Raw genomic sequence first — 66,963 nt, forward strand, 5'->3', positions numbered from 1 at the left:
TTTAAAATTCGCCCTCCTTTTTGGGGTAGTCCCCATATAACCCTCTTTTCATACCCTTCACCACAATGTGGTACAGGGACGGTATTATGTCTTTGTGCATATGTTTGTAACAGGCAAAAGGAATCGAGATAGACCCATGGTTCCTTTTGAGAATATGCATAGAATCTCTTTCTGGGTCGATTTTCGCATGGCCGTCTGTCCTTCTGCATTTGTTTGTAACATGCAAAAGGAATACAGATAGACCCATAGTTCCTTTTAAGAATATGTATAAAATCACTTTTTGAGTCGATTTACGCATGTCCGTCCGTCCATGTATTTTTGTGAACAAAGTACGGACGCATTTACTTGACCCAAGGACGAACCCTACTGAAATGGGAGAAACTCGGTTCAGATTTAAATATAGCTCCCATATATAGTTTCGTCCGATTTTATGTGAATGATGCACCAAACTCCCAATATTTGTCCGATTGGGACAAAATTTTGCACAGCATACTTAATTAAGTCCAGGCTGATGTCTGCGAAGTTTGGTAAAAATAGGTTTAGATTTAGATATGAATTTATGAATTTATTTATGAATGTTATACCTAACTCCCAATATTTGTCCGATTGAGCAACATTTTGCATAGCGAATGCAATTGAGAAAAAAATGATGTGTGATAAGGTTTGTTGAGATCGGTTCAGATTTTTATATAGGTCGTATATATATTTTCGTTCGATTTTATTTAAATGGTGCACTATGTTTGTTCGATTTACACGAAATTTGGTAGAGGGTATTCAATTGAATATAGAGTAATAATTTCGCCCAATTCCATCTCAATGGTCCTCCAATGATTTTATGTCTGTTCTATCTACAGGATATTGTAGATATTAACAGCTCTTGTATGTACCCAAAGTGGTGAACTTTTGAACTTTCTTTACTGGTTTATATTAAACTAGTTATCTGATTTGTTACGCGTTTTGAGTTTGGTTCTAATGCTCTGTTGTAATCATTTCACCTGCGGAGGATATCGAGATAAAAAATAGAACAGAAGGTTCGATAATGAACTATAGCCCGCATTTAGACCTAGCCCCTGTGTAGAGATTCCAGAAGGAGTGGACCGATATTCCCCATTTTTGAACTTGAACTAAGTTTGGAAGAAATAATAAGATGAGCAATGTATGGATGAAATCTAAATTTTCTAAAACGGATTGGGTCCAAAGAAACATGGGATCTAGAACCAATATTTATACACCCTCATTAGACATAAGGCTGTGGGTATCAAGATCCATTAAAAATTTCAGAAATTTATATTATGGTTTACATAATCCGTTTTCAGAAATGTCGGCATAGGTCCACTTTTTGGTATGTTCCCAATATTTTCATTTCTAGTACCCGTCAGTATATCTAAAGTTCGGCCCGGCCGAACTTAACGCTTTTTCACTTGTTCATTCCACCTCTCTCTTTTTACAACGACTTTTAGTAACCTAAGCTAAATGTATGCTTTTCAATGTGATCCTTGATTTACAGATAGATATCGTCCCCATTACTTTCCTTTTCTAGATTTCAACAATTTAATTTATTCTTACCTATATAAACCAGGTCGACCCTCTTCCTTCCAGACAGTATGTAATGTTTGCCAAAATGTATTATATTTATTGCCTTCTTCACGCAGCCGTGTTCGTGCAACTTCATGTGGATATGCAATACAGGAGGCAACAGTCTTTGATATGGCACCAGCCATCATGAATTCAAGGAAATCTCGAGATGATTTTGTGGTATCCGTTGAACGTTTATTTTGTCGTTCAATCTAAAATAATAATTACAAGAAGAAGAATAACAAAATCATTAATATCATTGTTATAAATGTGGCAAGTAAAAATAAAATAACTTACCAATTTGGATTTAATGAATTCATAGATAACAAAATGTATCATCGTTTCACAGATGCCAAAATAACTCGCCGTTATACCCTTGTAGAAGGCTGCTATGCCACCGCTGGCATAAACACGCTGTATACACTGTCTGACGGTCATTTTCACTTTTGAATTGTAGTCCAATTGTAAACGTGTTTTAACAAACCAAATTGGATTGGTTAGGGAAGAGGAAACAAAACCGGCACTAGCTGCACTCATTATATGAACTTGTGGAGAATCGGGTTGTACTAATCTACGGTGGGCAAGAGAGAGAGAGAGAGGTAAAGAAAAAAATAAGTAATTTATAGGCTTTTAAAAAATCATATTTTCGAATGAAGGAAAAGGATACTGGTTCATACTTACCCTAACTTATTAAGGAAATTTTTGGTTTCAGAATATGTGCAAAAATAAATTGCACGTGATGGCGCCACGCCAACGAGATTCGGTCCTAAACCTTTAAACAATGCTCTGGGCCCTTCATTTTGTACTATGTGTCTAAAAGGGAGAGAGAAATAAAATTAAAAATTAGATACAAATCTAAATTGGGGGTAATAACTACATAACCTTAAACCACATTAGCCAAAATGCCATACAACAGAAATGGTGTAGGTTATAAGGCCATTAAACCATTGCAAATGGGTCTTTGTGGTTTTAGATTAAAATTCCAGAGGAGGAGAGACGATGACATTGCCGTTTCCCTTTTGGTTAGTTCTATTTTGTTTGGACCATGACCTACCTCAAACACTGTATTATGCTCATACTTTTGGTGGATGTCGATGAGATGCCGCAGTGTGATATTGCCATTATCTATAAGAAATAAAAAAATTAATACCAATTTTATAAAATAAGAAATATGTAGAGATAAAAATAGTAAATAGAAAGTTATTTTTAAAGATTGAAAAAAATAGAGACCCATAGAGGACCTGAAGAAAGTATGTCAAGAATTTTATACAAGAAAAATAGATAAGATGTTTTTTTAGAATAGTAATAGTGTATAGATAATGTAATGTAATATGTTGGTACTACCCTACGAACACCCCCAATCACCTGTGGTTGGGACCTGTTACGTAATATTGTTGTACTAAGTTTACGTCTCTGTTCAGGTCGCAGCAATTCGGAGGATGCATTTGTCGTTGAATTGTGTTCTATCCGTGGCGGTGTTAAAAATGCTGTTGAACTTTGTAGACGGGTTTTGACGACTTCTAATGGACATGTTACAACAGCACCAACTGTACCAGCAGTTCTGAAAAGGGAGCAAAAGAAGAGGGAAAATAATTAATATGGATTATATAAGGAATTAGTTAACAAAACATAAACTAATTATTTTAAATTAATATTTATTTGAAAATAAGATCTTTAACTTATCAAATTGGCCTTCTGAAATTAACGCCTATTCTACTGCAATTTCTGAAAATATATAAGTATGGTATTATATTATCTTCGTGAAAGAAATCTTATTCTGGGACAAAATCTCATTGCTTTCTATGATAAGATTTAATGGTATTCTAGGAGAAGAGCTCATAGCCTTCTATGAGAAGACCTAGTAAGTAGAACCAGAGGCATTCTATGAGAAGTTCGCGAGAAGACCAAGTTGTCTTCTATATAAAAGTCTTCAGTGAAAATACCTAAGGTTTTTCTATCAGAAGATTTCATGGTTTTCAGGAGAAACCCATATGATATTCTAGATAAATATATCATTCTATGAGAAGTTCGCGAGGTCTTCTATGAGAAGACCAAGTTGTCTTCTATATAAAAGTCTTCAGTGAAAATACCTAAGGTTTTTCTATCAGAAGATTTCATGGTTTTCAGGAGAAACCCATATGATATTCTAGATAAATATATCATGGTTTTCGAGAAGAAGATGTAATGATTATGATATCCTGGAGAAGACCTAATGGTCTTCTATAAGAAGTCTTCGAAGTCTTCTTTTAAAAAGTTTTAGAGTTCTTGATTCGACAACATTAAGAAGTATTCTATGAAAATATTTAAAGAGGTGATCTATGAGGAAATCTAGAGGTCTTCCTTGAGATTTAATGTTCTTCTGTGTCAAGGCCTATTGATCTTTTCTGAGTAGACCTACTGATCTTCCGTAGTGGACTTACTGGGCTTCTATGAGTTTTCTAGTATTCTTAGAGAATACCTTCTGGTCCTCCCATAGAATATGATATACCGTGAGATAGTGACATCTATAGACATTTTTATACCCTACACAACTATTTTGTCAGGGTATTATAGCTTTGTGCAACCCCAAAAGTTTGTAACACCGCGAAACATTTTTCCTAGACACATCTTTAAGTATACCGATCGTCATATCTCGAGTAGCTGAGTCGATCTAGACATGTGTAAACACGATACAGGGCACAGTTATGGACAAATCATCATGCAATTTTGCATGTAGGATGGGTTCCGTCCAAAGAAGACCCCTATTGTTTTTGATAAAGATCGGTTAATATTTAGCGGATGAAATTGACCAAAAACTTAATTTTTGTCATCGCAATTATGGCCCAAACATCGCGAAATTTTGAATGGAGAAGGGCATCGGGCCAAAGAAGAAGCATGTCTGTATTGATAATAATCAGTCAATATTTAGCGGGTCCAATGGGCCCCGACTTTTGTGTGAAAATGACAAAATTTGTATTCTATGGCATATATATTTACCCCTGACGAAGTACATTGACCCCAGAAGTTGATAGTATATCCAAGAGGAGTGGTTGACCTTTTAATTGATACCAATTATATTGTCGTATGTACTCGGGCGTGGGAGGAGTTACAGTTAAATATTTGTAGATGCTTACGTATTCATATATTATTTAGTAACCCATTACCACACTGGATAGGGGAAATATAGCGCTGATCGCTTTGCAATGTTCCATGAGGTTCCAGTTATGGTTAAGGACAACGCCTATTATTTTCGCTGATGATTAGATAATAATTTTGGGATGAAGTGGACAGAAAACTTAATTTTTTGCGTTTTTCGACTCGATCTATAGGCCACAGTTGAAAGCCGAATATCACAACACAACCCACGGTGAAGGGAATCTGGACAGGTATTAATTAGTCATATTTGTTGACATCTCGCCGATCAAAAGGGTGCAAATAGTTAGATTTAAAGTTAGATTTTCATGGAAGTAGTGTAGGGTATCATATGGTCGGCCCCGTCCGACTATACTGCTCCGCTCACTGGTTATTACCAGCATAGGTTTAAAATTGTATAAACACTTGACCGCAAAAAGGTTTTCCGCACAATTTAAAAATGGCCCAAAAATGTTTTGTCGATTAGTTAAAATATATTTATAAAAGGTGCAATCGCAGTTTAAGAGAGATCGGGACAAGCAGCGAATTATGGATCTATGCTTTTGAGCGAAAAATAAAATAGCAATCAAGAGAAGACGAATCAAAACAATATCTAACGAATCATTGTGCACATTTTATGGCGCCAAAGATTTTCATGGCCAGAAAATCCGGTTGAAGCGTTTAAAACCCATGCTTTTTAGGAGGTGTTTCAATCGGAGTGGAAAAAAATTAATCGAAATTTGTTTTGAGTACATAAAAAATTTTATAAATAATGCTGAAGAATACTTTGAAAACCAATAAAAATATTGTCGATGATATATTAGGCCTGGCTAGTAGCCTTCGTATGAAATTTGAAAAGTATTTTTTTTAATTTGATTACATTTCTTTTCCCTTTTTTCCCTAAGTGTTTAGATATTCGAATAAATTCCCTTTTGGATTTAAAACATCATATATGCAAATAAATACCTCCTGTGAATTGTTATTAAGTTTTTCAAAATCTTATCTAAAACAATTGTAACAACATTACATTTTAAATAAAAAATATATATGTTATGTACGAAGTGGAAGAGATATCAAGTACAAAGTACCGGTATTATACGCTATTACATGGTGTAAATTATTGGCTACCCTCCTCTTTTTAATCTCAAGTGCTCGGCACACATAAACTTCCGTGATTAACTGTCAAGTGAGTGTGTCGGTCACCTGTTAGTTAGGTGAAATAACACGTGCTATGGGATATTCCGATTATAATGTAGGAGAACAAAATTAGATATTCACAGCATGTTCGTTCAGTTGGCATTTTAATATGTTAACCTTTACATTTATGACCTCAATGAGGGTATGAATGTTAATGGTGGTTTAGGGAGTTATGGCAAATAGGAAAAATGTTGAAGAATAATAATTTTGGAAGTGGTTAACAGTCTAAATAATTTATTTACAACAAATTAATAAAAATGTTTAAAAACAAATCTGGAAATGTTGAAAATGAAAAAATGTCATTTGTAAGTCATGATTTCCAATCACTGGAATAAACCAAGAATTTGAACTGGGTTAGAACCGAATTTAATATAGGAATGCATGTATAAAGTTTAATTGAGTTCTGATCATATATTTGTATATGATATGTAATTTCACACTGAAAAAAATAAAGTCAAAAGGTCATAGAAAAGGAGGAAATGTTAATTTTACAAAAATAAAATTTTGCAAGGTGTGTTTTTTGTAAAAACCAAATTCAAAATTGACATTTTCAAGCAAAATTTTAAAATATTTTCGTAAAGTTCAGATGGCCGAATTTATTCATCAAAGAAAAAAACCTAAATTCGATCGGAACGTTTATTTTATTTCATATTTTGGTAAACAAGCTAATATAGCCGCATATGTTACAACAATTAACAAAATATGCATAGATCACTTCACCTCACTGTCCGTTTTTTTTGTGAACAAAACAGGTCGCATTTATGATCCGATTTGGAAGAAATTTGGCACATGTCACTTATTTGGCACAAAAAATTGAAATTGGAGAAAATCGTTTCAGATTTAGATATAGCTTCCATATATAGTTTCGTCCGATTTTATATAAATGGTGCACCATAGTCCCAATATATGTCGGATTGAGACAAATTTTGGCACAGTTTACAGAATTAGGTCTAGATTGATATGTGCGAAGTTTTGTGGAAATCGGTTCAGATTTAGATATAGCTCCCATATATAGTTTCGTCCAATTTTATGTAAATGGAGCACCATACTGGAGCAATATTGGTCCGATTAAGACAAAATTTTGCACAGCGTACTGAATTAGGTCTAGATTGACGCATGCGAATATTGCTCCAGTATGGTGCTCCATTAACAATTTTATGTAAATGGAGCACCATACTGGAGCAATATTGGTCCGATTAAGACAAAATTTTGCACAGCTTACTGAATTAGGTCTAGATTGACGCATGCGAAGTTTTGTTAAATCGATGCCATTTTTAGATATAGCTCCTATATATAGTTTCGTCCGATTTTATGTAAATGGAGCACCATAGAGTCAAATGTAGGCCGATTGATTTAATTCGATTCTACACTAATTCAAGAATGTCTCTACAAAATTTCAAGTGAAAATCTCAAGAACTCTTGAAGATATAGCCGATTTATTGTGTCAGCATCAAGTGACGGCTAAAGGGTTCATCAAACTTTAAACGCGTTTTTCTCTTTTGCGAATGGCGGGCGCGATAACTCAAAAACTAATAACCCAATCGATTCCCAATTTTTACACGTTTCTCTGTGAGTGTATAGCTATCGTATGAACTAGGATAAAGCCAATCGGTGAAGATCTTCCTTATTTTTTAATTTGGATTTTGGTCAAAAATCGGCGATTTTCCAAAAATATGTTTTCAAAGGTCTGCCATTTTGTTAATATTAGAGCGAAGTCAATAATTCTAGTTCATACGAGAGCCAGACATGTACTCTTTCTAACACCGTTGGAATTTTTGGATTCCGATGTTCCAGTGAGGAGTTATCATGCCCGCCATTAAAAATAAAGACATTTCTTTAATTACAAAAAACAACAACAAAGCAATAAAATAATTTTTTGTAAGTTATTTTTCTTCTCTTTTAAATCTTCAAATATATATGTGCAAAGTTACAAACCTTAACAAGCGTTGGTATTGATTTACCAGCCCATTGAAAATCTTGAAAAATTAAAATCGATAATGGGTGGGGTTCCCTTAAGTCCAAATTTATGTATGTTTAGTTATAGCTCCCATAGTTTCGTCCGATGTAAATAAACGTTGTATAATTCATTCCTTGTAATTAATTTTTTTTTTTCAAAATTTAAGGAATTTATATTTTACATTTACGATACGATATTCGACTAACAATTTAATTATTTTCTTTTGGGTATTTTTCCGTTGAATTATTTTTATAATGCACTTAAAATCTATTTGTTGAAAAATTTATATACATCAGCAGCATCCGACGAAAAAAAATGTTATTTGACTTAAAAAGAATATTTTGTTAAGAATGTTTACTGGCTAACGTCAAGAGAATATTAGGGTGGTGTAAGACAAAAAAAAAATTCAATATCAAAAAATTAGGACATTAATATAAAAATGTTAAAAAATATTAATTTTCCTGTGAGGTGTCATTAAAATTATTTATTATTTAGGAAAAAAGTTTCACTCTTTTTCTGTATCAAATAATTCACTTCTCCTCTAATTAATTGACAATTTTTCTCTGTGTTTTTTCGGAATCTGTGGTTGAATTCGTTTGAATCTAATACAAATCGAAATTGGTTTTGTTGTACCCAACCTAATGTCCATACGTAGTACCAAAAAAAAAAAAAAGATTATTTAAGTGTTTTAAAAATAAATTATCATCTTGAGGCACGCGTGTATTGCAAAAACAAAAAAAAAAAAAAAAAAAAACAACAACAACAAAATAAAAGAAAATTCTAAATAATGTTTTATGTCATCAAAAACATTTGCAAAATTGAATTATGCAATTAGAATTGTTAACGTCAATAGAAAAATTTATGGATTGCTTGCAATATGTTTTGCAGTTCTAAATCAATTTATTGCCATTAAGAAAGGAAACATGCATTGAAAGGGCGTTTGAAAACTGTCCGCCGTCCTCAGCACAGAATTAGAGTAGTTCGGCCGAGAATTTTTGGTGCTGTTTTTTCTGCTCAGATCTGTCATCTACAACATTTAAATAAAATTAAAACTTCAGTCCCTTTGGCCATATCACATGATAATCAAAAAATTTCCCACACCTTGGGTAATTAATCAAAATAGAATATTTTAGAAAAATTGTGCAATAACAAACCAAAAGAAAAAAACAACAACAAAAATAATTTTATCAGTCAAACAAACATATGTTTATTTAGTTTGGCAAATGCCAAAACATATGTCTGCTTCTATTTATTTTTTTCTTTTTGTAAATTTCCATTGACCAAATTCGGTTGGTTATCGATAAGCGGTGTGTAGAATTGTTGTTCTGCAAGTTTCTGTGAATCACACAGAATCACGTATGCTGCTGCCGTCGAACTTTCTTTCTAGTAGCAAGTTCAATGCGAATAAAAACAAAAAAATACATACCGAAATACATATTCATATTGCCTACAATTTGTTAGACGTTGTTATTGTTCGTTCGAGTAAGGCCTGTTTTGTCTATTTCAGTAATTTATAGGAATAAAATAAAAAAATATATATATCGTTAAATCACCAACACCACAACGACTAGAATTGAAGAGGAAACTAAAGTGTATATTGAACAAGGTCATGGTCTTGGTCGTCGTAGAAATGTGAAATAATAGAAATGCTACAATATAAATATTTTTTTTTTGTTTTCTTCAAGGTATTTTTCTATGATATATTAATTAAATTGTTTTATTGAATAAGAAGAATGTAAATTATTTATAGGATATATATATGATCGGATTTTCTGTTCATAGAAGGAATTTTGTGGCTCTCAACAGATGGAAAAACAGTTATAGATCTTCTATAGATGCAAGATCTTTTATAGGTTCTCTCAGGTTAGAACTTTTATAAAAACTTTTAAAGGGCTTCTATCGATTTGTAGATTCTCTATAAAAGGGGACCTTTAAGAAGATATATAGAAGATATTTTATAGGACTTCTATAGATAGAATACTACATATTGGTCCTTTGAAAATAGAATAATTTTTATAGGTATACTGAGATAGAAGAACATTTATAACAACCTCTTTATATGTCATCTATAGAAGGAGACCTTTTATGAAAGAGACATATTATATATCGACATATAACTTTTCAAAAGGAAGACCTTTATAGGTCCTCTATACAAAATATATTTATTTTATAGTTTATCAATATCCTATTCTTATTAAATATTTTAGTTAAATAGCAGAACAATATATATCGAAGTTATTCTCTTGATCTGCCAAAAAATAAAAATAATAATAATAAAAAAATAAATAAATAAAAAACTCTCAAAGAGTTGCGGAAAAATGGCATTTATAAGATTAGCATGGCAACCAACCTTTAATAATTGTCATTCTATATTAATAAATTGGATTTGTAAACAAAATGAACAATGAAATTAAATATGCCTTTAGGTATGTAGAAACGTAATTGACAGTTGTGCGCAGTTTGATCAATAAATAACAAAAAAAAAAAAATACGACGAGTTTCTGTTTTTTGTTGTTTATGGTTGATAAACAATATTCTAAAAATAAGATTTAGATACGTAAAAAATTTATCTGATTTCTTCGAAAATTGGTCTTAACTCCAACTATTCTTATACCCTTCACCACACTGTGGTACAGGGAGGGTATTATGTCTTTGTGCATATGTTTGTAACATGTAAAAGGATACGAGATAGACACATGGTTCCCTTTGAGAATATGCATAGAAAGTACAGGTCGCATTTATGATCCGAATTGGATGAAATTTGGCATAAGTCACTTATTTGGCCCAAGGACGAACCCTATTGAAATTAGGAAATATCGATTAAAATTTAGACATACCTCCCATATATATATATATTTTTGTTCGATTTTAGGTAAATAGTTTACCAAAGTCCCTATATATCTTTCGATTTGAAAGAAATTCAACATAAGGTACTGAATTATGTCTAGAACGACGAGTGTTAAGTTTCGTGATCCTCGGTTCAGATTTAGATATAGCTCCCATATATATTTTCGTCCCATTTAATGTAAATGGTGCACCAAAGTCCCTAAATATCTATCGATTTGCACGAAATTTTGTATAGCGTACTGACTTCAGTCTAGAATGATGAGTAGTAAGTTTCGTGAAAATCGGATCAAATTTAGATATAGCTCCCATATATATTTTCTTCCGATTTTAAATAAATGGTGCACCAAAGACTCAAAGTTAGGCTGATTGACATAAAAACGTCTGTCGAGTTTTGTTGGAATCCGTCCAGATGTAGATCTAGCTCATATTTTACTTCATTCAATTTCATGTTAATGGCCTTTCTGTTAGGGTGCATCTTTTTAATATACCCATAGTGGTGAAGGGTATTATATAGTATTGTTACGTTCTTGGATTTTGCTAAATCCCGTGTAGACGTTGTTTTATTTCCCGATACAATTCGTACCAAATAAAACGCGGGTTCTTTCTGATTACGATTATTACAATGATTTTATTCACACAACTTTACTTTGCACTTTACTTTACACGACGGTTTCAATTCGCGATCTGATTCACAACTGACTCACTGCCTTTCCATTCCCTCTATTTATATGAGCCCGGCCTGTCGCTACAGAAGTTTCTAGACGATCTGGTAACACCTAGATCACGAACAATCTACCAATGCAACAAACACATTGAGTAACAATAACAACAACAAACTTGAGTAAACAAACTTACAATAACAACAACACATATACAGGCGAGGGAATAACAAAGAAAGAGGAATAACAACAACACATATACAGGCGAGGGAATAACAAAGAAAGAGGAATAACAACAACACATATACAGGCGAGGGAATAACAAAGAAAGAGGAATGACGTTTAACAAGAATTGTACGACAATAACAAAATAGAAAATGAAAGAGGAAATGGAAGGATGTAGAAAAATCTATACAGTGGTTGTTGTTGTGAAGTTATTCAAATAAACTGCGTAGTAGAAATTTACGTTACAATTCAAATTCTTAAATTAACGGAATTCATCTAAATTAACTTAAATCTAAAGTTATATTCGTAACATTGCCCCCCGCTTAAGCCTGTTCGTCCCGAATAGGCACAGTTCCCGTTCCGTAGGGGGTCAGCCGCTCCAAATGTACTACTTTCATCTTCGACCTGGGACTGTCGCTCCTCTGGATGCGATAAACGACGTCATTTATTTTCGTGACAATCTTGTAGGGTCCTTCCCAGTGCGTTTGCAATTTGGGGCATAGTCCTTTCTTTCGTTGTGGGTTAAACAATAGTACCAGTTGCCCTTCTTGAAACCCATCGGTATTTGCCGCTCGATCGTACCTTGCCTTCATGCGGTTGCTAACCATTTTTATTCGATGTCGGACTGCATCTTGGACTTTACTAAAAGAGTTTTGGCTGTCTTCATCTTGGTTCACATCGTCATTTGGGGTAGCGCCGAATATCAAATCGCCAGGTAGCTTTAATTCATTTCCGAACAGAACTTTGGCTGGGGTCCGGGATGTGGAATCATGCATGGCCGATCTATAAGCCAATAAAAACTTTGGAATATGCTCATCCCAGTCTCGTTGGCCACTGTCCACCACTTTCCGTCGATGTTCTTCAAGGGTGCGATTGAATCTTTCCACCATGCCATCTGATTGTGGATGTAGGGGCGTCGTTCGGGTTTTCTTAATTCCGTAGGAGTCACACATTTCCTTGAAGATCGCTGATTCAAAATTCCTACCTTGATCGGAATGAACCTCAGATGGAACACCATAGCGACAAATCCAATTTTTGCTGAACACATCCACAATTGTCCTGGCTTCTTGATTTGGGATAGCATAAACCTCCGGCCATTTGCTGAAGTAATCCATGACCACTAAGACATACCGGTTCCCAGAGTCGCTTGTGGGGAACGGTCCAGCTACATCCATTGCGATTCTTTCAAAAGGGGCTCCTGAATTATACTGCTGCATGTAGCCTCGACTCTTCCGTGTTGGACCTTTAGCTTTTATGCACCTTTCACAATTGGCGATCCAGTCGGCAATGGATTTTTGACAGCCGACCCAGTAGAATCTCTGCTTCACCTTTTCAGCGGTCTTTGCTATGCCAAGATGTCCTCCACTTGGCCCATCGTGAAACTCCGACAAGACATCCCTTATCTTGGAGTCTGGGACGACGATCAAGTTCCGGTGAGATTTACCGTCCTCACTTTCCCATTTGCGATATAGGCAACCATCTTTTATAAGTAGACTGTCCCACTGGGCCCAATAGGATTTTAAAAGAGGGCTTTCGGAGGTAATTTCTTTCCGACTAGGTCGCTTGCCCGTTTCTATGGCCGAAATTATTTTGCCCAGAATGGGATCTCTTCGTTGTTCCGTCGACCAATCTTCTCCCGACTCAAACTGCAATCGTCGGACGTCGACGATATTCTCTTTGCTCTCAGCCTTTGAGCAGTGGCTGTATTCTACCTTGCATGGCCGACGAGACAGGGCATCAGCATTACCGTGTTTTCCGTCTTCTCTGTGCTCGATTCTGTTCAACGGTGACTCATTGGTGGACTGTTGAGCCATTCTTCTACCATCTTTCGTTGTAGGTGGTGACGATGACCTGGATCGTTTGCGCTTAGCTCTGCATTCGCGTGCAATATGACCTGCTTTATCGCAGTTGTAGCATCTAACCCTGGGCTTAGTCATCCCTACTAACTTTGTTTCTTCTATTACCCGCCTCATGGCGTCCTTGATCAAGTTAACGAGAGATTTGTGTTCGCAACATTCGGTCTCCAGTTGGCTAATCTTGTGGGTCTGGGGCTTAACAATCATTCTTGCCGTCTCTTGGGCAAGGGCAAACGACACAGTTTCGGCAAACGACGCTTTTGGTGACGCATATGTTGCACATTTAATCTCAGGGTCACGTATGCCATTCACAAAGGTTTCGATTTTCATACGGTCCAGCAATGGGTGATTCTCTCCTGGATACGCCATTAGCACCAAACGTTCCACCTCAGCTGCAAAGTCTTGTAGCGTCTCGTTTGCCCTCTGTACTTTTCCCCTTAGTTCCATAAGGTAGATGTTTTGTTTATGTTCGCCTCCGTACTTACGTTCCAGTGCAGCAATAACATCTTCATAGTTGCTTCTAGAAGCGACAGGAATACTCTGTATAACATCCGCAGCACTGCCCTTCAATGCCAGAAGTAGTGCAACCGCTTTGTCGCTGTCGTTCCACGAATTTCTAGAAGCCACTGTCTCGAACTGTAACTTGAAAACATTGAATGACGTAGAGCCGTCGAATACAGGAGGTTTGATTTTTAGTGTGTTATCAGGAGCTCGCACCGGACCACCTTTAATTTCCAGTTCCGAAATTTTCTTCTCCAGATTCGTAAACCTGTGGTCGTGGGCCAGAAATTTCTCGTCAACCGACTGCACTTTCTTATCCAAATCTTTAATTTGGACCTCCACGGTTTCCACTCTCCTTCCAATAACTTCTGTAATGTACTCGAGTTTCTCGTTCGTTATTCTCGAATTTTCTTCGAACATTCGTCTGGTGTTTTCTTCTAACTTTCTGGAATTCTCTTCGCTCCTTCTGAAATTTTCCTCAAACATTTTGTCCAGCATTTCTCTGAAATCGTCACCCCTGGCAGCTACTGACGAGACTTCCCCACCGTTGGATTCGCCCATTTCCGATAAATCCACTTCATCCTTACTGTCAAACTCATATGTATCGATGTTCATACCACGGCGCTCGAACTCATCCAACAGACGTTTTTGTAGTTCAGCCTTGTTGCCAGTAGAGGACAATTCCAATTTATTGAGCTCCTTCTTTAAGTCTTCCACTCGTAGATCCTTAAACTTCATCGTAGTATTATCGTAATCTCACTTCCGACACCAATTGTTACGTTCTTGGATTTTGCTAAATCCCGTGTAGACGTTGTTTTATTTCCCGATACAATTCGTACCAAATAAAACGCGGGTTCTTTCTGATTACGATTATTACAATGATTTTATTCACACAACTTTACTTTGCACTTTACTTTACACGACGGTTTCAATTCGCGATCTGATTCACAACTGACTCACTGCCTTTCCATTCCCTCTATTTATATGAGCCCGGCCTGTCGCTACAGAAGTTTCTAGACGATCTGGTAACACCTAGATCACGAACAATCTACCAATGCAACAAACACATTGAGTAACAATAACAACAACAAACTTGAGTAAACAAACTTACAATAACAACAACACATATACAGGCGAGGGAATAACAAAGAAAGAGGAATAACAACAACACATATACAGGCGAGGGAATAACAAAGAAAGAGGAATGACGTTTAACAAGAATTGTACGACAATAACAAAATAGAAAATGAAAGAGGAAATGGAAGGATGTAGAAAAATCTATACAGTGGTTGTTGTTGTGAAGTTATTCAAATAAACTGCGTAGTAGAAATTTACGTTACAATTCAAATTCTTAAATTAACGGAATTCATCTAAATTAACTTAAATCTAAAGTTATATTCGTAACAGTATTCTGATTGGGTGTCAAATCTAACTACCATATATTGAATCAATCCGTAACCAAAATGATAAAAATACCAAAAATGGAGGGTATATTTTTGGTATTTTTGTCATTTTGATTATTGTGGGGTAGAAATATTCAATATTTATTCTAAAATATTTTAAAATAAATATTCAATATAGTCCTTATTAGTATTAGTCCATGGTTGGATAAAAAGTCTTTAAACGATGTTGCACGATTTTGAGATTTTGCATTTATTGTGTCCAATGGGTTATAAAATCTCTATGGAAGAACTTATCGGTATATGTCCACTTTTTCGTATATCCCCTACGATCCCGTTTCTAATGACATCGGCAGCAGTTTAAACAACAATTTCCTACATTATTCCTTTCAGTGAAGAAAAGTTTGTTGGGAAACTGCAATCCAGAAATATACAAGAGTTTTTGCATGATTTTTTTTATTTTCATTTTAGATTTCAAATTATGGTACATTTACATTTTACTGGATTTAGTAAACCTAGTGGGTTTAGATTATCAATTTCATTGCTAATAATATTATAGCTTATTGTCATATTACGTCAAATAAATTAATTAAACTAAATTACAGATTTTAATCAAAATTGTGAAAATTTATTTTTTTTAAATATATTTAGTATATTAGTACTCCGACATCGGAAATATTGTAATTATATTTAATTTCATAAGATTGTCAGACAAAACAAAATACTCATTTCTGCAATAAATTTTAATTCGTTTAGATGATAGAGTAATTGTCACAGACACGCTCCTATAAGGAGGTGGAAGGGCATTCGAATATTTATATAGGCACTCGTACATATTTTGTAAACAAAGTACACAACGTATTACAAGTTAAGTGATTATTGTGATATTCAGTATGTCGATTGTGTCTCAAGCGTAAATGAAAAAAATCCAACAACAACAACAAAAAATGATAACTGACACGTTGTAATTTGAGCAATAAAAAAATTATTTATAATTTTGTTTTATTGATGACAAGTAGCTTGATATACTGAATAATAACAATAAATCTAGAGGGAGAGGTGGGTGACGACGACGTCCAATCATTAAATACAGTTGGGAGGAATAGTATGGCTATAGATTGCATTGTAATAAATTCATAAATATATATATGGATTTTAGGTGAAAACCTTTTTTTCAATTTTTAAAAACTGAAGGCGGGACCTCCTCCAACTAGTCCACTTTCTATTAAAATATAAGTTATAAGACCATACACCATATGTAGACACCGTCTAACAATCTGTGAATCTTTTGGATTACTGATTACGGGATCTTCTTATAAACAAATTTCGTTCAAATTTGTATTCGATGATAAACTACTTTTCGTTAAGTTCGGTAGATAAAATACGTGGCAAGTTAATCGAAAGCTTAACAAAGCGCCATTTTGTAATTTTTTAAGCCCGTAGGCGTGATTAACTCTTTAAAATGCGTCTGTCTTATGAGCCGTCCGAAGACGAACTGGTGTAAATCTTTTGAAAACTATTTATTTATATTTTTCTGATTTAATTATTCTTGAGTGGAAAATAATTCTATGTCGATTTGTACGGTTTGCTGAACTCGAAAATTTTCATTTTTTATTCTAACTAAATAGATAATGAGTTTGCTGTAGTTTGTCCTCGGCGATAGGACTGCCATCTATCGTTGCTTAGAAACAGTGCCTTCTTGAATTTTGTCCTTCTTTATTTAGTGTTGCTGTTTTCCTCTGGGTGTCACTCCTATTTTGTGTTATCCTCATGTGTACTTTCCCAGTTTGGATATTGGTAAGTTATGCGGATTCAGTTGAATTAATCTAGAGAGAGCTGTACAAATATTCGAAAACCTCTGCGATGGAATTTATTCCTCCCCTGCTGGGATTCAAACCCGAGACCCAACGGTTTGTAGTATGGCACACTATCCACTGCATTGCCCTACAATACTACTTTGCAAATATACTGATGGTACAGCTGTGATTCAGATATTAAATCGTAAAATCAATTGAACTAAGAATAGGATTTCATTCTAGCCTCAAATCGGTTTCCTGTTCAAATTTGGGTTTTAATAGGTTAAAGAAGCTCGAACGTTGGGCGTCAATAAAGCACGCTCCATGTTGTGTGCCAATAAAGCCGGCTTCACGTTGGGCGTCAATAAAGCATCTCGCGAGCGGAAAGCATCCGAAATAACAAGACTTAAACGATTAATTTTTTACTCCTTGTTTAGGAACTACTTCCAGCTTGTGATCAGAGTCTTCAGTGTTCGTTAAACGAATTAGAGTCGGGGAGTCCAGACACGGAGTGTCTCGATTTTATTTAAATTGGATTGAGCATAGGTACTACTTATGGGAAGCAACATTCTTCTCTAGTTTTTGGTGCTATTTACAAAATATTTACATAGTTAACCGTAAATTTCAAATATTTAAATAAGAGTTGCATTTAAATGATTAATAAAACGTATGTGTTTGATCCATTTCCGATTTTATATCCAAAATCCGATTGTCATTCTAGCCTCCATCCATACTTTCCAATTTCAACGTGGTTCGTCACTGCACCAATTTTAGAGCTAGCAGGTCCATATTTTGTTTCCACAATTCTTGCGAAATACGTAGATCCCTTTGTGTTGTTTTTTTTCTAATAAATAAAAAAGAACCGCTTCGCTACTAGGGGCTGAATTGACAAAATAATATTTTATGAAGCTGTTACTTATTTTATTCTATATAAAAATTCAGTTTGAATTGTACATCCCTCACGCTCTTGAAACCAGTTGGAACCGGTTTATTTGACACAAAACACATCGGGTAATAATATTGATGATAACCTCTGAAGACCTTTGCAATCATTGAAAATAATTATATTATTGTGAAAAATAATATTGAAATCATGAAATTGTGAATCTCTGTCGCTGTTGTTAGGCTAGGGCCAGAGAATCGGAATGAAATAGTTTCGAGTCATAACAAATGGTTGTGAAGCTTAATACACACGATTTTTCAAAAAAAAAAAAAAAAAAAAAAAACATTTTGTTGGGATGTAGAAAAAATAAGCAGTATTTTATGATTGATTAACCACAGACAATGGAATCGAAGTGACGGGACCGGTAATAACGAGTTTTCGAGAAAATAAATGTATACATTTTAATCAAATGAATTTAAACTTCTATGACAGAGATGTTGTGCTGCATTAATCACATCGGGGGTCAATGATTTGTGGACTAGTAACCTTTTTGTAGGAAAGCTGATTTTTTTTCTGAAATTTTAAGACTTGTATAGAATAAGTGGTCTGTTTTAAATAGGGTTCTGATATATTTTTAAATATATCACGTAATAGTTTGGAGGGCGGAATGATTTTCTACCGAATAAGAGTTAAAAATATCAACATCCAGTCAATTCTCTTGCAAAACATGCCTAAGATTTTAAAAAAATACATAATTGTTGTAATTCTAGAGCTAATACATGCATTATAAACATGGACCTTTGGAATGTGTGTTTTTATAAGGCTAAAGCCGAGCCATATATCATCCTTTATATGGTTAAGCTCTTGATAACTTGCAGATTTATGTTCTCCTGATGGCGACATATCATTCAATGTCTGACCTCTCAACTTTTGATGATAGTATCTAGGACTGCAATGGTTGCAACTTGGAATGGGTATCAGGGTTCGATTTCAGGGAAGAAACTGAGAAACACATAGAAAGAAGGCAGCAGGTACGTAAATTACCTCCTCCTTCCAGCTCCGGAAATGATGCAAAATAATAATACAACACTTTATGTCCCATAAAATAAACCTATTGAAGGACATAGTCGTGGTAGTTCCAGAACCAATATCGTGTATTAAAGTAGTTAAGATTAAAAGGCTAAAAACCAGCCATATTTCATCCCTTGATAACTTGCAGATCGTACGCTCTCCTTATAGCGACAGATATTTCAATGTCTGACCTGTCAACTTTTGATGATAGTATCTAGGACTGCGATGATTGCAACTTGCAAGGGGAATCAGGGTTCGATTCCGGAGAGAGTCTGAGGCAGCAGGTACGTAAATTACCTTCTCCTTCCAGCTCGGGAAATGATACAAAATAACAGTATAGCACTTTATGTCCCATAAAATGAACCTATTGAAGGACATATCTGGTGTTAGCAGTCGAATTAATTCCAGATTCATTAGCGTATATTAATGTTGTTGTGATTAAAATGTTCGTAGTTGAACTTGTGATTCATATGTGTTGTAGAACGATAATTATAGTTTGTACTATGCATTATGTATGTAAATGGTGGAGTTCTTACATAGGTAGTTGTATTTATGTATGTTCCTCCTATTTAAATCGGCATCCGTTCCCATCATCGAGTGCGAAATGCTTTTTCGCTATTAATACCCTAGAAGAGATCATATTTAAAACTTACAATATGTTCCCCATTTTGCTTAGAAGTTGTAATGGGGGTCATCTAAAGACTGGTAGAAATGACTAACCGGTATTGCGGAAAGTAAGGAAATAGTCATCGTTTGTAATGAAAAATTTTAAAAGGTTCAGAATTTGTTAAGCAATTTGGGTTTGATTTGCATCATAATTTGAAAGTACCCTTTATGTTAAAGATTGTCAGGCAGTAGGATACCAAAAACACTACCAAAATTTATATGAAAAAGCCCTTAAAACTTCATATTTATTCAGTAAACGGGACTTTGAACATAATCAATAAAACATTATCGAAAAAAATGACAAACTCAATGTGGATTATCGAAAACTATGCCAAATATTCCCAGTTCTAATCCAGAAATGTCTAGATATTAATCAAATTACGGTAATTAATACATTTCGAATATCACAATAGTGGAATTGATAAGCAAATAGTAAATCATTAAAATGGTTATGGAAAAGTTTGTTTTTAAACAAGAGAAAGAGAGCGTGAGAAATAGAAACGCATTTTGCAGCCATTGCAAAAAAGAATCCCGAAACAATTATTTTGATTGTTGACAAAATAAAAATTTGGCCAATTATGAGATAAGGTGATGTGTAAACAAGTAAGAGGCCTTGAGTATATATGTATTTTAATGGTAGACAGCTTGATAGCATTATCTGGGCGAAAAGGCGAAATTATGTGACGCATGGTAAATAAAACAAAAATTATGATACGCAAATTGATTGGATTTATTGAGACACAGAGTTCAGACATTTTTCGTTAATGGTAGACATGAAAATAAAAAATGGATTTTAGAATGTGTATATTGATTTAATTTGATAAAATATAGACACAAAAATGAAGAGTATTATACACTCAGACAAAGAAGTCTGCGTACACCAAATTATATTATACGCGCGAAACAAGAGTTCAGGTTGAAATATTGAAACTAGTATAATATAAATATCATTGTATTAGTTATGGTTCCTTAGATCGTTAACAGTTACTTAGCTATCTGTGGTAATTTCAGAGCTAATATATGCATTACAAACATGAACCTTTAGGCTAAAACTAAGCTATCTTTGATCGGTTATATGAAAATCTAGATAACTTGTAGATCGTATGGCATCATGCCGACGACAGATCTTTAAATTTCAATATCTTAAAACGAACCTATTATAGCAACAGAAACGTCGTCATTTATTTAGTCCCAATGTTTCATTTAATTCAGTCCTACATTCCATTTCATTCATACAATTTTAAGCGAAAGGCTCATTATTTATAAAAGTTATGGTTCTTTAGATCGTTAAGAGTTACTTTTATAACTGCGCATTATAAACACAGCTCATTGGGGCGTTTACATTTATTAGGCTAATACTAAGCGATCTCGGATAGGTTTATATAGTTGAAATCTAGATAATTAGCAGATCGTATGGTGTAATACCGAAGGAAGGTCTTTTAAATTCAAACCTATATTATTTTAATGGTGGTACATATGTTGGTAATTCTAGAGTTAATACATGCATAATAAACACCGACCTTTTTGGAGGGCTACAACCAAGCGATGTTTGATCAATTCTAGATAACTTGCAGATCACATGGCTTCGTACAGACGACAGATCTTTCAAATATCTGTCCTATCAGAAAGCGCGTAATTAGAATAAATATTAACTTTAACCTGTTGGAGAGCATGTCTGGTGCCAGTAGCCGGGGTAATTTCAGAAGCTTCTGTAGTGAAACTTGATGTTTATCCGGGTAGTATAACTATAATTGTTATTTGTACTATATTTATTTATACTGGTGGCCAAAACTATAGCAACTGTAATTACAAACTGGGCAAATAAGCTGTACATTTTTAACCCTTTATGGCCCAATGTTGCCCTGAGCTTATATTTAATATGTAGCTGGTAGATATATATTCTTTATATTTCATATGTCAAGACCTTATGATGGACGACACATATCAAAAGAAAAATCTAAAACAATCAACTCAAATTTCATGGGAACGTTCGAAAAAAAAAAAAAAAATTCGGTAAAGTGTACAGTACTAATTTGTGTATACAGTGCAAACTATTTAAATCGCTTCGAATTCGAATTTGACGATTTCTGCCATCATAATTATTTTTGATTTTTGTATAAAAAAATTATAGAGAATAAATCAAAATTCATAAATGTTCCCGTCGGTTTAGCATTTGGTTTTCTTGATATTGAACTTTTATTTTTCAGGACTGTATCTCCCGAATGATGTAGCGGTGCCAAATTTTGTTCATATCCTATTTAGGATAGCTGCATTAAGCCCTTGGACAGAAAATAGTTCTATAACCACGGAAATAGTTCGGGCCATAAAGGGCCAGGTTTTGTATTTTGATATACAAACCTGTTTATTAGGCTAATACAAGAGTTGTGTCGTTCAGGAACGAATTAGTTCAAAGGAACTATTCCGAACCAGGAACGATCAGACTTAAACCCCGGTTCCTTCTCCAAGTTCCTTTTGATCCATTTTTTTTAAATTTGACGAACTATGGAACTAAACGAAGAATCTAGTTTTTTTTTTGGGCGAACCGAAAAAGGTCGAACCGCTTGATTAACGACAATTGTCCATCTCTAGGTAAAACCAAGTGATGTCTGATCGTTTTTGTAGATCACTTGCAAATTGTATTTCATTGTACCGACGACAGATATTTTAAATGTGTGCCCTATCAGCTTTTGATGGCAGTATCTAGGAATACCATGGTTTCAACGGGTAAAGTAGAAACAGCGTTCAACTCCGGAGAGGAATCTGAGAAACGGGCGGCGCACCTAAGGTATGTAGCACGTGCGTTAATTACCCAACTCGGTAAGGTAATGATACAGAAATCGTATTAGATATCTTATAATTATAAAGTATATTTATATACCAGCAGCCTTGGTAATTCGAGTAACTTCCGTAGTTGAATTTTTGCTTTATACGGGTAGTAAACTATAATTTTTATTTGTACTATACTTTATGTATGTTTCTCTTTTTTAAACCTGCATCCGAGCTCTTCATCGTGTGTTGTTGTGGGTCGATATAAATACTTTGAACAAATTAGAGTGCATAAACCAGGCTGAATATTTTCAAATCAAGAGGTAATGACTAAGAGAAACAATTTAGGGACATCAGCATTAAGAGAAATGCCATAAGACTAAATTAAATTGAAATGTCATAAGACTAAATTAAGCGAACGAATTTTGCAACGGATGTGCAATGGTATGGGTATCCAATGGTATGGGTATCCACAATCTGGTTACCTTAATAATAATTTTAAAGCGGTTAATGACTCAAAATTGACCCTTGTATAGAATTTATGATCAGCACAAATGAAATTTACATTTAATTTTTTTATTGGTAAATGGAGATTTTACCGAATTATATGAAAACAAGTGGGAGCATCATTACTTTCTCGTTGTCTTTTAGTGAATTGCTTCAATGGTGCTCAGAAACAAAAGTGACAACGAATATTTTTGCCAATTCGGGAACAATACACTGAACGTTAGAAATGCATTTAGAACAAATATTTTATAAATATATGTATTCTTTTCTATTCAATCGCCTTGCATTGACCAGATGCTAGTTATCAAAAACAAATTCTGCAGCCGCCGTGTATATAAAATGTTTATTACAGAACAATGACAGAAGGAAATAATCTGAAACCATTTGAAATTTAAAATATACAATGGGCATTCATCTCACGATTGTTGGTTTGCGTTTATTCATCTCTTTGTCATTTTATACTATAACAAAATTTAATTTTTTGTCGTGTTATAAGGTTGTTGGCTTTAATTGTTGTTTGTCTTGAATGCCGCTATTTAATGACTTACATAAATTCCACACTCAAAAAATTAAAAAAAAAATAATTCAAATCCTACGACAAACATATAAATGATTACATTAAATCTTCTGAAATAAACCAAATTATGTGCAGTCGAATCAGGATTTTGACCTTAAAATATGCGGAAAATATATAGGGACAATGGTCGCCATTAATTGCCAGAAGATTTTTATCATTTGATTAAAAATTCGGTCAGGGTATCAACACATGTGTATACACAAAAGAGGAATTACAAGGGATAGCGCCACTCAGAGGGAAATGGTAACACTACAAAAGTAGGGACCCCAACCACTACATAAAATTCAAAGAGACGTAGTTTTTATGCACCGATAGATGGCAACACTATCACCTTCTACAGTGCTGTAATAAAAACAATAAAATGTTAAAAAAGCTACCGCACTCACGAATATAGAAAGCATCGCCATCTTAGCTTTGTAGAAGTTCCCAAGAGAACAAATATTAAAAGTGCCTAAAATGTTTCGGGAATTTTATGTGGGTTATATGCCAAATCATAAATGTAAAGTGTAACTTTTCTTTTCATAGGTGGCTCGGTTTCAAAAAATTGAATGTTGTTTTTTGACTCAATTCGAACCTGCACTAATTCAAGAATGTCCCTATAAAATGTTAAAAGAAAATTTTTCCTATAACACGAATTACCGAATTACTGTAAATTCGAGGACAAACGATTTCTGAAGGTGTTGGTTTTGGAGATGAATGCTGACTGAGCCAGAGTCGATTTTTGAGCTATTATTGGATCATGTAGTAAAAAGATTTAATCTAGATTTTTTTGGATTGGCATTTTGTCATGTCTCCCTTGATTTGAGTATTCCTACTTCGACTATAAAAATTCTATCCCAGCTATTTGATACTAATCTCTGAGCTATCAATTAGCACTGCATAAAAATTTGTATCAGATGACTGAATGATTTGAGTTTGTTTTTATTTGACCAATATGCGGAATACCGGAATTTATATTTTTATACAAATACAATGGACAAAAAAAAAAAAATAAAATAAATATGTTACTAATTAATTCATTCAACATGTGTTCAAATATCATCAGACGAGACAGAAATGTGGTTTGTTGTAGTTGTTGTTGCTGTTAGCTCATGATTAGTAATCAGCATCATTATTGTGATAATTGCAGTTCAAACACATGTCGATATAGGAGTAAAAAAGAAGAACATATTCAGAGGAATCAGAAGAGGGTAATTTAGATTACTGATACTTATTAAAGGTTAATTAAATAAACGATTTTCTAAAAATATTACCATTTTACACCTGTTCAAAATATAAAATTAAGTTCGAACAAAATTGGATCAACCCTCACACAATAATTATACGCAGTTAAGTTTATATAACTGAGTTTAAAGATGAAATTATTACAGCATTTAACGTTTTGCATTTGCCACCATACTGAGTGTGTTTACTTCATTTTCAATCCTTTGTTTGCTATTTCCTTAATTTATTTATTATATTATATTATATTTATTATTTATTATATTTTATGCTCAATTTAAAATTTCAAAAACTATAGGAGATATAATTGGTTTATTGTGGAAGCGACAGGTGTTAGCGAAAACGTTTACGATATTTACGATTGGAAATAGGAAATAATCTTCCTAGGTCCGTCATTTTGCTAATTTCCGAGCATAGTCAATAATTCTAGTTCATACCACAGTTCTGGGTCAAACCTTAATTTTTCAATTGACCTTTTGTGTTGTCAATATATTCCCAACAGTGATGTAGTCCAAAAGAAACCATAATAATTTATAGATAATTCAAATTGAATTCATATATTTTATATGTATGTGTATGGGCATATCTTAACCAGATAACTCAATTAAAATAATGAATTATCAAATATTTCTATTCCATAACGTCTGGGAATGAATACCATCTAATGGGTTGGTAACAAAACAAAAAGCTATGCTCTGTTGTTTTATCTTCATTCAATATAACCCACCTGCCTTCGTCCGTCCCCCCATTTTCCTAACCTTGACACATTTATGCGTATTTTATTAGAGAAACTGTGCTAATTTTTTCCGTAGCATTCTGTTTTCGAATTCTCTTTCTTGATAATGGTGTGATCGACCGGGCAGCAGCAGCATGTGACTAATATTTGTTTGGTGTTGTTATTTTTTTTCTTTGTAGGAAATAAAGTCTGGTAGGAATCGTGGATGGATAATGTAAATGAAAGATGACGTCAAAATAGAATTTAAATAAAATTACTGGAGCAATTTCACAATAAATTTACAAAATTACTTAGCTATTGTTGTTGCTGCTACTGCCGAGGTATTCTAATATCAATAATTGTAAACTTAAATAGAAAATTCAATTTACACGAGTGTGTTAAAAATCATATGATTACAGTTTATGATGGATGGGGTGGATGATAGGTTAAGGAAGTCAGTTATTAAGGGAATGCAATAAAGAGGAGGGTAGGTGCAGGTGGTGTGAAAAGTTCATTGCTTCCTGATTTAAATTATCTTTATTGTTTTTACACAAAAGAATAAAATTTGAAAATAATGGATTACTCTCTTTTGTAAATGTTTATTTTTGTGCTTTCTCAATTAATATAAAAAAGGAGGAAATGGGATATTGTCAGTAATTAACACTGATTTCAAAATTGAGTTATTTTATTGTTTAGGTTCAGTCACTTATTTCAATAATAGAATATTTGCAAACAATGGATGAAAGATCTTCAGCTGTAATTTTAACAAGCTCGAGAAAATGAGTAAGAAAAGTTAATTGGGTTCGAATTTTTAATAATAAAAAAATTTAATCTTTACCAACTCAAATGGGTTTTGAAGACAACGATGAATGGCTCTAAAATGTGTTGTGTCTTTTGCAAAGAAGCAATTCTATAAACCTATAAACTTTCAAGGATTGTATTTTTATTACCGAAGGCTGCCAACGCAAAAGAAGTCCAAAAAATACATTGAACCAATAAGGAAAATACAAAAGTCGGACGGGGCCGACTATATGATACCCTTCAACACTTTGGGTACATACAAGAGATGCTCATATGTATAATATTCTTTAGATTGAATAGCCATAACATCTTTGGAGAACCATTGAAATGGAATCGGACGAAATTAACTTCGTAAAATTAATAGAAACTGAACTAAATTAAAACAACACATACATATACCAATCGAAATGTATGAAAAATATAATGTCAATCATTGAGCAAAATATATATAAGATCTATATATAAATGGACGTATTTAAACTACCATGGCATCCACCATAAATTTATATATATGGGAGCTATATCTAAATTTAAACCGATGCCAATAAAACTTGGCATACATCAAACTAGACCTAGTTCAGTACTCTGTGCAAAATTTTGTCTTAATCGGACCAATATTGGTGGTATGGTGCTCCATTTAGATAAAATCGGACGAAACTATATATGGGAGCTATATCTAAATCTGTACCGATTTCAACAAAACTTGGCATACATCAATCCAGACCTAATTCAGTACTCTGTGCAAAAGTGTGTCTTAATCGGACCAATATTGGTAGTATGGTGCTCCATTTAAATAAAGGCTGACGAAACTATATATGGGAGGTATATCTGAATATTAACCGATTTCAACAAAACTTGGCATACATCAATCTAGACCTAATTCAGTACTCTGTGCCATATTTTGTCTTAATCGAAGCAATATTGGAAGTTTGGTGCACCATTTACATAAAATCGGACGACATTATATGGGAGCTATATCTAAATCTGAACCCATTTTTTCCAATTACAGTAGGGTTCGTCCTTGGGCCAAATAAGTGACATGTGACAAATTTCATCCAAATCGGATCTTAAATGCGCCCTGTACTTTGTTCACAAAAATACATGGACAGAAAATGATTCTATGCATATTCTCAAAAGGAACCATGGGTCTATCTCGATTTCTTTTGCCTATTACAAGCATGTGTACAAAGACATAATACCCTCTAGCAGTGTGGTGAAGGGTATAAAAATAAGGACCTTCTTCGACCAGAACCCATCCTTCATGCAAAATTTCATGAAGATTGGTCCATAATTGTGGCCAATTAGTGTTTACAAATATAAACATACTGTATATACTTTATGAAGTTTCATCATTACATAAACCGATATTAGGAAACAGTCAGGCAAAAAGGGAACTCTATATGGTAGCTATGACCTGTATGGCAAATATGTTGCCATAAGGTCTATCAAAATACGAAAAAGTATCGAGGCCTGAATATGAACCGATAGTGAAAATATTCTATGAGGTAGTCTTACACCCTCGAATAAGGCGAAATTCCCAATAGCAGTAACTTCAGTAGGAAAGTTCGGATGATATTATAAATTAGGCGGTCAGATGGGTTCTAAAAGGGCTGAAATAGATTTTGCACAGGCATTTAAGACATGAGACACAATTTTGTTCATATCAAAGTGTAATGCGGTCTTTAGAAAAAAAAAACTATTTTTATTTTAAGTAAATAAGTTAAAAAATAAGGAACATCTTCACCGATTGACTTTATCCTAGTTCATACGATAACTATACACTCACAGAGAATCGTCCAAAAATTTGAAATCGATTGGGTTATCGTGCTCCCATTCGCAAAGACGCTGTTTGGAGAAAAACGCGTTTAAAGTTTGAGAAGCCCTCTTGCTGTCACTTGATGCTAACACAATAAATCGGCTATATCTTCAAAAATTTTTGAGATATCAAAATACAAAATTAATTTTTTTGTAGCTAAGATTTTTGATAAACAAGCTACTAGTTACATATAATATCAAAAGTTCTGATCATTAATCCTATGCATTCTGATTTTCAATGTTTTTAAATAGTTGTCAATCTTCGGTTAGGACTGTTCTTATAGATCTATCATAAAAATGGATCTAAATTTTTTTATTCATCAGGACCATTGACCTTGTAAACATATTTAACGAATGACGTTTTTGATTTCATCTTTAAGAGTATACAATTCTCCTTAGCCGGTAATTGATGAAGAAAATGACAGTTATAAGCCTACGCCGCTCTCATTTAAACAAAACACGCACACAATAAATATGTTGTTGACATTGTTTTTTTTTTTTTTTGTTTTGTTTGTTTTTATTATTTGCATACATACGAGTATATGCAGGTATGTACATACATACTATATACTATACATTGTTTGTATTATTTACAATTTCTGCTGGTGGTGTTGTTGTTGATGGTGCTACGATATTTTGTTTATTTTTATATTTGTTTCTATTAGCGACAGACAACAACCACAAAGAGATGGGGAGAGAGAGTGCGAGAGAGAGGGAATGACAATGGCTGCAGCAACAACATGGTGCCAACAGTTGGCGCAAATATTGCGGTTGTTTGGCTGCTGCTCTGCTGTTATCGTTGTTGTTGTTTCTTTCAATGTTGTTGTCTGTCAAATCGATTGCATTGAAATAAGTCAGTGTGCCAGAAAAAGTTTGTAAACCTTTTCTTTTTATAGCCGCTGTCCGCCGTGTCGCATTTGCTTGCCTTCTTCAATAGCGACTATATAAAACAATAACAAAAACAACAACAGATATAAAAACTATGAAACATTTAAGCCAATATGCAAACAATTGCCAAGAAAAAAACTCACGAAAAAAAGAAATGATAACAATGTGCATCAAGAAGACGAAGAAGATTTGGAGGAAATAAAGAATAATAAGAATAACGTATTATATTTAATTATATAGAATACAAAAAAATCTCAACGAATGGAAGTGATCACAAAAAATAAACAAGTAATAAATTGGTGTTAAGTTCGGAGGGTGTTAAATAGTTATAACCTCCACCCCATAGGTATACTGAGATTCATATGCTATAAAGTTTCCAATGCTTCAGATGTATTTAAAAACGGGTGGGATAGTTATGTTAAGGATATAGTAAGAAACTGGAGCTCTATTTTTTCCAGATTTTGTAATCGGAAATACTCAAAATATCGAAAATTGGGTGCACCATTCTTCATATAGCAATGAAAATACAGTGACAACATTTGAAGCATACATTTCTGACACAAAACATCAATTTATAACAAATTTGTTTGGAAAGTACATTCATAATCCTAAAAATACCAACAATTGAAAGTTCGAACTTGAGCTGATTCTCGAAGATAACTACATTTTGAAATTATATAAAAATTTTTAATTTATTTCAATTATTGTATGAAAATGGCACCCCGATAACCATCCTCCACCTCATTGCTTTGAACGAGAAAAAAGAAATATTTCGTTATTTTTTTTTCTAAAACGCAAATTGTATGTTTTCAAACATTTTCTTGGTGTGATTTATCACTGATGAGTTAAAATTAACAAAACAACGACAACAACAACAACCTAACTGGGAAAAATAAAATATGGCATTTCCTCATCTTCTAAATGTAAACAAAAACAATTTGACAAAGAAGCCTTCATCGCGCCATCGTATGCGGATCAACAGCTGCGTGTATTCGTAAATATTTCGAAAGCGTTATATTCTATATATAAAAAACAATTTAATTAACAAAAGGTAGATACAATTTAAGATTATGTTAATTGTTGTTTTTGTTTTCTCGATGAGCATGAATGATGATGATGCACGGGAAAAATTGTTGAAAATATAATTAATAACAATTAGTTTTGTATGTAGAAACTACAATCTTGAAATTTTGTGCCAAAAATTTTACAAAATATGCCAATGACTCTAAACACTTGATTGTTAGTTAATATTAACATTTTAAAGATTGATCAATTTGCATGAAATCTCAACTGATTTCCACAAAATATTATGTCCTCAGATGGCATTAAGTTTAATATTAAAGACACAGACATAAACAAAATACCGTGTGAAGGTAAAAACAAAATAAATAAAGGCTCAAGTCTCAGTATTACAAAGGTACTGGGAAGCATGGAGGTTAATGATGATATTGGCATATTTTTTTTACGGAATTCGATTTATTTACGAGATTTTATAACGTGCCTAAAGCCACATACATACAAAACGTCGCCCATCATAGCAACCCCATGAGTACTAGGAACGAGTGCATAGGCATTTGCTCGTGTCAGCTACTCTATCATATAATTCTCATTCACGTTGTGACTCCGCAAACAGAAGTATTTCACTTTCATCTACTGAGGGCGGCTTGCCATTGCATAGGCTTGCTATTTTGTGTTGTGGATGTTCATTGCACTTAGATCATTCACAATTCTTTTTGGCGGCTACATAAATACATCCACACAGAGGCTTCGGTCTACTGTTCCACACAGAGACTTGGGTCTACTGTTCCACACAAAGGCTTCGGCTTACTGTTCGTAGTTAGATATAGTAGATTGTATTAGAACTTAGTCAGTAAGCAACTACTAACATCGTTCCCGATCACCGTTAAATCGCCGTTGCCGATCATCGTACTGACACCCAGGCATACAGACATTTTTCGAAAAGTGGCATTTTTGAAAAAAGGGGCACAAATCTTTTGAAAAGTTGGCAAAAAAGGTGGCACACTATTTTGCTACATATTAACATGGAATCTGATGAAATTATATATGGACAGTTACTACAAATTTTAAAATCTGGCAAAAGCTTTTGTCCAAATATTTCAATATTTATGACGATTTTAACAAAATCCGCATTATTCTCATCTCAAGCCTGTATCTCATGAAAAGTCATTGTAGACTCTATTCGATACCCAATGAAAAATTTCGCTTCAATTGGGAAAAAGTCGGGTTTCAGGCGCATCATCTTGTATACGGGAGCTACACCAATATCTTAACCGATTCTCAACAATTTGGATACAATTGGAAGGAATCAATGTTACCTTCATTTGGGTTATTAAGCCACCCGAAATCAATTATTTGTATCGCATATTTATATATATAAACACACTAGTATTAAAATCAATAAACATCAGATTTTAACCCCAGAAAGGGAGACATTAGTATTTTTAATCAATAAGGTCCATATGGAGACCTTGGACACGACTGGGTTAACCTCAGCCGGCTAGAAAACCACGTTACAATTTATGAAGTAATGGATCGGATTGTTTATACAAATGTGACTATCTTTGTGGATATTCCAGCGGCTCTTAAAGCCATCAAATCCTGTAATATCAAGTCTGAGGTCATCTTCGAGTGTGGAGAAGTTTTGGAAACACCGTGACATCATGGGTAATGAAAAGGGAGACGAATTAACTAGACGAAGATCTCAATCTACAGATCTAGCAATCGATGACTCAATCAAACCACGTGTCATCTTTTTTCGAAACGTTGAGGCGTTCTTCGACGAACGAGCCAATGAACTCTGGCACAACGAATCTAGATACAATGTGTCAAGATCTATTTGGCCGACTCTGTCAACCAAGAGAACAAATTCACTGTTGAATCTGAGCAAAACTGAAATTAGAGTAATGAGATGAGTCATTACTGGTCATTGCAATATCAGGCCCTTTACTAGTAACTGGGTTCTTGTTGCAATTGATTACTGCAGACTCTGCGTTGAGCATCTTCTGTTTCGCTGTCCAGTCCTGGCCTACAGACGGCACAGACTAATTGGTGCTCACTTTTCACCGTTTCTAAGCTTCTTTTCAACTATGGAACCTTCTTTAATCTACAGCATCATTAGAAACCTAAAGTGGTTGGGAAAGTGCAACCTTCGCACGTAATATGTTTTCTGTCAAATTTCTATAGCCATCGAAACTATTTCCCATCTACCTCCTAATACTTCTTGTTAGCTTCTTATCTTTTCTATCCCCCCTTTCTCCCCTACTAATCTCTCCATATCTATCATGAATGATCACAATGGTCCCAACGGTCTCAGAGTGCTTATTACACCGCATTATTTAATATCTATAAATTTATTATTAACAATAACGATAAGATATCCTTGCACCCACCTTCAACGCACAGACAGACACACACATTTCCTTACATATCGGATGTAAAAATAATGGTTGGTGGTAGGTACTGATGTTGTCGTCGACAATAGATTAATTTCTTTCCTCATTACAACTTAAATGGCAAATGAGCTGATTTTTTTTTTTTTTTTTTTGCTACTTGGCAGTGTTTCAAGGGCAAAAATGTTCTTTGGCATTACGAGATAAAAATGAAAATGACATGCAATGTACTGCCAGTGAGTACGCCCAAACCAAATAAATAAATAAACTATTCACATATATGTGTAAAACAACAAACAAATACTCGTATACATTTTATCTGTTTTTGTCAACAGGAAAATAGGGTTACCATTTAGAGGGATATAATAGACAATATATCGGAAAATATCTTTGATCGATGCTACAGACAGATGCTACATACATAAGTTTGTACATTGCTGACTAAAAACATTTAGATTTTCAGGACGTAAGATATGTGATATCAGTGTAGTTTGGAAATGGAAGAAGTGACTGCTCGGGTCTTTCAAGTCTTTGGGTCTTTAAAAATCTTCCGGACTTTCATTTGAAAAGTTAACTTTACTAATGCAGTCTATGTCAACCTCGGTGGCTAGGCCAACAAGCAAAAGTTTAGCATCTGAGGCTCGGAAAATCCCAAGAATAATTGTTTAGAAGCTTGACCATCCTCAATTTGTGACTATTCGGAAATGAGGATGGATAATAATTACGGTGAATTGATTTTTTATATAGTCGACCATCATTTGTCATTCGCTCTTCACATGTTCGATAAGATTATAAGAAGCGCATCAAATAAGTTTTGGCTCCAGTCAGAGATATTTGGTCGGCTGTACTCATAGCTTTGATTGAAAACTATTTTTGTCAAACGTATGACGAGACTAAGGTAAGAACGGGACATGTTACACATAGGTATTGATGGCAGCAGACAAATAAGCCTTATAGGTCTTTTGCAATTTGATCGATAGGTAGGTGATCTGTGGCCAGCTATAGGACGTCAGTGTATAGGGAATCCATAGTTATACCCTCTATCACAGGGCATTATGTCTTTGTGCATATGTTTGTAACACGCAAAAGGAATCGAGATAGACCCATGGTTCCTTTTGAGAATAAGCATAGAATACCATACTGCCAATATTGGTCCGATTGAGACGAAGTTTTGCACAGGTTACTGAATTAGGTCCAGATTAATGTAAGCGAAGTTTTGTTGGAATCGGTTTAAATTTAGATATAGCTCCCATATATAGTTTCCTCCGATTTCATGTAAATGGTGCACTATACTGTCAATGTTTGTCCGATTGATACAAAATTTTGCATAGCGTACTGGCTTAATTCCAGTTTGATGTCCGTGAAGTTTTGTAAATTATGCACCGATGAGCCTACGTCTGTTCGATATACTGTACTGCAGAAGCTGCCAATCTACTACTAGGCGCGTCTTCCCAGGAGGCGGGTGGGTTTGGGGTCTCCATGATGAACAGAGTGTGAAACTGACCTAGGTCATTTAGGTCAATTTTTCTCCGCACTTCATGGAAACTTTGGGGATCTTTGGATCCCCCGTGGACCAAAATGGATCGGGGTAGTGCCCTTAAATTAAATAACTACGATGGGTAAACGGAACAAAAAGAATAAATGATGAAAAGCAGTCTCTGCCTGACAGGACTGTAGTTCTGGGATGGGACGACCTACACGGGACTCTAAATGCTATCCGCGATAGTCTAGAGGAGTAAAGTAAAGAAATCTTCGACCAGTTAGACAGACTGATACGGTAAGAGCAATGTGGGGATACGCTTCCGGAGGAACTGCTACTGAATCTTACTTTAACTGATGATGAGCTGGACACCACGGAGATCCCACGGTGTAGCATTAACGAAGGAAGGGTAGAGCATGTCGACCGACTAAAAGTCTGACTACAACACATCTTGTGTCGGCTGGGCAACAAACGGCGGAGAAAAAGCCTAGTATAGAGAAGGCATCAACCTCCTCTGTAAAGGCAAACTCCAAGGTTCGTAGCCGGAGACAGCGTAAGCCATACGACAGACAAACCAAGGTAGGTGCTGACAAAGTGGCAATCATTGACAAATCCGATTGACATAAAATTTTTCATAGATTTCATGGGTTGTGTATGGATTTTTTAATCTAAAGATTATATGTCTGTTCTATCTACATGATTATTTAATCTGAAGATTATACGTATGTTCTAGCTACACGATAGTGTATATATTCGCACGTCTTGTATGCATCCCAAGTTGTGAAGGGTATCATATAGTCGGAACCGTCCGACTTTTGAGTTTTCCTTACTGGTTTTGGCTAAACTAAGTTCAGGATGATACAGTCGTGTTAATTCATATTGGTGACAATATGTGTTGCTTTGGCAACCCTGGCCGTAATAACTATAAAATATATAATATTCATTATATAAAAAAATACACATAAAGGCTATAATAAATGTTGAAATTATCAAATGTATCTATTATGACATAAGTAACAAGACAATGTATGTCCTAAATGTGAGTGGATGTGTGTGTGTGTGTGATAAAGGATTTCTGTAAACGCTGAGTACGACAAGAATCCTTCTTCCATCCAATTAGTGGAATTATTGTTATTACTATTTTTTATATAATCCCCAAACGAAACCATTAGCCAAGCCAATCAATTCAATTAAAGAAAAAAATTTCCACTTAACGTTAACACAAGTCTGGTAGGTGTATTATTTATTAATAACAACATTCCTGGAATTAAACATAACCAACTAGAGGCAGGATGGCAGAGCAGCAAATGAAGGAAATGGTAAAGTGAATCTGAAAATAATTCGTAATAGCTAAGTTTATTAAATATTAATTTCATATTAAGTTATAAAATCAATCGTTCGTATTCAATTTTATTCAGTGAGTACTGTTAATGGCTTCTATATGCATTACGGTTTTGCATTATTTGTCGTTATTTTTTATTTAATTTTATTTTTTTGTTTGCCACGACATTCTAAAGTTATTTTTAATTCGAATATTTAATTTTTTATTTGTTCTTATTTATTTTGAGTGGTTATTGGCTGTTGTTTTTGTATTTTTTGTTTTTTTTTTATTTTTTGGTGATGTTTAATTTTGTTTATAGGCTATGCACTTGGCGTCGGCGTCAAAACAGCAGACAATGATAAACAATAATGTGGTGGGAAAACAAATAAAAAAAAAAATACCAAACAATTTTTTGCTGTTGTTATTTTTATTTTTTATGGGAACAACAACAAATCAACAAAATATATGTATGCCTATTGCGAATTATATAAAATTGTTTGTGATTGAATAAAATAAACAAATGAATTGTTTTTTTAGTCCGATTTGAAATTTAGTTAGAAATGTGGACTAAGTCAATGGGAAGTGCTTTGGGTAATTTTAAATTGGATGTTTCTAAAGTAAGTTCCATGTGCTTTGCAAGGTGTATAAGAGGGGAGCACTTATATATGATGGACATTACTGCAGCATTCTCTACAATATGTAAATCTACAATAAAGACCGCCTAAATTTTATTAATTTTACAAATATTAAATTAGAGTTAATTTACTTAAAAACGTACCCAAAAATCACTAAAAATCCAAATAATATCACCCCAAAGAGTTGGCTAATATTGATATTTTTAGAGCTGAGTCTTTACTAATATTCCCAAAATAACGAATATTCGGTGGTAACGTTATATGAAGAGGTATATAGTAAAGCATGAACCGATATATCCTATTTACAATACCAAACCTCCTAGTAGAAGTAGCAATTCTATGTGCAAAGCTATATCTTAGGAATTGCAAGTCTGAAACCTGCTTAAAACTACCAAATTACCGAAGTTTGGTATTGTGAGGAGTCTTCTAAAAAGTGGACCTATATTAATATGTTTTTCGTAGGAAAATGTGTTACCCAGTGAGAACCCAAAGTACAAAATTACACATAATTCGGTTGAAAACCATACCTGTACCTTGCAAAATACCGAAATTTAAAAAGTACCGTTATATAGGGGTTATCAGTTGACCAATAATAAACATTTTTAGTATGAATTTATTTCAATACCCAATGAAAACTCAAAATACCGAATTACAGCTGATTCGGTTAATTCAACAGAAAGAAAATAGACTCAAAAGAGCTAAAGTGAACTGCCGAATTTGGTTTTCTCCGATAAGAAAACATTCGTTGTCCAGCAGTTGGTAAACAAAAAAAAAAAAAAAAGAGATCGTGTTTTCTTGCCAAAGAGGTCAGCTGAAAATGTGCAACTTCGGTTGGCCGGCGCCATGGTGATGGTGTGGGCCGCCATAACAGCCGATTGTCGCTCTCCGCTCGTATTAATCGACCGTGGCATCAGAATAAATGCCGGATATTATCGCGAAAATATTCTGGAGTGTGTATTAAAGCCTTGGGCACGCAAACCTTTTAGCAGCAGACCTTGAACATTCCAACAGGACTCAGCACCATCGCACTCAGCACGGGCCACCCTAGAATGGTTACAAAATGAGGTTCCTCGCTACATTTCCATCGCACATTGGCCACCAACATTTCAGATCTCCGATCCGTTGGACTATTGTGTCTGTAGTATTTTGGAAAGCAAAGTTCGATCACCTCAAGCAAGCGTTTCGCCAGGAATGGCTCAAAATATCGCAGAGCAACATTGGGTCAGCAGCATTCATTGGCCGTTTGAAGGGCATAATTCGTACCAAAGGTGATCAATGCGAAAAAATCGAAACTTATTCTAAAATTTGATGATATTTCCGACATTTATGGGAGCTATATCTTTTCTGAACCGATAAAAAAAAATACTCCATGAATGTGTTGTTTTGGTAAAAATTGTCGACAGTCCAAAGCATAGGTAGTACTGTCACTATCTATGAGAAGGGAAGAACCATTCTTCACTTTTGTCAACCGCATGCAGAATTGAAGGAGGCACCTGCCATCATTGCAGTATTTAGATATGTGTCAATACTTATGAGTTCTTAAAAATTTAGAAAATTGTTTTCATACTTCTTTTCAACCCATATCTAAGGATTTTCTTTTTCTTTTAGATTTGATCAATTAGATTAGCTTTGGATGTTACAAACTCAAGGTTTCTTTTAAAAACTACATTTTACTCCCTATGGATTGATTTATTATTAATTATTCATAAGAAATTGCCACACCTCTCTGAACAAATTTCCAAAAAGACAAACATGTAACGCAACGATTACGCAGCAAATATTACAAAACGTACAATTTCAAATCGCTTCTATTTGTTTCTGGAAATTACAATCTCCATCGAGAGAAATATCTAGTATTTATCAAAAGCTTCATTCAGCCAGTCAGATCCCAATGCACAACAATTTACGTTTTGTATATATTGACATACATATAAACATGAAGAAGAAAGAGATTACAATAATATCTCGTTATCGAATGAACATTTGTATTGCGAAGATGTATTACAAAAACATTTGTAGCATGTAGAACGCTTTCAGGTATTAGCCAGAAGAATTTGTCTAAAGTTCATTGCCAAAAACTCAGAAAAAAATGATTAGCTTTCGCATTGATTTTTTCTATTTTTGAAATTATTGTTTTTTTTTTTTTTTTTTGGTTTTGTATTATATCTCATGAGTGTTTTTCTATTTCTTGTTCGATCATTCGTTTTGTTTTCGTTTGTTGACGTTTTATTTTGTTTGTTTTTTTCATTCTACAAAGGTTGATTATTATCAGAAGGAATGCTCTAAAGAACAAAACAATAATCGCAAGAAAAACGCACGTGAAGAACGCATGGGGTATTACGGTGGTGATAGATTATGTTAATGATGACGTGAATAGTTCGTATATTTCACAAACGTAAGTATAGATCTCTGTCGTAAGCACATTGGGACTGGGACAAATTTAAAATTCCCACAGAAAAGATGCTCGGAAAAGAACAATTTCGTTGGTTTAAGAATTCGATATTGAATGTATTTGAAATTGTTTTTATTTTTACTGATACGAATTCGCAGTTTATAGCTTTTTAAAATTATGCTCAGTAACAACATTCATCTACAGGGAACAAAGCTGAAATGCCTTTGAACGCTTCGACATATTGCGAATAATGAAAAATCCACTACATCACAATTGGGACTAAAAAAAAGAGTATCGATTAAAATTGTCCCTTACATATCAAAAATTAACATTCCAGTTGACCCATCAATATTGAAAACGTCCAACTTTTTCATTAAATATTTCCCATCATAGCTTACTTTACTTTTTAGAAGAAAATCTTTAAAAAAAATAAACCAAATAAAAACCAGTAAGGAAAGTAGTAAAGTCGGGCTGGGCCGACTATATGATACCCTTCACCACTTTGGGTATATTCTACATATGTATCCCAACAGACGACGCGATTTTGTTATATATCTATATCTGAACCGATTTCAGGGAAAATTGCCAGAGACTAATTTATATTACTTCAGTACGTTGTGTCATTCGGCCTTGCTATGGATCTTTTCACGCAGCTTAGGAACATCATTTTAGACTTACTTTAGTACTTCAGTAGTGTTGGCGGTTTATTTGGGATACCATTTGTATTTTGTTTTTATAAAAAACAACTATCTACTAGTGGGGAATGTATGGCATTGATTGCCGAGGGGTAAGGCAGGGAAGACTATAGTTTCGGATCACGCCACTGATCCTCATAAGTTCCCTTAGTTTTTTGTTGTGATATTCTCCCCAGAAGCTATTGCTTCTATACAAAAAACCTTTCAAACCCAAATGTCTCTTGTAACAAAGCGAAGTACTTAGCTGGCCAACGTACCCTATACCAAAATTCGTGCAAATCGAAAAATATATAGGGACTTTGGTGCACCAATTACATAAAATCGGACGAAAATATATATGGGAGCTATATCTAAATCTGAACCGATTTTCACGAAACTTTGCCACATCATTCTTGACTTAATTCAGTACGTTATGCCAAAATTCGTGCAAATGAAAAGATTTCCAGGGACTTTGGTGCACCAATTACCTACAATCGGGCAAAAATATATATGGGAGCTATATCTAAATCTGAACCGATTTTCATGAAACTTAGCACAAATTATTATAGACCTTATTCATTACGCTGTGTCAAATTTCGTGCAAATCGAAAGATATATAGGGGCTTTGGTACACCAATTACCTTAAATCGGATGAAAATATATATGGGAGCTATATCTAAATCTGAGCCGATTGTAACGAAACTTTGCACATATCATTCTAGACTTAATTCAGTACGCTATACCAAAAGATTTCCAGGGACTTTAGTGGACTTTTTACCTAAAATCGGGCGAAGCTATATATAGGAACTATATATATATATATATATGTGAGCTATATCTAAATCTGAACCGATTTTCACGAAACTTGGCATACATCATTCTAGACCTTATTCATTACGCTGTGCCAAATTTCGTGCAAATCGAAAGATATATAGGGACTTTGGTACACAATTTACCTTAAATCGGACGAAGATATATATGGGAGCTATATCTAAATCTGAACCGATTTTCACGAAACTTTGCACACATCATTCTAGACCTTATTCATTACGCTGTGTCAAATTTCGTGCAAATCGAAAGATATATAGGGGCTTTGGTACACAATTTACCTTAAATCGGACGAAGATATATATGGGAGCTATATCTAAATCTGAACCGATTTTTATGAAATTTTACACACATCATTCTAGACCTAATTCATTACGCTGTGCCAATTTTCGTGCAAATCGAAAGATATATAGGGACCGTTTACATTAAATCGGACGAAATATATATATGGGAGCTATATCTAAATCTGAACCGATTTTTCCCAATTTCAATAGGGTTCGTCCTTGGGCCAAACAAATGAGCTGTGCCAAATTTCATCCAATTCGGATCATAAATGCGACCTGTACTTTGTTTACAATTTAACATCTACAGACGGACAGACGGACAGACGGACGGACGGACGGACATGCATAAATCGACTCAGAAAGTGATTCTATGCATATTCTCAAAAGGAACCATGGGTATATCTCGATTATTTTTGCCTGTTACAAACATATGCACAAAGACATAATACCCTGTACCACTGTGTGGTGAAGGGTATAATTAATGAAATAAAAAACCACAATTGCCTTATCTTAGAAAATTTTATTTTATATTTATTTACCCCATTGTCTTACTTGTTATTTAAGATTAATATTTCAATTCCCTGGGATTTTCTATGCCTTTTTATCTTAATCCCTTAATATAAATATTTATCCACCATAGAAGAAATACAAAAATAAATATGTAGATAAGAGAATGAATGTCTCAATAAAGTGCAACTAATTCAGGTAAAGAAAAAATAAAAACAAATATCACAATATCTCGAAACAAATGTATATACAGAGCACATAAAATTGTTTAAATTACACAACGGTCGGCTGCAGAAATTTCTTGAATTATCATTGAAATTACAAAATGTTATGTAATTTGGAAGGGAAATTATCATTATGACTATTTGTGGCAGGATTTTTAGGTATTTGTGAGTACTCATTGCATTTATTGGAAAATTGTGGTGGACGGGGTAATGCATGATTCGAATTCGGTTAATATTGTTGGAAAAATATGAAGGAACATACCTAAAGTGCATCGAATCCTACGAATCGTAATTTAAAAAAAAAACCGCATAATGATACTAAACATTTCGAAACCAAACCAGTAAGGAAAGTTCAAAAGTCGGACGGGGCCGACTATATGATACCCTTCTCCACTATGGGTACATGCAAGACATTTTAATATCTACAATATCCTGTAGATATAGACATTTCGCATACATCAGTCGGGACCTAATTCAGTACTCTGTGTAAAATTTTGCTTCAATCGGACCAATATTGGGAGTTTGGTGCGCAATTTACCTTATATCGGACGAAACTATGTATGGGAGCTATATCTAAATCTGAACCGATTTCAACAAAACTTCGCATTCATCAATGACCTAATTTAGTACGCGGTGCAAAATTTTGTCTCAATCGGATAAATATTGGCAGTATGTTGCTCCATTTACATAAAATCGGACGAAACTATAAATATCATATTTAGATATAAATCTGAACCGATTCCAACAAAATTTCTCATATATCAGTCGGGACCCAACTCAGTACTCTGTGCAAAATATTGCTTTAGTCGGACCACTATTGGGAGTTTGGTGCACTAGTTACATGAAATCGGACGAAACTATGCCAAATTTCATACAAATCGGATCATAAATGCGATCTGTACTTTGTTAACAAAAATACATGGACGGACGGACGGACATGCATATATCGACTCAGAAAGTGATTCTATGCATATTCACAAAAGGAACCATGGGTCTATCTCGATTATTTTTGCCTGTTACATACATATGCACAACGACACAATACCCTATACCACAGTGCGGAGGTTTGTTACCATATACGACTACAAAAAAACCACATTACAAAGAATTTGGTTGAAAAACGCATTCAAGAACCCCAAAATACCGAAAATTGGCGGGTACCCTTATATGGGGGCTACCCGAAAAAGTGGACCTATATTTATTATTTTTAGTGGAGATATTTGCTACCTAATAAGAACTCGATGTACTAAATTAAAGTCAATTCGGTCGAAAAATACGATCAGAACCCCCAAAATACCAAAAATTTGGGAGTACCGTTATATGGGGACTACCAGAAAAACTGGAACTATATTTATAATTTTTAGTGGAATAATTTGGTACACAATAAGAACCGAATGTACAAAATTTCAGAGAATTCAGTTAAAAAACGAGCCCAAGAACCCCAAAATACGGAAAACTGGGGGTACCTTTATATAAGGGCTACCCGAAAAATGGACCTATATTTATAATTTTTTGTGGGGACATTTAGTACCCAATAAGAACCCAATGTACCAAATTTCAGCGTATTCGGTTGAAAACGCGCTCAAGAACCCCAAAATACCGAAAATTGGGGGGTACCCTTATATGGGAGCTATGCCTAAACGTGGACCGATTTTCTCCAATTTCAATAGGGTTCGTCCTTGGGCCAATTAAGTGACCTGTGCCAAATTTCATCCAAATCGGATCATAAATGCGACCTGTACTTTGTTAACAAAAATACATGGACGGACGGACAGACGGACATGCATAAATCGACTTAGAAAGTGATTCTATGCATATTCTAAAAAGGAACCATGGGTCTATCTCGATTATTTTTGCCTGTTACAAACATATGCACAAAGACATAATACCCTGTACCACAGTGTGGTGAAGGGTATAAAAACGGGGTCTCAAAAGTTTTTGCTTATTTGGATTCCCTTTGAATATTAAACCCCCAACCGCAACTTCATTATATATCCGAATCCAATTGGAATATTCTATACAAGAATATTTTCAAAATATTACAATTTATTTGACGGACGGACATGGCTAGATCTTAATTTCCTGACCGACTCAACTAGTCGGGATATAATATGGTTATGTTAGAAAATGTGCGACTGTCATAAATCTGTCGCTCCACTCGTAAACATATGGTCCATTGTGATCGCCCTAAAATACATTGTAAATATAGGTAGTTAAAAAGGCAAGACATAGTTGGTAGCTCAGCCATGACAAGTTTTTGGCAAAACTAGAAATGAAAAATAAAACCAATAAAGAAATTTCAAAAGTCGGACGGGGCCGACTATATGATACCCTTCACCACTTTGGGTACCAATCTGAAATTTATGAAAAATTGAATACAAATGGGCGTATTTGAGCAACCGTGGCATCCACCATTTGCTATGCTGAAACACAGTGCGCTATCTAAAATTTTTCTCGACACAAAATCGAATACAAAACTTTACATGGATCAATCTAGACCTAATTCAGTTGCTCAATCGGACAAATATTGGGAGTTTGGGGCACCATTCAGTTAAAATCGAACGAAACTATATGTGTGGGAGCTATATCTAAATCTGAATCGATTTCAACCAAACTTTGCATACATAAATTTGGACATAATTCACTACGCTGCGCGAAATGTTGTCTCAATCGGCCAATAATATATATGCGAGATATGTGTAAATCTGAACCGATTCCAACAAAATTTCGCATACATCAATCTGGGCATAATTCAATACTCTGTGTAAAATTTTGTTTCAATCGGACAAATATTAGCAGAATGGTACTCCATTTACATAAAATCGGACGGAACTATATATGGAAGTTATATCCAAATCTGAACCAATTTTGTCCAATTCCGATAGGGTCAACCTTCATTCAAATCGGATAATAATTGGGACCTATATTATGCCCACAAATACATGGACGGATGGACAGGCGAGCGGAATTTCATATTTCGACTCTGAAAGCGATTCTATGTATATTCTCAAAATGAACCATGGGTCTATTTCGATTCATTTTGCCTCTTACACAATCATATGCACAAAGACATAACACCCTGTACCATAGTGTGGTGAAGTGTTTAAAATGTGTACTCAAAACTTATTCCTTATAAGGATTCTTTTGGAATACTAAGACCCTACCCTATCGCAACACATTAAGTTCACTTTTTGAAAAGAGAGACCTGATTCTGCAATAACTTGTGATGATTTCTACAGCATCTATAACTCTTCTCTACCCAATGAAATCTATATTTTAGATCTACGCTTAGGGATTACCGACCAGATATTCAGATGTAAGCCCACTGCTCCTGTAATAACTTCAAGTCCATAGTTTACCTGCGACATTAGTAAAGCCTATATACCTTACATGAAAGGGTAGATATAAGTTAGAAGCATAAATTCTACGTAATGAAGATAAAATCTTGCCCTATAATGCATCAATGTGGTGACTGAAAGAAAGTTCACTATCAATGATAACGCCGAGACAATTTATTCTGTCCAAAAACTGAATCCTGTTATGTTGTATAAATACATCGGACTCAGGGAATACATGATTAGAGGGACGAAATCGAACATCCTTACTCTTAAGACATATTAATGCTTAGTGTCCGGCCGCACGTAGTGCACCAAGGCTGCATGAACAAAATCTTTGACGAATTTGTACCTTTGGGCATGGTTGTATCTTGAACGAACCAGGAATGGCATTGGACCAACGCGTAAAACTAAGCGACTACATATCACCAGTCCTGAGTTTTCACTATGTATTCCTAGTAGAGATGACTGGAACCGCATTAACCCTCCTCTGGACGTTTTTGTTTTCTATACAGACGGATCCAAGATGTACAGGTTGATAAAAAGTCTGGATGCAGAGATCACTGAACCGGTGACTATCTTTGTGGATAGTCAAGTGGCTCTTAAAGGCATCAAATTCTGTTACATCAAATCTGAGGACGTCCTCAAGTTTAGAACAGCTTTGGAAGTACACCGTGAATTCATGGTTATATAGTCCATATAACAATTTTTTGAAGACAGTTATTTACGCTGGCTTGACATATTTGGTGTAAAGTAGGATAACCATTAAAAAGTAAAAATATATCGTCTGCAAACAAATAGGTTGTACATTCATCAAGATTTTTGTGCATTGGCAGATCATTCACATAGAGTATGAATAGTAGTGGCCCTAAAACAGATCCTTTTGGGCAAATAATCTGATCTAACTCCATTATACATAACAAATCTGGTCCTTCCTCTCAGATAAGAGTAAAGAGAGACTGCATGCTGAATCACAAAAAAACAAACTCGTCCCTTAATTTAACTATTAATCGGTTATGGTCAATTAAATTAAATGCTTTGGATAAGTCCAGGGAAATAAGAATGCTCAGTTTGCCAACATTAACATTCTCCCTAATTTTATCCGTCACGCTTAGTAGCAAATGCGTTGTATTGTATCCCGGCCTAAATGCATACTGTGATTCGCATATTTTATTGGTACAGTGACGAATTATTTGCGATTTTATAGCGTGCTCAACAATTTTTCAAATAGCCGGTAAAATTGAAATCCGTCGAAAGTCTACCTGTCCACTTATGTTATTTGTCTTTGGGATAGGCACAACACCCCGACCTAGTTTCCAACACTGGGAATATGACGATGTCATTAAAATACAGTTAACGAGATCTGTAGAATAGTTGACAAGTAAGGAAAAATACTTTTAATAAAAGAAATCGGAATACAGTCAACTCCTAATGATTTCGATTTAATTTTGTGCAAAGCCTCAATCACATCCTCTTCATTTATACTAGCAAAAGAAAACTGGTTGCTAGAATTCAATAAGTTATCACTATCTACTATGTCAGAAGAATTTGAATCACCAACAAAAAGAGAATTTAAGACATTCGGATCAAATTCCATTTCAGTAGTATCACCACCAGCACACCCGCAACACTGTAAAATTCTCCACATATCCGACGAGTCTACACCATTAAATAATTTAGAAAAATATTTTCTACGATACTTCCTCATAACATTCATTTCTAAAAAAATTAAATTGGATTTTAATTATTTCTTAAAGATATTTTAAAATAATTTTATTTTTCCAACTTACCCGCCAGCTACCAAATGTATGATGGTATCCTTTTGTCCTTGGGACATTCTCAACGATATTATTTAAAAATTCCAGCACAAAATGAAAATTCCTCAAGTTATTGTCTGGGTTTAATAACTTCTTTTATATACGCGCAATCTTCACAACTCAACGAACTGTCAAAAAAATGAATGCGTTACGTATGTGTGTGTGTTTTGCACTTTTAGCGGCGGTAATGGTATGCGTAATATTTTTATTATGTTTTCAACTAGCAAAACAAAAATCGAGAAAATAAAAAAAAAACAATCGACCGACCGGCTGTTTTTGTGTTCTGCTTCTTCTTGTTTGCGCCGCACAAAATATATGGAACGAGTGAAACGATGAAAAACGAACAAAGTGTAAAAGAAGAATATTCAATCAAAACACACAGTAAAAAAAACCGGTAAAAATTTTCGAGTATGGTGCTGTGTGGTGTGCAAGCGAGCGAGGGAGGGGTATTTGTTTTCGTTTTTTGCACTCTAATGCTATTTTTAGATGCGTTTTTTATTAAATTTATTTTCGTAATAAAAATGACAATTTTTTTTAATATTTTTTCAGACGAAAAAAAATGGCAAAAATTTATTTCACAGGCAAAGGCAGGGGGTTTTGGATGCACAATTTATTTTTGTTGTTGTTATTCGTGTGCACAGTGAAAAAAAATCTGAGTTACGATTATTTTTGTTGTTTTGTTTTTATCCGAAATACGCAGTAACCCCTTTCTTTCTGATAACACAACTGTCATTCACTTGTATGTGCTGAGCTTAGTCGCGGGGACTGGAGGCAAAGAGCAAGTCAAGTACTTATGTGCCTGTGTGTATGTTGTTTTCTGCTAAATCACGTTTGTTCAAGTAATAAGTAAACACAGCAGTAAACGAACGAAAATTTACTCCCAATTACATGGGAGGGACAAATCGAACGAACATAAATTGTTTGGCACTTGATGTTTCAATTATTATTTGCACGTCACCCTTAGTATTCCGATTTAGAATTCAAAATTATTACACAAGAGGTTGTTGGTTGGTTGATTGGTTAGGGTATGATTTTTTTTCTTGCAAGATATTCTGCCGCCACTCGAATGTTTAAAGCACCAATAATAGAAACAAAACAAATCTCAATTGCTGATGAAGAATTTTGGTTTTTGTTTTTCATCTAACAAGAAAAAAATCATCAACAACGAGTTATGTAATTTTTTTATAGTCGAAAAAAAATCTTTTACAATAGTCGTTTTCTTCGTTAGATGTTACCCCGGAAATTTTTTTGCACACAATTTGTATTTTTTCTTCATTGACACCTTCACACCAAATGTTGTGCACTGTCTTGTCGTCTGTTGGTTAATCAGATGGACGATGGGTGGTTCTTCTTCTTCACTACTCAATTTGCGTTATGTGTGACCACCAAATACGAGCAGCTATTTAGCTTGCAAGCACATTGACATCCAATATAATTGTTTCGAGGCTTTTTTTCTTCTTCACAATTTCGCAAATATTCTTTTTTTTCAACAACGATATTTTTTCTTGCTTCTTCACATGTGTTTTTGTTCTCGAAGAAACGTATTATTTGCACAAACACAAATTGTTTTGCATAATTTTTGTTTTCTCTTTGCAAACTCTCTGCGTGTTTTGTTTTCCAATTGGACTTCTTCTGGTTGGTTGTCAAAATAAATATTGCAATTTTATTTTTTCTGTAATGGATGTTGGCATGACCATGTATGTGTAAATGACATTGTTGTTTTTTATTTTTATTCACTCGTATTTGTTGTTATTTTATCGCGCGCGCTAATCTTTTACGATTCGTTCTACCGTTGACCGTCGTTCTCATTGAAATGATTATTTGGATTCTCTGTCTTTTCTCTGTTTGGCTCAGGGATAAGTAAATCGACTTTTGACTAATCGATTAATCGATTTTTTTATTGAATAGTCAACAAGTCGAAATCGACTTTTGATGAAATCGCAAAGTCGCCTACAAAAACTTAAGTTATAAATATTTTTATGAAAAATATCTTCACAATACATATTCTATGACGATTAAGAATATTATAAATGATTTTATGCATATTTTTAACTAAAAAAACAACAAAAAATGCAATAGGGAATCCTAATGATAACGAGGCATGCTCAATCAAATATTGCCACGGAATTTATAAAGGCAATAAGGAATGAAGCCCAATTTGATGCATTTTGGAGGCGAAATACAGACATTTTGTGTGAGGAAAAAAAATATTAAAACTTTTGGAAAAACCACATAGCCAGATTTACCTGATGAGCCGCTTAACAGTCAAACACTCAAATAAAATCTGAACCAACTTCAAGACAACTTGACACACGACAAATTATAATTAGTTCAGTACATTGTACAAAATTGTGTGCCGATCGGCCAAACTTTGGGTCTTTAGTGCACAATTTACATTAAATCGGACGAAAATATATATGGGAGCTATAGCTCTGAACCGATTTTCACGAAACTTAGCACATCATTCTGGAACTGATTCAGTACCTTATGCCAAATTTCGTGCAAATCGAAAGATATATAGGGACTTGGGAGCCACATTAACCTTAAATCGGACGAAAATATATATAGGAGCTATAGACAAATCAGACCCGATTTTCTCGAAATTTGGTACACTCAATTCAGTACACTATGCGAAATTTCCCGCACAATGAAAAATATATAGGATCTTTAATGCATCATTTACATAAATCTGTACCGATTATCTCGAAACTTTACACACGTCATTTTGGACCTAATTGAGTACCCTATGCCATATTTCGTGCAATTCAAAAGATAAATATGTGCTTTGGTGCCCCATTTACCTTAAATCGGACGAAAATGTATATGGGAGCTATATCTTAATCTGACCCGATTTTCTTGAAACTTGACACACGTCATTCCAGACTCAATTCAGTACACTATGCAAAATTTCCCGCAAATCGAAAGATATTTAGGGACTTTGGTGCACCATTTACGTTAAATCGGACGAAAATATATATGGGAGCTATATCTAAATCTGAACCGATTTTCAGGAAACTTAACACACATCATTCGAGACCTAATTAATTCTGCTGTGCTAAATTTCGTGCAAATCGAAATGACTTTGACTTTGGCGCATCATTTACCTTAAATCGGACGAAAATATATATGGGTGCTATATCCTAATCTGAACCGATTTTTTTTCAATTTCAATAGGGTTCGCCCTTGAGCCAAAAAAAGTGAGCTGTGCCAAATTTCATCCAAATCGGATCATAAATGCGACCTGTACTTTGTTTACAATTTAACATCTACAGACGGACGGACATGCATAAATCGACTCAGAAAGTGATTCTATGCATATTCTCAAAAGAAACCATGTGTCTATCTCGTTTCCTTTTGCCTGTTACAAACATATGCACAAAGACATAATACCCTGTACCACAGTGTGGTGAGGGGTATAAAAATCCACGCCATTAACCCTTTCAGTGTCAAAAACAATTTTGTCGGAATAAAAATCTAAAATTTTGTATTTAAAATCATATAAAGGGACATAGTTTAGAAAAAAATGTAATTGTCATTTTAACACTCGGACAGTTTCGTCTGTCTTTCAGCAAAAACAAACATATCAATAGTAACGGTACATAGGATAACCGAAAAATCACAAAGAAAGAGAGTACTTTTAAATGTCGAATATTTTGGACAAAAACACTTAAAGGATTAAAAATACATGTTAAAAATCCACGCCTATTGGTAGGACATTAAAAATAAATTTTAAACAATCCACGTCATTAAAAATTAATTTAAAAAAATCCGCGCATATTGGTAGGACATAAAAAATCTACGTCTATTGATGGGACATTGAAACTAAATTAAAAAAAATCACGCCTATTGGTAGTACATAAAAAAATAATTTGAAGATCCATGGATCCATTTGACCTGTCCTTGGAAATGATTAATGCTCTTTTGAAGCTTTTCTCCCGCCTTTTTCACCGACCGCAGAAACATTGAAAAACGTTCCACCTGTTACGAATGAGGTGGGATGGAGACTGAAAGAGAACCGAGCCATACGGCGTTGCTGACGTAAAACGATCAGCTGTTTTTTTTTCGTTAAACTGTCTCACGAATTTTAAAATAAAAATTAAGATTTTAACTTACATTTTTATTGTAATTTAATATATATATATATATATATATAAGAATGTTCAGGCATCTCTTTAATTAAAATCATCTGATAGTGACAACATTTCATTTCAGCCGCTGTGTAAAAAAAGTGTTAACATTGGAAGGGCAGTTCTTTAGTAATATAAATCGGACATGGCCTAAAGATCTATACCGAAAAAATGAATCCATCGCGGCTCAGAATTGTGTTCCATTTTTAAATTCAGAATATTATTGAAGGAAGCCTCTCAGATATTGTCGGAGTAAGCAAAACTTGGCTTAAGGAAAACTTAAAAAAATCAATATTTCTGGATATACTTTGCAGAGAAACAGATCGTCGATCGAAACTATGGTAGGGGCAAGTCAAGTTCTGGTCGGAATAGTTTATTTGGGTAATGGGGATCTGAATTCATTTGATACCGATATATCCGACTTAATTGTACGTTACCCCAACATCATTATAATGGAAGGTATACAATATGATATGACAAAAAAATATTTCTCATCGAAATAAATGTTTTTGAACCCAAAAATCTTTGGCATAAATTTTTTTCAGACATTTTGAAGTTAACTGTCGTCAAGTTTAAACGCCCAAACAAGCGGTACATTTTCTTCAGCGGAGAGAACCAAAGCGGTTTTCGAATTTCATAAAAAGAACCAGTAAGGAAAGTAGTAAAGTCGGACGGAACGACTATATGATACCCTTCACCACTGGGTATATTCAACAGATGAATCCTAACAGACGACGCATTTCGTTCAAATCGAAACTTATATAGGGACTTTGGTACACCATTTACATTAAATCGGGCGAAAATATATATATGGGAGCACCAATTTTTCCCAATTTCAATAGGGCTTGTCCTTGAGTGAAATATATGAGCTTTACCAAATTTCATCCAATTCGGGTCATAAATACGACCTGTACTTTGTTTACAACATGGACAGACGGACATGCATAAATCGATTCAGAAAGTGTTTCTATGCATATTCTAAAAAGGAACCATCAACCCTATTCAGTATGTCGTCGTCGTTTCTTTGTCGACATCACTTCGACATTGATTTGGTACTCCGTAATGCGGTGTACACACTAGCATTTTTGAATGGCACTCTTTCCCAAATTTTGCTTGTTTGATAGTGTGGCCTCACATGTTTGTCATTCATCAGGCAACCACAAAAATATTTATGGTTGTTGGACAGTCAGTAATCGATAAAAAAAAGTTGACAGTCAAAAATGATAGTGTGTACACCGCTTAACACTCATGCGACGATGTGGACGATTTATCGATAATATCAACAAAACAAAAAACACATCTCTAAATTGGTAGTAAGCCGTTCATTTTGTTTGATATTTTGGCTTAAGTTGAGTCTAGGGGCTTATCTCCAATGTTTCTGAAATTTTTACCACAGGTAGATCTTGTCTCCCTGATGACGAAAATATATGGCATTCATGGAAGTAGTCCGTACTTCCCGAGATGTTGCGGAACTCATATGATCGCTCATAACAGCGTCATTTATGGAACGATGATGATAATATTGACGGCTATTAAGAAATGCATGTTTAAAATGTTCGATCGCGTAGCTGAATTTTCCATTTGTCATATATAGCAGTACAAAAATGGTTATTGAGAAAAAAATTAGTTGAAAAAATTGATTTCCGCCTGTCCAAAAGAGAATGTCTTAAATCGCTGGCCGAAGGCCGGCTATTTTTAATTAAAACGAATTTATGTGAAAATATAATGTGTACGCTTCGCAACCATACCAATATTACCTTCAGCGGTCTATAAATGATGAACATATGAACAAACGAAGTCGGAACTTCAAGGGGCTATATTTCGGGATGTTTGGCTTCTCCCATTAAAATCATAAATTATCGTGATCTGGGAGACGAGACTAATATTGTTCCCTTTTAGTAAATTGGTCTGTTCCCCTACTGCAAGAATCTACTCGATTTTACTATTTTCTTCGACATCATAAAGGAAAATTCGTTATCGTAGTAAAAAGTTGTAGATTCTTGCAATACGGGAACAGGCCAAATATGTACAATGAATTACTTTTTGAGTCGATTTATGCATGTTGCTCCGTTAATGTATTATTTTAAACAAGTTAGAGGTCACCTTTATGATCCGAATGGAATAAAATTTGGTACACTCCATCCGAAAGGGACGAACGTTTATTTGGCACAAAGACGAGCCCAATTGATATTGGTCAAAATCGGTTCAGATTTATGTAAAGATCCCATATATTTTTCTTTGTTTCTAGAATGATGTATCATGTTGTTTTTTTTTTTTGTTTAATTGTTCCAACACTTCAGTCATCCACTAAAACAATGACGAAGAAATCTTCGACATCGTCGTCGTCACACTTTGTTATGGAATACCAAAAATGTTTCAGTAGTTATCGATAAATGTCGACAACGACATAGGGAATACCAATTTGCAAAAGACGACTCTCTACGTCGTCATTTTGTGTCGACGACGACATACAAATGCAACAATTCGACACATGACCGTACTTTCGTAGAGCTCCACAAATCACAGACTGATACTTTTTTCTTTGTATCTATGTTATGTAAATGACGATTTTCTTTAAAACATGTTCGGTGTTAATGTACCCTTACAGAAAAACAATTAAGCAAACTCTATCGTCAACATTTACAACTAAAAGCATTTATACAAGTGCTGGTTGGTGTCTGTGATGGTTCCTGTATTTGATATGCCATTTAGTACAGCATTGCCAGTGACGGTGTATCACAGGCCGTGTTTACATTACAAAAAAAAATTAAAGTGAAGGAAAACATAGATTTTACATTGAAATTTTCTATATTGTATGTTAAGTTGAAACGATACGGCGATTTATTGCCTCAAATGCTTAAGCATTTAAATCCCACTACCAAATAAATCAATTGATGACTTTTTTCGTTTTCGATTAATTTTTCTCTTTATTTATCATTTTTATTTTTTGTTGTTCTAAATATAACATTTTGGTTTTTATACACTTAAAAATATCACCGATTTATATTATTTTTTTGTATTTAATTTGTTATTTAATTTTTTTTATTTAATAAATTGAAATGAAAACTAAGAAATTGAAGAAACAATTTAGGTGATATGTCACGCAACGTTAGAAATCATTGTCATTTTAAAGATATCGTAATAATGACAGTGAATTTCAAGTGCCATATCACCTGTATTCGCCCTTCATGTTTAAACCTAATATATAAGTTTGGAAAAATATCTGTTTTGAAGTTTACATAAAAAATATCATATCATTAAATTATTTAGAAAAAAACTATGTGTGTTTGTAAATAATTAATAAAAAATACAACAATTATGCTTATAAGTGTAAAAAATTGTTTAAGATAAAAATATGTTTGCTTAATAGAATAGTAATTTAAAGGCTAAAACAGGATCAATTTTATTGCAATGAAGTGTGAATTATTATAAGATGGTGCTACAGTCATAAGAATTACGTTATAAAAAATTAAATATAATATTAATGAAGCTTGTATATAAATTGTCAAGAAGTGAGCTATGTTCGATATTCCCTTACAAAATTTTAAAACCTTTAAATTTTTTGCTAACGATGGGAAAAAGTAACAACAACAAACGAAAGCGCACCAACGATAACGCATGACCGCGAACATTGCCGTGCCAATAAGGAAAAGTGTTGACCGTTGGCACAACAGTAGAAAGGGTTTGGCAATATATTGACGGAATGAAGGGAATTTTCTTATTAGAACTGGGGGTCAGTTGGGGAACAATGACGAACGCTGCACAATGCTAACATTAGAAAACCAGGTGCGTTAGGTTGGTGACAGTGAATTAAGACCATAAGAAATGCCCATAGGTTTTTGGTCCCTTCGCGCTTTGTAGAACCTTTGAAGTGTTTGTTACTCTTTGGTCTGTCGGTATTAACTCGTGCTGTGAATACGCTTTGAAGTGTTCAAAACTCTCCTTGAATTTAACTCGCTAAGAAACTCTGGAAATGTCCGTAACACTTTAAGCCGCTAAGAAATCCTTGAAGTGTCCGTAACTCAAGGTTTCCCCGAAATTAACCCGTTTGGAATCCTTGAAGTGTCCGAAACACATATGGCCGTTGGAATAATTAATCGGCTTGGAACTCCTTGAAGTGTCCGTAACTCTTGGGTCCTTCGGAAATAACTCGTTTGGAACCCTTGCAGTGTTCGACACTCTTGGGTACGATGAATTTGACCAGCTAAGAATGCCTTGAAGTATCCGAAGCTTTTGCTTCCGTCACAAATAACCCATAGTGTACTCATTAGGAATCCTTTATAGTCCACAACATTTGAGATTATCATTGCAGAGATTTGTATATTCGATTTCAAAGTTATTGGAGTAGGAACAGGAACCAGAATAGTCTCGAACTTAAAAATCAACGAACTATAATTTGTCACATCCACTTATTTAAGGTTAATCTTGGACATTCTGTAGTGAAATAATCGTCACTTAGAAGATGGCAGCGAGAACTGGTAAGCGATTTCCATTCAGGAAATACCTCAGAGAAAACTCCGAGTCCTATTCATAGATCATGAATTCTAAAAAATTGGAAACTTCTCACAACATATCCACCACATTTATTTTCTCAGAGAATAGAAAAAAACTTATTTTTGTCACATGCCTATAAAATACTCCCTACAGCTATAAAGACTCTCATCTATAAGACTCCCTTCTGCTCCTCTTTAAAATCTTTCTTTAGCTCGGCTTTAAAGAATCCCTTTAGCTAAAGACTAGCCAATAAAGACTCATAGATATCAAAAAGTAGCGGCGAAGAAGATACCCCAGAACCAATAACAGATGACGGTATAGATTGTATACTACCTAGCCAAGATCAGGTCAGAATAGTAATTAATCGGCAAAATAAATAAATAAATAAAATAAATAAGAATAATAATAAAGTAGCAGGTGCTGATGGGTTACCAGCCGAACTATTCAAGACTGGTGGTCAAATGCTGATCAGGAGTATGCACCAAAGGATTAGTACAATTTGGCTAGAGGATGATTGGAACCTCAGCAAAAAATAAGACAAGGCGTTAAAGCCACGTCTGCGTTCGGCAGTCCTGTAATATTAATACGGCTATGCAGGATAACATTAACTGGCTCAAGGTCGTAATCCTCTCGGAGCCCTTCAATTTCGAACGAGTATTCAGACAAGGTCACAGTTTGTGCTGTGACCTTATTAACATTATTCTGGAAAGGCTCATGCGAGATGCAAAGGTGAACAGAAATGATACTCTGTACATTAAATAGCACATGTTCCTTGACTACGTCGATGACATCGATATAATGGGTCCAAAATTGCGAGCTGTAACAGTCACTTTTGAACGAATTGTGAAGGAGTCTACCAAAGTGGAACTGGCAGTAAATGGCGAGAAGACCAAGCTGATGGTATCAAAGCGCAAGACGTCCAGTAGACTCGGACCAATTTAAAAAAATACATCTTCGAGGTAGTCAAAGATTTTATATACCTCGGTGCCGCCATAAATAAAACTAATGACATCAGTTTTGAAATTCGGAGAAGGATAGTTTGGCCAACAGATTCCACTATGGTCTATGTAAGCAATTTAGAAACAAGACCACCCCTCGCCTATTGTATGGATCTGAAGTATGGGTACTTGCGCAAGCAGATGAGGCAGTGTATGGGAGAACAATTCTCCGGAAAATCTATGTACCGATCTGCGTCGACGGTAAATATCGGCGTCAAGTGAATCACAAGCTTTACCATCTATACACGCAGATCGACATAGTCAGTCGTATCGAGCTGCAGCGTATACGGTGGCTTGGGCATGTAGTGAAGGCTTAAAATTCACGCAGAAGCGGAATGCCACGAATTCAATGGGAAGATCAAATGGTGGACGACATATCAAAGCATCGTTTTTCATATTTGACAAAACTGCTCACAAGATCGAAGCGACTGGAAATATTTTTTAAGTTCGGCTTATGGAAAAAATGTTCTGTCTGGAGCCAGCTAAGGAAGTAAAGTACAAAGCTCTCCTGACAAAGCTCTTCGATGTTTTCTGAATGTTTTAGCGAACTTCCCACCAAAGTAGCTGTAATTTGGCTTTCCAGGATTTTTGAGGGTGAAAACATTTTTGTGTTGACATTCTTCCCATTTTTTATATTTTTAAGGTTTTAGCCGAATTTCCCCCACCAAAGGAGCTTTAGTTTGGCATTTTTGGTTCCAGCAGGTTGAAACTCAATAGGTTAAAGAATTAAGGTTTTGGACGAATTTTCCCACCGAAGCTATACATATTTGGAGGCTAAACAATAGGTTTTTTCTTTACATATCCCTCAGCCCATTTCGGTAATTTTACCTCATTTTCCAACCAAAATTGAGACCATTTTTTCGAGGCTGACATACATATATGTTAACATATATTCGAGCATAAATAAAAATCACTACCCTCATTTTTGATAAAAAGATTCCATTCTTTAGCTGGACTTCAGAACCTGCCCTTTTAGCTGTTATATATCAAGGTAATCTTTTTAGACACTCTAAATCTTCAGCAAATTCATATGTATACCTTCTATAGAAGTTCTATATAGACACACCCCAATTTCTGAACTTTTAATTCTTCTAATAGGCCTCCTGTCCCCTAAATTGTTTGCATTGGCTCCCTAGCAGCTCCCTTTGGAGAGTCTTGTAATTACCTTAAATTTCATCACGACTATGAAGACCTTTCTAATGACCTTTAGATAGTCTATAGAATTTCAGAGAACTTCATGTCTATTTTAATGCTTAACATCCCTTCAGCTGGACCGTAGGTATCTTTTTGGCACACAGCTTCTCTATATTGACTATCACTTCAACGGTAGAGTGTATGGCTAAACATGCCTGGTCTATACACTAGGAAGTATAGACCAGGCATGTTTAGCTATACACTCTACCGTAGCTGACCGCCGATGGTTTAACACAAATTCTCTTTTTTCTTTCCGTTAGTCGTTTTTAAAGATGAATTCTCAGTTACGCTCACCCAGACTTACTCTCAATATTTTTTTATGCCCCCCACTGGTATAGACTCAAAGTATCTTCTGCTCGTCTTTAGAGATTCTCAACAGTTTTACTCGGGGTGCGGAGAATGATTAAAATACGCTGTTTATCACGAATGCTCACGGCGATAATTCGAATGTTTTCAATTTGTTACCGAGAATGAACAAGCATTAGCAATCTCTCGCAAATGTTCGCATAGTACGAAAAAAATCAGGAACGATAAAATTTTGCTGCAAGCGTCGTCGATTGGTTCTTTTGCGAGCATTTGTTGCTGAAGAGCATTCTTTTGAAAAACTCAAAAAACAAATATTCGCGAATGCTAGCGAGCACTGTTAAAAGCAACATCAAACTGTGGAATAACAAAACACATGCCCAACAGCTATTGAGTTCACAAAAGTTTGTTGTTATTCTTGTTGCTGTTTTGAGCATTCACGAGCATTCTCGAATGTGAGCGAATGCCAGAAAGATTTTCAACCACCAAACGAAAAGAACGATCGTTTTTGTGTGCCTCTCGCTCGCTCGTTTATGTGCGTGCAAACATTCGTTTGGCGAATGCTCGTTTGGTAAAGAAATGAGCCCAAAACAAAAAATAACGTATTTTGAAACATTCGCAAGCGAATTTTGCGCACCCTGGTTTAACTATAGAATAATCCCTACAGCTATTAAGGTCTCTATCAGTTACACTATGAAGACTTCCTTCAGCTCGCCATTAAAAGTCCAATTTGCTAGCATGTAAAAGGCTTCCTTCAGCTCGCCTAGGTGTTAAATATAGAAACCACCTGTCATGGTTGTAATTTCGAACATAATCTCACATTTTAAATTATTTTTTCACTATTGACTATAGCACCATAATTTATATGACAAAAAAATATATTTAATTTTATTAATTTTGTATTTTAACCCATGATGTTACTGTTGTTTAGGTGTATGTGTGTGAATATTTTTCGGGTGGAGGGGATATATTTTTATTTGTTTTTTTTTCTTGCATTATTTTTCTTGGCACTGGATTTTCGATTTTTTATCGTTTGTTTTATTTTTATTTTTTGATATATGATTATGTATTTATTTATTTTTTTATATAGTATGTAAGTATGTAATGTTAATTTGATTGTTTTTTTCTTTAATTTTTCCTTTCTTAAATAACTATTTGAGTTAAATTTTTGCTGGAAATGTTTGTTTGTTTTTCATGCTTATTGATTTTGTATGGTTATTTGGGAATTGTTTTTTAATAATTTCATTTAATTTTGTTTTGGGAAATTGAATTTTTTTTCCTTTTTGTGGTTTATATTATAATTTTGTTATAATATTTCGTATTTTCGTTATATTTCAAAATTTTTATTTATTTTTATTAAACTATTGTTTTTGTTTTAGGTAATGTGGCTTTTTATTGGGATGCAGTATTCCGTAAAATATTTTCAAAATAATACATGATTTCAAATGTCAAAGGGGTCTTGAAAGGAAAAGGAATTTGAAATAATTCTAGAATCAACATAATCTTTTGGAATTGAATATCATCGATTCGAATTATAAATGTCAAGTCCAAATGTCTTTTGAATCATGTATTACTTTAAAAATATATTCCATTATTTTTTTATTTATTTTGGGATTGCAAAATATGTGTAATATTTTTTTTTTCAAATTTTATTTATACTATGTAATTAGGTATATCGAATTCCATGTAATAGGTTTTTCTCTTTGCGATTTTTTTTTGTTGGTAATAAATACATATCTATTTATTTTTTTGTTTTGTTTGGGGATATTATGACTGCTTTCAATTGAATTGTTTAAAATCGTTTGAATTTTTTATATTTAGTAATAAAATAAATAAAATTCTATTTTTTTATATATTAACTATATTGCAGGTATACTATTACGTTTTTCCTTTGTATTATTATTTTCCGTTGAACTTTTTTTGTGGTTTATATCGTGACGATTTCGGTCGTTTTGGGTTTTTTTTTGGTACTGTGTTGTCCTGTTTCAATGAAATTGTGACTTTCGAAAACCATTTTATTGTTAACAATTAATTAAAGAAAAATATAAAAATGTATACAAATTTAACAATGAAAATGGGGGTTTTTGAATGCGAATTTGTAAATCATAAATATTTAATAGACCTCTGGAACTGAAAAGCTACATTAAGGAGCACTATCGTTTGAAATTATTTTAATATCATGGATGCATGGGGCTATATTGGCTTCTAAAATGTTTTTTAGTCTGCGAAAAATAAACACAAATTCACAGATACTTGTTTCTTTGAAAATTCGTCAGAAGCCGGAATGCTAAATTTCTGTCACTTCGATTTAAACAAAATAAATTAAAATGCAGAGAAAGTTGTGAACTTTATTATTATTTAATCTTTTTGTGCATATGTGTGTAACAGGCAAACGTAAACGATATAGGTTCCTTTTGAGAATATGCATAGAATCACTTTCTGAGTCGATTTATGCATGTCCGTCCGTCCGTTTGTATATGTTAAATTGTAAACAAAGTACACGTCGCATTTATGATCCGATTTCGACCAAATTAGGCACAATGCACTTATTTGGCCCAAGGACAAACTCTATTAAAATTGAGGAAGATCGGATTTAGATATAGCTCATATATGGGCAATATTGCCAATTTTTTAATATTCCATTTTCAAAAAATCAGCTTTTTTGTTTTTGTGGCACATCAATGATTTTTGGTACACATATAGAGAAAAATGTTCTGACTCCGAAACCGTTCGCGATCAAATTTTTGGTTGATGCGCGCAAAAGTTTTCGAGGTTTTAATTTTGGGCATAAGAAAAAAAATCTTAAAATTACGCCATTTATTATATTGACCAAAAACGTTGATATATATCTTCCTCCGTAAAATAAGAATATGAATATATTATAATATTCACGATAAAGTTGCACATATTCGCGAAATATGAGAAAAATAAAAAAATATAGCAGATTACATCAATATTTTCATCATATTAATGACATACACACACCTAAAAATTAATTTAAAAATATCTACATAATCTAAACACTATGGTGAATCAAATGATATCAAAATCACACAAGTCCGTGTAGCGGTTTCTAAATCAAAGCGACAATAAAACAAGATATTGAGGAAAAATATTTGTTTTTGGTTCGAAAAAATAATGTCATCATATTTATTTTTTTAATTGTATACAAGAAATTTCAGAAAAAAAATTTGGGGCTATTCTGCTAGTTTACCCGAATTTCGCCGAAAAATTGACATATATAATAATAATCACTTTTTGTGTATAAGTATACGCCTTGCGGATTATATCAAGACCCTTCCGATAAATCTTAGAATTCTATAAATAGGAATAAATCTTAAAAGAAAAAAATAATATTATAAAATATACATTTTAAATTGCGTGTAAATCGCGTAATTCTCAAAATCATTTGATGCGCATGCGGTTTCCAGGAAGTACTGAAGTTTATCTTCCAATCCATATATATTTTGCGAAATTTCATTTGACGGCTAAGATGTGCCGCACGTTACATTGAAGTACCCAAAAAATTGTAAAACGCGAATAATTCCCGAAAACTTCATATGCCATTAACGCGCATCCGATTTCGGTGTGCACCCTAAAAAATTACATCGATCTATACCGATTTCAATGTGGTCCATTAAGAACCATGGATGTGCCAGCTCACACTATTTTTGAGATAAATTGCGCCTAAATCGCGTAATTCTCAAAATCATTTGATGCGCATGCGGTTTCCAGGAAGTACTGAAGTTTATCTTCCAATCCATGTATATTTTGCGAAATTTCATTTGACGGCTTAGATGTGCCGCACGTTACATTGAAGTACCCAAAAAATCGTAAAACGCGAATAATTTCCGAAAACTCGATATGCCATTAACGCGCATCCGATTTCGGTGTGCACCCTAAAAAAATACATCGATCTATACCATTTCAATGTGGTCCATTAAGAACCATGGATGTGCCAGCAAAATCTATTTTTGAGATAAATTGCGTACATCTCTCTTTCGGCTGAAGTTTTTAAAGTTCTCTTTTCGAAAAAGATCAAAATCCGTATGAGGTCATTTATTGAAGCGGAAATGATACACAGAAAACGCAAATAAATCCGCGATATTTTCAAAAACATTTTTTGCCAAATTTCGTGTTTTTGGAAGACAAGTTCCCGCCGTTCTAGTAGATGGATTTTCACGAAGAAGATTTTATATCATCCGAAACGTAAAAAACCTAATTGATCGCGGGTACCCATATCATTCAGTTGACAGATCTAAAAATTTGACCCGAAAAATAGGTTTTTTAGAAATTTGATCGCACAAAATTCGCACCTTCGGATGAGTATTACTCTAAAGCTGTGCATACTACATACACAAAATACATATCAAATTACGCAGATTCGCGACTACAATAATCTTATAATCGATTTTTATGAATTCCTGTTTGCGTATTAAAGCTAGAAGTAAAATTAAAAAAACACTCAAAATCGAGCTTCAAAATGTCAGCATCATTTAAAGGTAGATGCAGTTAAAATTTTGAATAATGATACATAAGGGGCGTAGTCCCCATTTTGTTGGCTTCCAGTTTTATTTTGACACGAAGACCGTGAAAATGAGTGGCTTAGTCACAAATCGATAGAGAACATAAAAAAACTGGTTCGCCTCAACGTGTTTTTACACATTTTTTTACATTAAAGTAGACACAGCTTCCACCAAAATAAAGTTTGGAGGTCAATATCATGAACAGTTTGCAACGACAGATCAATTAACCCAAAACTATTCACTTTTTTTCATATACTTAAGTAGTTCCCGAGTTATAAAGGGGTGAACCTCCGCTTCAGCTATGTTAAAAAATTGGCAATATTGCCCATATATATTTTCGTACTATTTTATGTAAATGGTGCACCAAAGTCCCTATATATCTTTCGATTTGCGAGAAATTTTGCATAGTGTACTGAATTGAGTCTAGAATGACGTGTGCTAAGTTTCGAGAAGATCGGTTCAGATTTAGATATAGCTCCCATATATATTTTGGTCCGATTTAAGGTAAATGGGCAACCAAAGTCCCTATATTTGATTTGCACAAAATTTAGAATAACTTACTGAATTAAGTATAAAACGATGTGTGTTAAATTTCGTGAAAATCGGTTCAGATGTAGATATATCTCCCATATATAGATTCATCCGATTTTATGTAAATAGTACACCAAAGTCCCTATATATTTTTCGATTTGCACGAAATTTCGCATAGTGTACTGAATTAAGTCGAGAATGATGTGTGCTAAGTTTCGTGAAAATTCAGTACAGTCTACTGACGTTACTATAACTTTTCGTGTGTCAAGTTTTCTTGAAATCGGTTCTGATTTACATATAGCTCCTATATAACTTTTGTCCGATTTGAAGTAAATGGTGCACTAAAGACACATAGCTAGGCCGATTGACATAACGTACTGAAATTAATATAAATTAATTTTTGGCAAGTTTCCTTGAAATCGGTTCAGATTTAGATATAGCATAGCTTCCATATATAATTTCGACCTATTCGTATTTATTGTACACCATATAATCAGTGGGTGCCTGATTGATGTAACATTTTAAACAGTGAAACATACATATAAACATATATTTACAAAATTTAGAATAGGTTGCAGAATGGCATGTGTTGGGATTAATGTTTGTTGTTTTAATTATAGGTAAAGATCTCATATTTTGTTCGTTCAATTTCATGTCAATGTTCCTTCGAAAAGACGACGTCTGTTAGGATACATATATAGAATATACCCAAAGTGGCGAAGGGTTTCACATAGTCGGTCCAGTCCGACTTTACTACTTTCCTTACTGGTTAGAAGTGTAAAAAAGATATATAGACGATAAGAAGTTAATAGCATCATATTTTATAACAAGTTTAGATTTTTTCGAATTGGTTACCTTTGACAAGAATTATGGCATTCAAACGGCCAATGAAAACGTCAAAATGCGTGAAAATGCTAAATGTCCTAGAAGTAGTAGCAATGCATGTGCAAATTTGCAAAGCTCTGTCTTCAATATTGCGAGCCTGATAGAACGGACATGGCTAAACCGACAAAGAATATTATTCTGATAAGAATAAATTGGGTTTCTGGTGAATATTTCGTGGTGTTGAGGACTTGAAATACAGATCTGTACAACTCCTCCTTCCTGATATTCAGCAGAGATCGTAATGCATGCGGCTGAAATAAAGCATCCTCTATACCATTAACACTGAGATTACAAGAAGTCGTTGGGTCCCAGCATTTGAGAAGCTGATAAATATATTTTGTTGGCCTCTTATAAGGCAATATAGCTAATGTAAGTAAAGAACAATGTGAGAAGACGAAGATTATACCCACACACATCTTTTCCGTAGCTTTATGTACAGAAATTACATTCCCTACTCATTAGGAGAGGTCTTCATGTTTTGGAGAGGCATATAAAGATACAAGCGTTCGCTTCAACAGGCCTCTTAGGGATGTCAGAATAGCATTCATGCGGATTTTTTGTCAACCGGGAAGTAGAACAATACCGATGTCTCCTATATTTCTCTATCACCCATAAGATGAACTGATGATACTAAAGACATGCCCAACATTAGGGTCAGGACCACACGATATGTTTCACATTTTCAACAGCCCTGCCAACTCTACGCCATATAGATTCAATCTTGGCACAGACAATACAGAATTTAAACAAGTAAAAAATCCGTTAAGTTCGACCGGGCCGAACGTTTTATACCATACATCATGAAGTGTACATTTAAAATAACTGCTCCAGTGGGTAATCACCATAAGCGGATTCTTAAGGAACTTAACCGACGAAGGATTTGAACCAGTCTGTTATGCAGATGACGTTATAATACTTCTTAGGGGAAATAATCCAAACTTACTATGCAGGAAAGCCGAAACGGTGCTAAAAATCGCATCCGGACAGAACGGAGATATGTCTTTTTACTAGAAAGACAAAAATAGGTCAGTACGGAGAGGAAAAATCACCGAAGTGAAGACAAAAATAAGCAAATTCTAACGCTAAACAAACAAGAAAAAAAACCGACTGACGGGTATTTTGACGGGACAATTTAGTCTGAAGGCACATCTACTCAAGATTCGATGCGAAGGTAGTTGCATGTGCTGAGCGTGTGGAGAAGACATTGAAGCGCTAGAACATTTCCTGTGTCATTTCCCAGCTTTTACATGCCTTCGGAGTCAATTCTTGAGAAATGACACTCTTCACGGACTAACCGATTTGAGGGGGTGTGACTGGAGAAGATTGAAGGAGTTCGCAAAAAACACGGAATTCCTAGATTCATAGGGGAATCAAACCCAAATGTTTTTTTAATATAAACATTCACTAATTCTTGACTTGACTTTCTCCGCATTTCTAGAGCGCACAACAGGCCTCAAATGGCTTATGTGTATGTCATTCACATGTTGGACATGTGGTGGTATCATACACCCATCTTTTCAACCTAACCTAAAATAACTGTAAACGTTCCGTATCTTTATATGTAGCGCGGCTGTGCAATGGACAATTATTGGTAGGAAGATTTGGCATGCGATGAGAACGAAATTACTAGAAATTCTGGTGAAAAAAAACGCACAATTATCCCCACAATACCGGATAATAGCCGGTAATGTTATACGAGAGCAACCCTAAAATGTGGGCCAATATTGATATTTCTTGGCAGGAAGGATTGCTAATCAATTATAATTTCGAAATACCAGGTTACAGTCAATTCAATTGAAAAACCTGCCCACAGCAAATTTTTGGATCAGTTGGATAAGCAAAATTTGCGTTATAGGTCAGGAAAAAATCCACATTTATACTCTAGAACATGGGAATAAATGTAATCGTTCGGTACCTTTATATGTTGCGGGGCTGTGCCATGGTCAATTTTTAGTCGGAAGACTTGACACGCGATGAGAACGAAATTTAAGAAAATTCTGGTACAATCGGAATAATATGGAGGCAATTCAAAAAAGTGGGCCAATATTGATATTTATTGGCAGGAAATATTGCTAACCACTGATAATTCGAAATACCAGGTTGCAGTAAATTCGATTGAAACAGTGTCCACAGCAAATTTTAGGAAAAATTGGATAACCAAATATGCGTTTTAGGTTAGGAAAAACTCCACATTTGCTTCATCTATCAAAACATTACACATAAAAATAAAAATAGAAGATTGTAACGAGTAAAGATTGATCTTCGAAGACGAGTCAAATCTAACGATGTTTGCGGAAGTAGCACTTTGGCGACTGAACCGATTGAGCAATATAGAAGGTCAATTCAGAATTAGGTTTTCGGAGTATCTCAAACGTAGTGGAATACAAGCTTTGACACAAGTTTCAAAATCGAATATCACGGAGGAGAATATTTTGAAAACACTTATTCGATGATGAATATTATTAGGCCAGAGATACATAGTAGCCCTGGGATATATAAATTTCGATATTTTTTCAGTTCCAAAGTATAGTTTGAATGATTTTTACAATTATGGATTTTAAGGTTAAATTAACACTAAAAAATAAAATAAGAAATTAACGAATTTAAAATTCTGATTTTTAAAAATTCCAATTTATTATTACTTTTAATAAAAATATAAATAAAAAAAAATAATTTTTAATAATATATAAATAAAATATTTCTTTTAATGTTTTTTTTTATTTATTATTTACCTAAAATCATAATTTAATTTTTAACAAAATTTTCTATTTCTTATTATATTTTTTTATTATTCAATTTAAAACCATAATTTTTCTTGGATCCTTTTTAATTAATAATGATTAATTTTTTTTATGTAATTTTATTTACTTATGAGTGTTTTTTTTTTTAATTTTTTTTTGTTAAACATTGATTAAATTCCCTAAATCTATTAGATAATCTTTGCTAGATTTCTTTCTCATCATCATCAGCATCATCATCATGCTTTATTAAGGAGTTGCATTTAATAATTATTTCATTGAAAATTTGTTTAAGCTACATTTTCAATAATTTAATTTCGCAAATTATTATATGTCTCATTCTATTAGATCGTATATATATTTTTGTTCAAGCTAAAGTCTTATATTTTTTGGATTTAGATTTCAAAATCGTTTTTGTCGTTTTTTTTAATTTCTAAAATGATTTTTAATATTTTTTGTTTTTGTCTCATCGATTAGATCCTTAAAATTTAATCATAAGGATGGAGGTGTGTGTTCATATTTTGTTTTTTTTTTGTTTGCTTGTGATTCTCAAAGTGCGCAATAAATATGTATGTATGTATTTTATTAATGTATATCGTATTGTTGTTTGCTTTAAAATACGCAAATGAATGCAAGTTCGCTTCTTGTTTGAATTATTTTATTCGTCAATAAAATGTCTTAAAAGCCTAATAAAAAAATTGAATTTATTTTTTTACTTTTAAATGGACCTTTTTTCTTGTTTTTGTTTTTTTAATAATAATATTTAATTATAATAATAGTAGTAAATATTTCTGTTTTAAATAATTTGTAAAGGTAAATATACAATAATAATTGTTTTTTGTATAGAGTTTTAATAGAGAAATTATTGTTTTTGCAGAAAGCTTTTCTTATTGGAAATACTTAAAAATTAGATTCGGTTTTTTTGTTTGGTTTGTTTTGAAAATATCTAAGAATTTTCTAATCATTCTTGGCATGCTCAAATCGTGTAGAGGGGGAAGAGAGGCAAATATAGAGGGAGAGATGAAAGAGAGAGGCAAAAAGACCATAAGGGGTCCTCTATGTATAGGAGACCAAATGAGGTCTTCTATGTATAGAAGGCCATAGGGGGCTTCTATGTATAGAAGACCATAAGGGGTCTTCTATGTATAGAAGACCATTAAGGGTCTTCCATGTATAGAATACCATAGGAGGTCTTCTATATATATAAGACCATAGGAGGTCTTCTA

General features: G+C 34.1%; 1 protein-coding gene across 1 annotated transcript; it reads right to left on the minus strand.

Annotated features, from left to right (window-relative positions):
- Window positions 1-1,566: 1,566 nt before the first annotated feature.
- LOC133332979 (mitochondrial carrier protein Rim2-like) lies at window positions 1,567-46,006 on the minus strand (the record flags this gene model as incomplete). The annotated part of the gene is made up of 6 exons (XM_061541335.1): window positions 45,915-46,006; window positions 2,941-3,136; window positions 2,630-2,700; window positions 2,257-2,388; window positions 1,873-2,146; window positions 1,567-1,787 (listed from the first exon to the last, which is right to left on the minus strand). Coding segments are annotated over exons 1-6 (941 nt in total), but the record flags the coding sequence as incomplete, so codon positions are not given.
- Between the last annotated feature and the right edge of the window lie 20,957 nt (window positions 46,007-66,963).

The sequence above is a fragment of the Musca vetustissima genome, unplaced genomic scaffold (assembly GCF_032173495.1).
Source record: "Musca vetustissima isolate MV318-11 ecotype Yass unplaced genomic scaffold, APGP_CSIRO_Mvet_v1 utg170210, whole genome shotgun sequence".
In the NCBI taxonomy this organism is placed as follows: domain Eukaryota; kingdom Metazoa; phylum Arthropoda; class Insecta; order Diptera; family Muscidae; genus Musca; species Musca vetustissima.